The sequence below is a fragment of the Carassius carassius genome, chromosome 25, assembly GCF_963082965.1.
Source record: "Carassius carassius chromosome 25, fCarCar2.1, whole genome shotgun sequence".
In the NCBI taxonomy this organism is placed as follows: domain Eukaryota; kingdom Metazoa; phylum Chordata; class Actinopteri; order Cypriniformes; family Cyprinidae; genus Carassius; species Carassius carassius.
In genome coordinates this window covers 9,502,306-9,574,394 of record NC_081779.1, presented here as the reverse complement: position 1 = coordinate 9,574,394, position 72,089 = coordinate 9,502,306, and the positions used below count along the sequence as shown (strand labels likewise).

Sequence of the window (72,089 nt, the reverse complement as noted above, 5' to 3'; positions counted from 1 at the left end):
GCTCATTTTGATTCACACAATATTGGCTGTGTTGTGTTTTCAGATTAGGTACTGTACTGTGTAGCCAACAATATTAGTTTGTATGTGTTTATATAAATATCCATTCTACAGTTTGAAGCCAGTAAGATTATTTTCTCTGTAAGGACACATTCAGTTGATCAAAAGGGATAAAAAAAATAATGTAAAAAAAAACAAAACATCTATTTCATATACCTGTGTTCTTTTGAACTTTCTATTCATTAAAGAATCCAGAAAAACATTTTTACGTTTCCACAAAAATATTAAGCAGCACAACTTTTTTCAACATTGATAATAATAAAAAATGTTTCTCGAGCAGCAAATCAGCATATTAGAATGATTTCTGAAATATCATATGACACTGAAAACTGGAGCAATGACTCCTGAAAATTCAGCTTTGCCATCACAGGTTTAAATTGCATTTGAAAATATATTAAAATAGAAAACCTTTATTTTAAACAATATTACAGTTTTTAGATCAAATAAATGCAGCCTCTGTGATCATAAAATACTTATTTAACAAAAAGAACAACCCCAAACTTTTGAACTACAGTTTTACACTATTACACAATATTTACACAATATTCAAAAAAAAAAGGTGCAACACCTATTTTCCTTCTTTTTTTTCTAACACCCAAAACCTCACCACTTTCTGTCTGTCCTTTGGGAAACGGCCACACTTCTCCAATCCGCCTATAAGAAACATCTGCCGTGAAACACAGAAGTGTTCCCCTGATGATTTGCTTCCAACAGATCCCCTCATCCCATGTGCTGTTTAATCACGTGTTAAAACTGGCGACAATAGAGCAAGTCCCGGAAATCTGAAAATTAGACAAAAAGTCTGAGAACAAATGTACAGATTTTTAATGAAGTTTGTTTCTTGCATCCCCCCATCCCCTTCCATCCTGATGTGCTATCAGCAGTGCCACCTTCCTCCTCCTAATTCGGTTCCTAAACACCTGCTTTTGCACCTTTGATAATTATGGCTAGAACGTTTGTTAATCCACTCTAATAGTGTTCAAGCTGAGTCCGTTTGCAGCTAATAATTACGGCAGTCGGCATGGGGTTTGGCTTGTCTCTGGTGAAGACTGTGTGATACAATACCAATCACAGCTCTAGCGAACTAACATCTCGACTGGGATAACTCAACATCACATCCCTGCCTCTTCCTACAGATGTCTCGTAAAGCTCGGCGCTTTCTGAATGCAATATTTATCCCTCTTCTGGGACATTTATTTTGGAGATATTAGTGCAAACTTGACCTTAAAAAGAGATGATTTAATAGGATGGAAATATATCAGGAAAAATAAACGAATTCTTGACGCCCTGAAGGTAGAGCAAACAAATCATTGGCACAGATCTCACCTTTGGGAGTTGTCATACTTTGCGTTTTTTCTTCTTCTCCTTTTTCCACTCTCTCTCTCTTCTTCCTCCCTGAGAAAAGTTAGCTAGCGCTTGCATATCATCATTAGTGTGGCTGCTGCTCCTTCTTAGATCAAATGCTGTTTTCTCAGCACTAGCAGAAAGTCTGTTGGTTTTAAACTCCAGAGGGTTTGCCCCGAGGCATTAAAAACATAGGCATGTCAATCTGTGCATGTCGAAAGCACTCTCACAGGCTGCTAGATAAAAAACGGCGATCATTTAAATGGTAAATAGTCTAAATGTTTGGCGTTTGAAGAGTAGAGGAATGCCAAAATAGATGCTGCTATGGTTCATAGGAAAGCAACGAGGGGCAAAGAGGCTTCTGCCTACCATTTCGTACGCTATGGCTAATCGTGCGTGTATCGTAGCGTCTTATCGTTAGCGTTGAATTCAAAGGAGAGTTCTAAGGCCGGGCTTCCAGTCTCAGATCTTTCTGTATTGACATGTTGCAGATGAGAAAATGCAGGCAGCAAAACACAGTAAAGAGGAGATTCTCCAGTGATTCAGTTCTGATTGCAAACGCTTTAATATCTGAAAAAAATAAAAATAAAATCCTGAGGTGCAAACAGCGAGTGTAGAAAATATTGTAGTGCAACAAAGAGAGTGAGAGAAAAGATGCGTGAAATGAGAATGATCTTCATGTTCACAAAGAGCACTATCACCGTACTAGCAGAATCTTAAAAGTGTACCCTTGATCCAGCTGGTACTGTCATTTACTGGAAAAGTACTTTGTCAGAAAAAGGCAGATTTGTCTTTAAATTAAAATTACATTTAAATAAAATAAAATAAAATAATACTTTAATGATACTTTTATCAGCTCTGACATTCTGAAACAACACAATACAAAACATAAGATCAGAGGTAAATCATAATACATAAATGCTATAATTTTCATTCATTGAAAAGTTTAGCCTTGGTTAAAGTTGAATCTTCTGTTTAAAGTTTAAAACATACATACATAATAGATGATCATATAAATGCATACATACCTACATACATATACACTCTTAAAAATAAAGGTGCTTAAAAGGTTCTTCAAGCGATGCTATAGAAGAACCATTTTTGGTTCCACAAAGAACCATTCAGTCAAAGGTTCTTTAAAGAACCATCTCTTTCTTACCTTTTTAAAATCTAAAGAACCATCTTCATCTTCATCGCCACAAAGAATCTTTTGTGAAACAGAAAGGTTCTTTAGATGTTAAAGGTTCTATCATGGAACCATTTAGACAAAAAGGTTCTTCTATGGCACCGTGAAGCACCTTTATTTTTAAGCGTATATAACTACATGTAGTATATATAGTTTTATACATTTATATGACTTTGCAGTCCTAAAAGCAAGTGCACAATAAATTTAGTTGTGGTTAAGTATCTAAACCCCTCCACCACCATGGTTAAAATAAATAAATAAATAAATAAATAAATAAGGACTTGTAAAAATGTTAAAAAGGAATGCCTAAAAATTCAGTTCTCGCAAAAATAATTGATAAATTGTTAGAATAAAAAAACATAATTTGTAATTAGTAAATAATAAAATAATTAATCATTTGAATACGTTTTTCACTAAATACAAAATTCAGAAAAACATTTGCACTTAAAACTGCTTAAAAAAAATTAAAAAAAATTTCTTTGGTCATGTCTTACCTCACTTATAGCATCAAGGAGCCTTCTCTCCATTAAGCGTTTGTCACCCCGTAGATAGAACCACACTTTAAAAGGACAAGGACAAGAACTCCAAGGCACTCGAATTGTAGTGAAAAGTTAAAAAGCCTTTATTACATCACTGGATTTATATTTTAAAACTCTTTTGGTGAGAGGTACATCAAAAGAAACTTAAACAAAAAAAAGCATTCTACACCAATTTTCATTATTTTATAATGTGAGTCAATGCAGTAAAAAAGAAGTGTGCTTTTACACCTTTTTAAAAATACATAAGAAACAGAGAGAGACTGATAAGTGGCAAAGGGGACAGAAAGATATGATGGAGACAGTGCAGGGTAAGAGTCGTGGACGCAGCTTCATGGCTCTGGTAGGACTCCGGCCTGCTGTCCTCCCCGTGTCCTCTCCCAGCGCCCCAGAGTCACGCATCACTCATCGTGTCACAGTGAACTCCAGATGCTCTCACCCAGGAGAACCATCCCACCCCTCTCATCTCTCTTCATTCCCTCCAACAATTTAGTAATGAAATATTGATTTTTAGTTAGATTCATATTGATGCTATTAGCTTTGCATTGATAAATCACAGCTCTGTGCCCGTCGGTGGCAGAGCAAGTGTTTGCGGTGCAGTGCCGGGGAGATTACAATCAAGCCATTGATGTGTTAATTTGATGGATATCTTTGATTTCTGTGTCGTTTTTCCCCTCCCTTTTTTTTCTACGCTGTCCTCTATTTCCACGAACCGAGTTTCATAACAATGCCTGAGCACAAATCACACACAGCTGGATTTATGAGACTCGCTGTCCATTGGAGCGCCTGCAGCCTTCTTCAGACTCTTCTTCACATCTCTTAGTGTGTGTTTGTGGAAAGGTGATATCATACTCTTCACCTCAAATCACCCACGCAGCATTTGAGTGTCAGCCTGCACACATCACAATTAAAGCTTTGAGAGAAAGAGAGGTGAAGCTAAAACTCAAAGCCCTTTTAGTCTCCACCCACAGAATGTTTCTATAAACACAGCTGCGCAATAGATGATCATTTCATGTTACATGATTAAGTGCAATATTTTAATTAAAGCCAATCTCATCAGATGTATTTCTTCAAAAACAAATATGTGAGGTGACTTGCTTAATGTGTGTGCCGTAAGATACTCCATTAAAAAAAAAACACCTGTTAAATGATAATCTGTAGCACATAAAGAATACGATCTTGTTAAAAGCATCTTTGTAGATAACGAATTATTATAAAACTTAGAATTTCCTTAAGTTTGACTGGATTAGTTGTATAAAACCGCTTTGAAATGCAGATAAACAAATAAATAAACAAGAATTAGCTAACACAAGATGAATTTAATCATAAAAAAACATGCTAGCTAGACCAACAATATTCCCCCATATGTTGATTTTGATATTCTGTATGTATCTTTGCTTTAAATTAATGTCATATTAAACTACATATAAGATTAATATAGAAAACATATTTTTGTTGTATTTTTTTTTCTGAACTGAAGTCTGTAGTTTAATGTGTAATTTTTTATTTATTTATTTTTCCTTTATTGAATAATGCTTTTTTACTGCTTCAAGTTACCTGTTTTGGCTAAAGCACTATTTACTATATACTTGGTGGAAGAAATTTATATTATTATTTATTATTTTTACCATGGTTAAGTGAGCTTTGGGTACATACCTGGGGTAAAATGATTGTAATATGGCCTCGTTGCTTATTGCTTTAATAAGAAGAGATAAATACTAATACAGGTGTCCAATATCAGGTCCTGTTGATGTCCTTTAAGTGACGTGACGTGACATTCAGCCAAGTATGGTGACCCATACTCAGAATTCGTGCTCTGCATTTAACCCATCCGAAGTGCACACACACAGAGCAGTGAACACACACACACACACACTGTGAACACACACCAGGAGCAGTGGGCAGCCATTTATGCTGCGGCGCCCGGGGAGTAGTTGGGGGTTCGGTGCCTTGCTCAAGGGCACCTAAGTCATGGTACTGAACTACGTTTAAAACTACGTTCGCACCAAATATCATATTAAACGTTCCCAGTAGCCAATGGAAAGAAATTACATTTCCTTCCTCTTTGCCACAAAGACATTCAGCTTGAACTGAGTTTAATTGGAAATTATGATGTCTACATACAGACATACAGACAACATACAACAGACGTTCTCTCTTATAAGCGTATGTGAAATGTATTGAGGGTAAATAAATGTAGGTTGTAAAATGTAATGCTTGCCTGTTTGTCTTCCCCTTTGACCCATACAGGCAAGAGGAAGTTCACAGTCTCCAAGGCACCAAATTACACTATTGATCCGAACCCAAAATGGCTCCATGTCTGGTATTTTCAGAGGCCTTTTCCAAGTCAATGTCATCCTATTGGCCTCAAACTAAAGGAAACAAATAGGACTGGAATAAGGTACCTGCCTCATTATGAGGCACCACAGATCAGAGCTTAAATAGTTTAGACTGATTCACAGACCAGCAAAATAGCGTCAGGGCTTTAGTTCGATAAAACTCAGACTATATCCTTACAAAGTGCAGCTTACATTCTGAGTAAAGTTGGACACGGATCATGGTACTAACAAGTCCAAAACACTATTAGTACTTTTTAAAAATTAGACTGAAAATGTAGATTCATTTTTGATTTATTCCTATAGCTTGCCTCTAAGTTAAATGCATTGGTGTTTTAGGACTTTAACGTTAATAGGTGTTGTGAGCACCTACAGTGTATTCATACTTTACATTTGAAATGCTAACCATAGAAAAGTGCTTTAGCAGGGTCATAACTGAAAGCTTCTCTTGCAGGTAAAGATGGAGTGGTTGCCTTGCTGTTGTGCTGGTATCAGACATGGGCTCTTCATCAGATGACTAATGGAGTTGTGCAGCTAACCAGGAGGCCCAAGGCTGTTTGTTAGCTCCTAACAAGGTGAACCAGCTTCTACGGAACAGCACACTAGCGCTGAAGGATTTATTATAGATCTGAGTGTCCGCAGGCCATGAGCGGCAGTGCCGGTCTCATTGTAGTCGGTCCACCACACTAGCAGAGGGTTTAGATCATTATTGCCTCATTGTGTTGATACAATTTTGGAGAGCGGATGATGGATGGATGGATAATTGGATGAGTAAAGGAGTTTTGGTAGCCTATCACAGGAGCGTAATGGATGGACTGCAAAAACACGCGGAAAGATAAGGAAAAGTGAGTTCTGAACATTTTAAGAAGGAATTTGGAAAATAGTTTTCAGCTTTTCCATTTTTTTTTTCATTTAAAATGAACAAAATGGTACATTTTTACATTTACAAATTTAACATTTAAAAATGATAAAAATACGAAAATATTTAAACACATAAATAAATTACACACACACACACCAATTTAATTTTTTACAGGTTTTTATAATTTAAAAAATCAAAAAATATATGTCTTTAAATTATATGTATGTATAATGACTTTTCAAATTGTATATTTTTCAATGTTTAATTTGTACATTTTTTTTGTTTTTCAATTTGTAATATTCTTCCAATTTGTAAATTAATTTTTTTTTTTTTTACATCTTTAGTTTACAAATATATATGTTGTTTATGAGAAATCAATATTTTAGATATACATTAACATTTGAGATAAATGTTTTAAAATTACATAAATATTTTAATACTTAAAGGCTCAAGCTTTTACATCTTATACTTTTAAAGTTTATAAAAAATGCATACGTATCTATTCACTTTTAATCTATTATCCGGCACATACACCAGCACAAATTTTCCCAGAGAAAACTCTGCCCTTTTGTCCCTCCGTTGGTACAATCAGCCGGTGTCATCCAGCGGTCAGTCTCCGTGCAAGGAGGGGCAGGCTGTGAGAAGTAAGGTGGGGAGGGGGGGTGTTTAAGCAACGCTAATCACTGTACTCGCTGTCAATCGCCTGCCAATATTAGCTGCCCTGTCCCCATCTGTCAGAACGAGGCCTGACGGCTACCTCGTTAGTGCCGATCACCTGCCCTCAGCCGGAGCGGCTGTGCTTAACATCCATCACTCACCCGAACCCATTTTTCCGCTGCTGCTGTCTAATGGCCTTCGTTCAATTGTCTCCTTTAGCTTGGGCGCTAAAAAGTTAGTAGAGCGCAGGGGTGATGGGTTGGGGGGGAGGGATGTAGAGGGAGGGGTGCGACAGAAGCAGCTCAAACATTTCAGGCACGCTGCGGTGGTGTAATGAGCCATGGCAGCTGGATATACCTGTGCATGCTTTGATAAAGGTGAGCTGACACACCAGGGCCAGATAGGCACTTTGGTGTCACAGACACATGTCTATCTATCACCGCAGAGCGCTGGAGGGGAGAGAGAGAGAGACAGGGAAGAGCAGCGTGAGTGGGAAAAAGCCAATAGAGAGGAAATGGTGTGAGAACAGCTGCTAGTATTTTGTAGTCATCAGTACGTACAAGCAGTGGTCTCCAAATTGGACATTCATGGCTAGAAGGCTCCTGATCTCAGTTTCTCCTCTAACAATCCTCTGAAAACAAAGCAAGATGATAAACTGTGAAGTGCATCTCCAAGCTATTCTTCTCTTGTGGCCCTCTCCATCCCTGTATTCTTTTCCATTTCTTTCCTTTTGTCTGAAAAAGGAAGAGGGAAGCAAACATTTAGGGGTGCAGTGTACCATGTTGGACTGATGCAATACATTCTCTTTGTGGGACCGTAGCGGTAAAGCCGCTGGACTGTGGCTCTGCTCGGCAGCCGTGAGATGATTAATTCAAACTTAACACCAGAGAAGACACTAATATTCATCACCTATGCTGCATTCCTCTCCAGCGCAAGCCTACAGCTCTCCTAATTCATCAGCACAGACTACACCCCAGCAAAGCTGTAAAACAACAGTGTATGCTGATAGAAAACAATGCAGGAGAACTCAGAGCCACCGTGGTTGGGTATCTCAAATCTCCATACGCTCTGATTGCTAGGTCTGACCATTGTTATTTAGACTGTGAATTAGATTTTATTTTTATATTTTGTTTTCACCTTTTATTTAAATCTTTTGCAATGTTTTTGTGTATGTCTTTTTTATTAGATGATTTTTTTTTTATATATTTATACATTTTAATTTTTTTTTTTTAAAGATTATGTGTGTGTGTGTAATTAAATAAAAAAAAAATGTATGTAATATCAAAATTATTTTACGGTTGTTGTTTTTTTTATGCAGCTGACCTGAATGTATTAATGTAATATTTATGTTTTACATGTAGTAATTTACCAATTATTGAATTACTTTTGGTTATATTTATTTATAATTATTTAATTATATATATTCATAATAAATATTTATTTTTAACATCATTATTATTATATTATTATATTAAAAGTATTTATGTATAATCAATAGTATCTTGCTCTATGTCATGTTAGTTGGTTTTACCATTGTGACATCCAATTACATTTGGTAATGTGTGAGTGTAAAAAAGGGCAGTGAATCTCCAGTTCTTGCATTGACACACATATGTAAAATTGCCATTTAGTTTTATGTTTGTGTAAAATTTCCATATCTTGGATACCTTAGTTTTATGTTTGTGTAAAATTTCCATTATTTTGGATGCCAACTGGTGATTTGAATTAAAGTGCTCAAAAATAACAATAATCTGAAATTGTAATGTAAATAATCGCAACAGGACTAACGTTTACAAAAAAATAGTGATATCATATTGTAGTTCAGCCCCTTTTCTTATTTTCCATACATTATTTTATTCTGAAACAAGTGTCCCAGTGCTTTTGTTCTTTTTAAAATAAATCCCATTAGTCTATGCAACATCATACACTATTGTGTATCTCTTTTGTTTCACACCATTCAGATGCCTAGCTCAAATGAGATATAGATCATCTGATTCACGATTGTTGAATGGAAGGATTGTTAGCATGTAAATTCATCTCTTAAATTAGCACCTTCCATTGTGTAATCAAGTTCTGCTCTATGCTGAAAAATAAGACTTGAATACTGCGTTGCTATAGAAATCTTTTTTTTTTTTTTTTTTACAATCCCTCTCCTCAACAGAGGGAGAAAAAACCTCATTTTGTTTTGTTGTGTATAGCATTGTTGTTAGCCTTCCATTCAAACAAAGGAGACATTTTATGGTGAAAACGATCTATTCAGTGTTGCCTCCTCTCTGAAACAGCCTTTCATGCAGGAGAAACACCCTCATATGTTAAACAGACAAAAAAACAAATCCCGTCTTCCAAGAGGGAAAAAAAGAAATGTGCATTTTGTCGAGAGCTATTTTTCTTGTTTTGTCACAGGGGAGCAAGAGTTTACAACTGCCTCAACATGGCGGCCTTGACCGTGTATGAAGTAGAACAAAAGTGCTGACTTCATCACCACTTCTCTTTTCTCTCAGTAGCCAGACAATCTCATCAGCACTGCTTCTCTTCAGCATCTGTTTTGGTTATGATGGCCACCTGTCCTGTTGTCCCTCGAGACGAGGAGATAGGACATACAATTCACACATGTAGAATGCCAAAATATGGTGTTGGTGTTGGTGTTCACACTAAAATCATTTTCTTTTTTTGTTCTCAAAGCATGTATATTCACCTATGCTCTGCAGACAGGGTGTTTTATTATTCGCAATATGCCTAGTTCGCTTTTCAATTTAAGTTTTAAGTGTGTATGTATTATATGGTGCATATCATAAATTAATGAGTCTCATTTCTTTCTCTTGCAGAGAGTGAGTCACATCTTTAGATTTTTTTTTTTACCAGACTTAAATATTTTTTATTTGATATAAAAAAAACATGAAATGAGTCCTGGAGCAATCTAGAAAAGTAATGGGTTGAAAGCCACGTGTCTCATGAGTTTCTATTTCAAATCTGAATAAGATATCATGAAAAATGAGACTCCTGCAAATATTTTTCTGAGACTATGTCTAGACCCCCCACCCCCAAATATAAGAAAATATATTGGCTTCTACAAACTATTTAGTCAGTAAACATACCACTGCATATTTTTTTTTTTCAAATATATAACACTAGACAGAAACTTAGACATCATATAAGTGATTTATTTGAGCACTAGAAAAATACAATAAGAATAATTTGAGTAGGAAAAGTAAGAATAATAAGGAAAATAAAAAAAGATTTAACTTTATTTGCCAATTACAGAAAATCCTGAGATTGCTAGAAATGCAACATTTACAATGAATTACGATGCAAATAAGTGCTGATGTGCTGATGGCCACTTATACAAATGGTAATAACACAAAGTAAATAATCCACTCTCTCTATTCATTTAGACGCGTTCACTTTGATAGCCGTGACCATACAGTAATAGCGAGCTGATTTGGGCTGATTTGCACTCAAACAGATGGTAATCATGCAGATACATTCACATTCAACATAAAACACACTCTCACATATATAAAAACTGTTGAAAAATAAAACAAACAAAGAAAAAGGCGATCGCTATAGGTTCCGCCTCCATCAGCTGACAGGTGCGTCAGAGCGCGTCACGAGGGAGCGCCAAAATTCAAATAAACTATCTTTCGCCTATCTTTCATTCATTTCATTCATTCTTTTTTTTCCGGTGGATCGTCTCATTCTGTTTGTGACACTGTACGCTGCAAAACCATGCCGTTTTTTTACTACCAAGATGCAGTTCATAACGGACGCAAACAGTTCTGTCGCTGAAGAACTAAACGTAAACAAAGGAATTATGATCCATATTACAACGTTATTGCTTCGTTGGACCAAACGTGCTCCATGAGATGTCGTTCAGTGGACCCTTACCTTTCTAACTAAACCGGGATTTACAGCTGTGGAAGTGTTTATGATTCGTTATTACGATGGATCTGGTATGTACAGCATTTCCATTGCTCATGTTTGTATGTGTACCGCTTACACGTGGCTAAGAGGTTCTTAAAATACAATGCTTCATTTCCAGACAGTAAATAAAATTGGATTTAAAAAACTGAGACCACATTGAAAATATAGCAGTTAAATTCTCATTAATTTAGTTCTGTTTCCATTAAAGATTTGCACAAAACTTTGCAAAAAAATATTTTTTTAATCAGAGACGTAGGCGGTATCTTTAGCGAAGCAGCACAGAGAGCTCAACTCAGCTGGTATAAACACAAGCATTGACTGTGTGTGGCCGTGTCGAGCTATAATGCACCGCAGACATGTGCAGTGATAATAAGGGGTTGTCCAAGCATTAATGGCAAGGAAAGCCCCTTATATTTGCAGCCACGAATGAGGTGTTTTCAGATGTTATAGTACATTAAAGAATTATCATGTGACTTTCTCGTACACCATTGTAGTTTAGCGAATATTCCTTTTTCGAAATAAAAAGAATAAAAAAAATCACCTCATATGTGAGAGTAAAAACTTGTTTTTTTGCAATATAGATGGGAGCTGACGTGTTTCCATTGGGTGTATTTTCAATATGCAAACAAACAGTAATCTTGATTGTTTCAGAGAACTGAAGAAATTTCTTATTACTATTATTATTTTAAATAGAAAGGTATGTTAGAGTTAAATTAACTGACAATTCTGAGGATTTAATAGAGAAATAATGTTAAATGTTTTTATTATGTTGTAAGTTATTGCTTATTTATTTATTTTTGTATTTATTTTTATATTTTATTTATTTATTCTTATAATTAGAAAAGTTCTAAATAGAAGCATTTTTATTTGACTTTTGTACCCCCATTTGCGTCAGAATCTGTGTGTGAATGTGTCACAGCTTGAGTTTGGTTAAACATACCTGTAAAATGTCTAAATATAAGTGTTCCCCTGAAATGGAGTGAAATGGCAATTATTGTCTGTCAAATTTCTCTCTTCTATTTTTTTTTTTGGGGGGGGGGGGTAATTACATACTGACATACTGACATTTCCCCGAACTAGTAATTAAAAAATCATCAGATAATGACCCAGCAGTACAATGTTCTTCTTATTTATTCAGAATAAGTGAATAAACACATTTATTATTAAATAGAGAAAGATACTCTCCATGACCTTAGTACAGTTTGCATGCTAAGTATATCTTAAAACATTTTTTGCTGACAGTAATGAGCATTGCACAATGACTGACTTTCACCTATGGAATAATTAATTCTGATTGGCCAGTTGAAATTTTGTATAATGACCACTTAACTGTTTCTTTGAAGCAACCTGTTAATTATGCTGTCTTTCTTTTCACATAAAACTATTTCAATTCAAATCAATATTTCAAGTCCATTTATTGATTTATTTGTAATAGTTGTACTTATTGCAAAATAAACCCCTTCATGGTGGTTCAAGACCCCTTTAGTTCAATGTTTATGTTGTGATAATGACTGTACACTGTCATTTACGAATAGTACAATAATAATATTCACAACAATTTGGCATTTGGCTCTAAAGAATGGCACTTAAGAGCCCAAAGTTTCACTTGATCATTTAACAACATGGTTTAAAGGAAGCAATTATCAATTATTCATTACTTTAAGTAGTTTTGTTACACTATCATAGCAACGGCTCGTACACCTGCTTTTCTTCATTGTTACAGATGGGTCGTGCGCTATCATTCGGCACAATAGCTGCCTTTTAACTCACAGAAATAGCTTGGGAGTGACACATTAATACAGGTGTTCCTCTAACAGCTAAGTGCTCCGCGAGGTGAAAGGCCTTTAAGTACCTGTTGATAGGTGACAGGGAGGGACATGTTAATAAATACTGTTAGGCTGCAGAGGGGCCTGGTGTAATCGTGTGCAGTAAGTCAGATTGCTGTCTGGCTCTGCAGCAACAGTAAAGAGTTAATGACACGCTGTGCCAACCGCACGCCTCCTCTGCCTCGCCTCTCTATTGTAAAGGCCCCGCGCTACACAAAGCTGAGAAGAGCGATGAGCGGAGAGAGGCGGCGTGCCTGCCGATGAACAGGAAATGAAACAAAGAGAGAGAGGATGGCCTGATAGCAGTGATTATTACCCAAAACATCATATAAAGATGGCAGCGAGCATGAGGGGGAGGACTAGCGTGCCGCCCACTTACCCTTGCATGTTGAAAACGTACAAGGTGCGAACAAGAGCCTGAATCATGTGTGTGAATGTGTTTGTGTGTGTATGAAAGAGTATGGGGGGGTGGTAAATGCTAGAAATGTAAGTTTGTTTTTTTGTGAATCCGCCTGAATATCAAGGTTACCAGAATTCATTTGTTCTTAGAGAGATGGACAGAGGTTGCACCTTTTAAAAAGGCAGTTTGGAATTTGGAAGTGAAACGTATACCGACTTGCCGTGCCCTTGTAACATGTTGCTCAAACGAAGGAGCCTATCAATCTGCTTTTGATTAATTGACATTTTTCTGATTAACTCTGTGCTGCCATTAGTGTCCCCGGAACAGTAGTGAAACGAGTTTAAGACGTGCGAGGTAGTGTTTCCTGTTAATGCTGATATTGCAATGCTTTAGCAGCTCTCACGCCTTCGAACAAATGAAATCCTCAGTAAACTGACTTTAAATCGATAGTTTTCATCTGAAGCCATCAGAAGTTGGGTCGAGCTGAAACAATGCCCCAGTCAATGAGCAGGGTGAATAAACCTTCAGATTACAAGGTGGATATGTGAGCTTACCTTACTAAAGCTGAAGTAAACATGAGGTCTGTTACACTATCTATAACATATTACACATTTTTTTGATCCTGATTGGACAATCCAACATGTGACTGCACATTCTAATGAGCCTGCTGTTCATCGGCAGCCATGAACAGCCAACAGTTAATAAACTTAACAATCATTTATTTCCATTCTTATTCAGAATTTGAACTACTTATTGAGAATATTGGAGGGTTTTTTCATATTCTCAATGCTGATTGAATTTTGGTCACATAATATAGATATTTTTTTTCTACAGTACAGGATGTTTCAATGACCTTTCCAGTCATTTTTGGTGATTTTTAAAAATATTTTTTTACATTTGTTCATGATTTTCTTATAGTTCATGAAAAAATAAAGTTCACTGCGCTCAACTTTAGTCTTGTGTGCGTTGATCAATCAGCACATCATATTCTAGTAAGGGATCCGCACTCACATAATCTTCTTAATCACTTTCAATTTATTGTAATTTTGCAACAGAGCAAACAACAGACATTTCGGCAGCAAGCCTTCTCCGGTGAATCATACCTTGATCATACGTATGATTCACTGAAGAAGGCTTGCTGCCGAAACGTCTGTTGTTTGCTCTGTTGCAAAATTAAAATAAATTGAAAGTGATTAAGAAGAGATTAAGCCAGTGCAGATCCCTTGCTAGAATATGATTTGCTCACAAGTCAAACGTTTCTTCAAGTTTTACGCTCAACGTTACAATCTTGCAAGATCTAGCAAGTAAAATATTTTACAGTAGAGCATAATTAAAAAATATATATTTACTATGGATTCTTTCTAGGTCTGGGAAATAAAGACTTCTAAGCATTTACAATACTTTCCAGGTTTTCCAATTCATTTGTGATTATTAATATATAATTTTTATATATTTTTTTATAAATCATTTAGGTTCAGGCTGATTCACTAATGAATCATTCGTGAACCAGTGTTGCTAATTTATTTAAAAAATAAAATATAATAAAAAGAGTCTCAAAAGAGTGATTCACTCACAAATCAAACAAGCTTTGTGCTCAAATTGAACAAGTTTTAGGCTGAACAAAAGCATGGATTTTTTTTTTACTCCATGCTTGAAAAAAAAAAAAAAAAAAAGAAAACACTTACAGGCCTTGACAATTCCCCGGTCTTTCGAGACGCTTTTCGAAAAGTTTACCAAATCAGTAATTTGTGATTATTGGGGGAAAAAATAAATCATTTTGATTCAGACTGATTCAATAATGGATCATCTGTGAACTGGTTTGGTCAATTCATTGAAAAGATCCAACTTGGAAGAATGATTCACTCGGAGATTGGGCTTCACCTTGGCTGCTTCCTATCATGAAATATAAATGAAAAAACAAACAAACAAAAAAACATTTTAACAGAGAATAACTAGAAAACTACCTCCTTTACCTGCCGTCTGTTCCCGCAGTCTGACCTCCTTGTATAAGGTGTTTTATTATCTTTTAAAATGATGGGCAGATTCTATTTCCTGTCCATCAATCAGCCACTTAAAATGTACTATGCTCAAGATTATGACGAGCAAATTACACATACAAGAGCTCTCAGCTTCAAAATGGTTATGAGAGTCGTTAAGAGTGTAATTAACCTTGTGTTAAGTGGCATTTACTAATGATTAATGTGCAGTATTATAAAGGCAGATTGTTTCCTAAAATGAATACCTCGAACATAGCCAGTTTTAGGCTAATTGATCCAGACATCAATAACCCGATGCAGGATCAATTACAGCGCCTATTATCAGAGCGACTGCAGAACGGGCCAGCTTTTAGTTGACACAAATGGCTTGCTGAGTTACTTAGTGTTATAAATGTAGTGTGTGATATTTGCTGACAATACATAAGAGGAAATTTACGCATCTAGTGTTTGTATGACCACATACAGGAATGTTTTAGTGTCTTCAAGAGCCATCACGTCGAATCTTGATGAAAAGGGGCATGTGAGGACTCCGTCTCTTTCCTTGTTCTTTGCCTACTCCGCTGACCCACTGTTGAGCTCTGTATTTGTGTAGCTTCTGCTATGTGTGAGGCCTCTGCCCCTCTGTCCCTTTCTTTCTCTCATCCTCTCTGTCTCCCTCTTTTGCTCGTTCTAGGTTTACATGAGTCTGTGAGTGTGTGTGTGTTTGTGTGTGTGTGAGGCCCTGGCCTCTCAGCCTGCCTTTCACATAGTGAGATGCCTGTCATTCTAATCAGCCGGCTGCCCATCTCTTCCACCACCAGCTGGCTGAGTCAACAAGAGAGAGGGTGAGTGTCTGAGTTGACTGGGCTGCCAAAGAACATATGCCCCTGTAACGGTAGGCTATCTACTCCCCGAGCCTTGAGCGCTGGAACTCGTGGTCTTCTCTAGCTGGCGGGGCCGTCTATGATCCGTGTCTGTTAAACCCATGTCTGACTGACAGTGCCAGTGAGCTGGGTCCTGACATGCTGACGCTCAGCCGATCTGACACACGGGTAAGGGAGAAAAGGGAGGCTGGAATGGCTTAGCGAAGACAAGACAGCAAGGTTTCATTTAAATAAGAGGGCTAAGACAGAGATGGATGGATAAAATGGCATTCTATAAGAAAGAAATAATAATAAAAAATTAAAGCTGCAAGCAGCGATGAACGGGCCCTCGCACCCGGGCTCACCGGCAGCGAGTGGCTTTAGTAAATAGGTGAACGGTGAGAAATATGCATTTAAACTCATAAATATAAGTGGAATATATCAAAGTTTATTCCATATATGTGCCAATCTTTCTGTTGCCAGCAGGTGGCGCTATCATTATAATGGAATATTGGCCTTCAGATGTGTTCAGGCCAGGACTCTTATCGAACATGCAGAGTCTGGGGAAGATTGAACATTTTATGCCTGAGTTACAACAACTTCTCTTGCTGTGGCGAGACATCAAATTTTGTCATGGCGCCATGGACACGCCCTTTAACAAAAACTGAAGATCTCCACAATTTAACATTGCACAGGCCTTTAGATTTAACTGACCAAGTTTGGTGTTGATCTGAATAAATCTCTAGGAGGAGTTCGTTAAAGTACAACCCCTGAAAATGGCAAAAACAACGCCAATTTTGCAGAGAAAATTCTAAATAACCGACTTCCTGTTGGGATTCGGATTTCGTACCAAGAGACTTTTTTGTAGGTATTGGTGTGTTACATGTGTGTACCGAACAACGAAAATTTGCTCATAATATTAAAAATAACCGACTTCCTGTTGGGTTTAGAATTTAGCTCCAAGAGTCTTTTTTGTAGGTATTGGTGTGTTACATATGTGTGCCAATTTTCGTGCATGTACGTGAAACATAGCTGGAAGGCTGTTGATTTTCTTAGTATAGGTGGCGCTGTCGAGCCATTTTGCCCCACCCTCTTCTGAATCCTATATCAGCCGAAAATTTTCACCAGGTTTGACGCGTGTGCAAAGTTTCATGACTTTTTGAGCATGTTTAAGCCCTCAAAAATTTGATTCATTCAGGAGAAGAAGAAGAAGAAGAAGAAGAAGAAGAAGAATAAACAAAGCAGATACAAGAGGGTCATACCTAATAAGCACATTTGGAGGTAATGACAAACAGTTATGGCTATCCGACCATTCCTATCCATAACTAAAAGTGTCAATAATCAACTAATTTCATACAGTGCAATCAATGTAAACAGTGAATGAAAAAAAGAAAGAAAGAAAGAAAGAAAGAAAAAGATTCCTTGGTGGCTGCTTTGCTGCAAGCTGCACAACAATTGCTGACCTCTCTGAGAAGACATTTCTGGAGGCAGTGTTGTCTGAAAATGCCTCCAGACGCTTCAGGGCTCTCTGCTTACCGCAGCGCGCCATCTGCTGGTCGCATCAGTAACTGTCAAAGAGACGCTGCTGGCTCGTTTGATGGAATTACACTCTTTACAAAAATAATAGCTTATTTAGTGAATTATTTCAATACAGTTTGACGTGATTATTGTAGATTCACGTAATCACGTTTCTGTGTCAAGAATAAGTCTAGCTGTGTTATGGCCAGATCCAGTTCGAGCATTTAAAAGTAGCTAGGCTACCATTACATAGAAAAGTTTCGAGGTAAGTCACGTTGACATTTCTATTTATACATTTCATATCCCTTTACGTAGAAACTACTTGGACTAGAAGAATGTTAGAGCGAAGTTAGAGCGTCGTGTTTTTTTCATAAACTTCAGCTTTGCAATTTAATGTAGCCTACGTCATTTAGGGAGCGTTTAATCCGCTGGAGACAACCGTGTAAAACAGGGTGCAATGATGGTCGTTATATAGCAGTAGGCTCAATTCACCTTCATAAAGTCACTCTTGGTTCATTAAAGGTTCTCCAATTTACAACAATCCTTCAGCATTTGGCTTAAGGTATTTGGGCAAAGGAGAGGCACGCAAATGCTCCACCTTGTCGACTTTACGGCAACACTGGAATACATTAAACTCCTGCGCCCTTCTCCATAACTGTTTCCCGCTGCGAGTAATTAGCATTTCTGGGGTGAAAGATTACAGCATGATTGTCAAGTGTATTACAAAAGACTCAAATTACTAACGCTGTGTTTTTTTGTTTTTGTTTTCTCTTTTTGCGGGTATTTATCTAAGGACTAACAACTTCTGCTTCTGTTCCTTGTAAAAGAGAAGGGGGGTGGGAATAAGTCGAGAACACATTGCCATGTTGCGGATTATGAGAAAAAGCGTATGAGACCCTGAAAGTTAAGTACATTTTGCACCATTTTTGTATTAATATTCTGAGGTAATATATATTAAATTATAATATTTATATTTATAGTGTTTTTATAATATAATTGCTTATTAAGCTTTTTAATAATAAATAGGCTATTTACATTTTTGAAATAAGCATAAGGTGCGAGAGGCCGTGCTGTAGGCTATCACTTAACATAAATGCTTCAAAATTTGTGTTTTGGGTATGGATGTCATTTATGTTGTAGAACAAAACGTAAAAGTATCTCCAGCTATGTTTACCACAGGCTTTATTTACACCTTCATTAAAAAATAATAATTAAATGAAAATTTTAAAACCCCATAGGAAAATCTCGAAGGAATCCGTGGCGAATAGTTCCACCACTCTATGATGACGTGGCTATGGGGGCGTGGTTATCTGTTTGTGGACCAGTGATTGACAGGGGTGGAAGTGTTCTGGAAACATGTTCAAAATCGCTGTTTTGCCATTCCTTTGGTAACACTAGTGGTGGGCAACCTGCTTCTAAGACGGTCACTAAGAATTCCCTGAGGCCATTCATCATTTGTCTACTAAATATCTAGTTAAACACATCAGCACTTAAAGTTTTGCTATTGTTAACATCGCTATTTGTTTAGAGAGATTTCCTTCTTCTTCTCGCTCATTACTGGCTCAATGCATTGGAAGAGGCCTAATCAGAAATTCCACTCCACTCTGTCTGGGAGAGTCGAGTCTTCCTATCACAGTTGCCAATACTGTGGGCTCTGCCTATAAAGAAGTCTCTAAAGAAAATTACACAAGAGTTTAAACCTTCAGGCTAATAGCATTGGCACAGACACTTTGCCAATATACATTTATCACCTTCAGCTCTGGCTGGGCCAAAGGTAGTGGGCCAAAGTCTTGTCCTTCTTAGAGGTGTCTGGTTGGAAGATTGGACTGTCCATCATCATTGGCTCTGCCCATTTCCCATGAGTGTACAGAAGGTTGAAGAGTTGTTTGTGTTGAAGGCGAAGTGATTGAACCATTGTCCTTACACCGCTCTGACTTTGAGAACATCAGTTCTAGGACATTGTTAGAGATCTTTGTGCCATCGTCTTAGAGACCACCATTGACAGAAGAGGACATGAGAGTTATAAATGGTACATGAGAATGTTTATAACCTCACTAGTCCATTCATCTTAACTGGTCTAGATGAACAAATGACACATGAATCTGTTGGGCAAACTAGAAGAGCTGTATATTAGCTCTTTTGACTAATCCCATGCACATTAGCCACTTTAGTCAGACAATGGACGTTTTTTTAAGAGCGCCTGACTGATATCCCGGGCCCTGTATTACAGGATTTATTTTAACCGGCTTTTTTAAAATGTTCTGTTTCTTTTTGCTATTTTGTCTTTTTGTCACAGAACAGACTATATTGGTACTCTTGCTATACTTCTGAAGGATTTCTGCCAAAAGGGTAGCATTAGTTTAAGCTGTAGAATCCAGCTACATACATCAACTGTTAAGTATCAGTAAAAAAAAAAGAAAAAAAAATTAATGGGAAAGGGGGATCTATGTAATGTCTTTAACGTTAATGCTAATCACTTTTTGCCTATTAAGCACAAATTAGTGAGGGCTATGTTAAATGTCACTGGATGTCCGGGGAACCATTTGCACTTTTAAGAGTGCAGACCTACTGAATAGCTTCTGATTATCATACTTTAGATATGGTTTAATTCTCTCCTCTGCTGATATGAGTCACAAATCACATGGAACCATAAAGCTTTGACAATGATGCTAAAAGACAAAGGCTGCTGGGTGTCAGAAAATATACAGGACAGGTTAATATGTAAGATTGAAGTTGTTTTTTATATGTCTGACCCTAGTTTAAGTGTGAAGGGCAAAATAAAGTGATTTATCATGAAGTAGAGTAGGACTGTTCAGAATGGGTTACTAATAGCTATACTATTTAAGCAAAATAAAAATAAAGGAATAAACCATTGTATTAAATGCTATAAAGGAATTTTAGCAACCATAACTTAAAGATTACATTTAAAAGTGTTAAAAGTTATTATTGTCTTTAAAAATTTACTTTAGGTGATAGCAAAGGTAATTTCAAGGTAAAAATAGAAGACTTTTTTTTAACATTTTCAACAGTAGTAACCCATTAACAAAGCATTGATATTAAAATTATGGCTTATACAATCATTATTTTCATGTCATGGCAGATAGCTGATAAATGACTGGTATTGATTTACATACTATTTTATCCGAATGAATTTGGATTTAAGTTAACAATTGTTTTAATTGTTGCAAATGGCAATTAAGGCATCACAATATAAATGTTTTTAAAGATTGAGATAAGATTGAGCATAATCTAAAGGTTAAAGTAGGATAAATTAGCATGTGCAATAAAATATTGGATATACTGTAGTGATTAACTATGATTGAAAAACAATTACCAAAAAAAAGTGAAAAGTCATGTTACTGATGTACTTGTGCATCCTTAATCATGTGCTGTACTATGTATGTGACTTAAAGGTAACAAAGTATTTATTTATTTTAAAGTTTTTACAACGGAGAGGGGTATACATCAAATGTATTAATTTGAGTTGACTTTTTAATGTCTTTTAGTTAAATGTCATTCTTTTTGTCAATTTAACAAGCACGTTTATGCTCAGAGAATTTAACTCCATCCATAACATAAAGCCTTCTCATTGAGAGACGTCATTTTCTTGGCTGCCAGCCTCTCGCATTTGGCAATGGCGATGCGAGGCGAACAGAAGAGAGTGTCTGCGTCCCTGATGACTAGCGTTCTCTCTCTCAGCTGTTTGGCTGTAAATAATCATTGATATGCATAAACAGCTCTCTCCATTCATTACTGTCAGCATAGTGAGGGGCCTGCAGGCAGAGGTCGTCCGCCAGGGGTCCGCTCTCCGCTCTCAACCCTGTGGTACCCATCACTCCAACCTGCTTCACCAGTACCCTAAACCCTCCATTAGCAAGGCTCTGGGTCGTGACCTCGCGGTGGCATTTGCAATTCCAGATCGTTTGATTAGCAGCGTATTTACATATTTCCTGCCACAGACACTGTTGGGGTGTCGGAAACACTTGAAGTGTTGTAATTTTCTCTGGCCTTTTTGTCGTGTGGCGATCGGGGCCCACACACACAAATACACACATGCACTTCTTTTCTACCTCTGATGACAGTGACAGTGTCCTTCGCTTTCCTGCGACAACTCTACGGTTCGGGTCTGACCCTCGGAGAAGTGTCCAGTGAAGTGGATCACAATCCCCTCTGAATGCCCCAAGGATGGATGGCCTCTTGCCTTTTAAATCTAGTCTGATTAAAGGCACTGAGTTTTTAATGCATGAATCAGATTTTACCAATGAGTGGTTCTCGTTCTGGGGCTGTGAATGGACTTCAACTGCACCAGTCAAAGCAATTCGTTTAGTCCATTTGCAGAGGAATGTTTAATTTCTTGGTAGTATAACTGAAGCTCACAAATGAGATCTGTTCGAAATAACTTCTGTTAAAGCATTTTTTTTTTAAGTTTTGGGAAGAAGATATTGTTTGTTCCCTATATTTACCCCCATTTTAGGAAATTTAAATGAATTAATGAGAACACCATTAGTTTTATATAGAGTTATAAAAGCATCTCATCTCTTCTCTTTTAGGGCATTAGATGGTCATTGCAGTTTATGGTAAATTTCTTGAATAATATTAAACATTTATAAATATATTTTAACAAGAACCTAAACTTATCTTGCTTTTACTTCTACCCGCATAGGTACACCTGTGAATTTGAACAGCACCCAACAGAGGTTTGTTTTTGGTCAGATGTCTATTGTGTAGCTAGTAGGTCAGACAGACTCCTGCAGTTGTTTAGCAATGTAATCCCAAGGCATTTGTCACAGCACAGAGCAGCAGCAGTAGCTATGCATGCACAAAAGGAGATCAATGCAATTAGCAGCCATTTCAATGCAAAGGACTTCAATACTAATGTAAGTGAACACACATGACAGAGAGAGGTCAGAGAGAAAAATAGGGAGAGAAAGAGATATGTCTATTTGAGTAAAATGTAATTTGGAGCGTATTATAATTTGGCTAATGTCTGTGTGTTTTAGATATTTCACACCTATGCAAGTGTTAACGGTTGACCCTTACAGTGGAATACAGTATCCCCATGCTGCAGTGCAGTATCTTGAATGACAGTGTGCATGAATAGACTGTCTAGACCAATGTTTCCAATGCATTTTTTTATGTAGCCAAAATAGAAAATTATTCAGCTGCAACAACACCCAAATGCAAGTGTGATTTTGCTATAGATACATAAAGTAATATTGAGTAAAAGGAAGTTTTCCGCTTAAGGAATTCTTTACAGGCATTTGAATATTTTGAATCTGGTCTCTAAAAAAGATGTTACACCAGTGGGTGGCACCAACTGCTATGAGTGAGTCATTGAATCACTCGGAAACTGATTCAATAACAGCATCCGAAATCATATTGATCTTCTCACATACTGTTCACATACTAATATATAGTAGGGAAGTAAGAATAGTCGATTGCAGGGGAGCCATTCACCAATTAAATGTTATTTCCCAACTTAAACTTGAATTATATAGTATCTTAATATAGTGAGTCTTTAAAGTCAGCCAAGGAGCAACTTCAAAAGGGAAATACTTTAAAAATGAAGATTTATTCCTAGAAAAAAATGACTGAAACCACATCTCAATCATTCTGTAGCCCTGGTTGGGGAAACATTGGTCTAGATCAGTATTAACACTAATATTAATATTAAAACCATTTAGACCAAAGGTAAGGGTAAAGTTTAATTTAAGCAGTTCAAAACTTAAACAGTGGACAATAAATGAGTTGGAGATAATCTGAGGATGACAGTCAACAGGTTTTTTGTACTTCATTGAACGAAATATATGTGGAGGGAAGAAAAAACTTTTAACCACACAAAAATACATTCCATACATTCAACTACTACTTCTATTCAAAGCACAAAATTAATAGTGTTACATAAAGAAAAAACACTCCAATTGCAAATTAATTCAAAACATGCTATTAATTTTCTTAGGTCTTCTGTTCTAGTACTCAGGGGTTTAAATTTATTAAAAAGCTAACAGGAAAAGCTATTCATGTTTCTCGTGTCCTAGGACAAATTTTAAAAGTTGATTTACTGTTAGTAAATTACAATTAAGCACTCACATTTCATTCAATGCAACTTCCATGACATCAATTGCAGGAGCATGGAGTCCCTATGGAGTGACCAAGGGTTAAGTGCCTTACTCAAGGGCAGTGGTGATAGGACAGTGTTCACAATAACTCTCAGTTCCTGGGTCACCAAACCTGCAACATGTTTCAGTTTGACTGCTGAGCATCAACACAAATTCACATCGGAGGTTCTTCTAAAATTAAATTCATAATGTAGGATCAGTTTTCTTGGCTTACTTTCCAACACATGGATTTAGTCAATATAAATGCTCTAGATAAATGTTCATTTTTGAATGCTATTAAACATACACCGCTTTTATCTCCGTAAATACCTAATTACCATATACAACATTCATAGAAATATATGGTCAAGAATTTCTTTGCATTTAAGTTTTCAACCTCTAAAAATATGGTATTCTATGTGTAACATTATAAAACATACTAAATCCCCCAATCTAGTCTTGCACTAATCACTAGTCTCTCTATTATGCAATAATTGTAATGATTACACGGACAACTTGCAGCTTGTTAAGATTAATACAGATCCTTCATCAAAAACTTGAGCATTTTAATGTGGCTTTAAAATCTGATGCTCCACTGAATTAACAGTTTGTTTTCTTTCTTTTTTGGGATACAATTATTTAAAGTCCACTAAGGCAAACATGTTTGATGGGGAAAAAAAGAGAAAAACATTAAAACTTGTGTAGGCTACATCAAAAAGTAACCGCAAACACAAATAATATTTCTGACTTTGTTGGACCAATCAAATGACACTAACGCAAAATATGTAATGTGTCTTTACCAGCAAAACTAATTAATGAATTTCACTACATGTCTCCTTTGCATGCAGTTACACACTGGTGTGAATGAATGCAGGCTTTGGAATTGCATGTAATTCAAGTCCTGAGAAGTAGAATGTGGAAAACACAAATCGCACACGCACTCACAAACTACACTCATTGCGCACTAAGGCTATTTTGTTTAACAGCTAGTCAAGTGGGGAACTCCGAGGCAGAATTTCAAGTTTAGGGGATCAGCTGAAGACCTTGGGTTTGAGAACGCAGCTCACTTTCATACTCCATCAGCTCTAACCTCGTGTTGTCGAGGCTTTAGCCCTCAAGTGTTTAAGTCTCTGAATAAAGGAGGTGTAAACATGTGTTCCTCCTTTCAGTTTAATCTAGAGCTTTGTGTCAGCACAAAATAAAAAGGAAACATGGAAAGTCTAAAAACTAAACTAAAAACACAAACGAATTCAATGCCTTACATTAAGTCTTCCTCGAATGCCGTATTTGTGCATCAAACCATTTTTAATGGGCCTTTTATGAATTTCAGCACTCAGCTGAGCTGGTTTTGAGGATGTGGAGATGCTCAGTGAGGCCTGGAAGTGTCTGTAGGTTCATTGGTAGGGGCTTGGCGGAGTCTCCTGTCCGGGTACTGCGTGTTGTCGAAGGCTAGGCGGTGCACGGTCTGGACATGGGTCTTCAGGTTACCTTTCTGCGAGGCGCTGTAAGGACAGTATCGGCACTGGAAAGGTCGCTCACCTGAAACAGACACACAAAAAACAAGATGAGGTCAGAGCCTGGACCCCAAGGTGAGAGCGAAGCTGAGGTTGGAACCAGAGAGAAGAGAGAGGTGACGTAGCGGTGATGTTGGAGGGCTGGCTTTGAGAGCGCTGCCTTCCCTTGTCAAGAGGAAAGAACAGAGGCAGGTTGGGAAGGTGGGGTAGGGGCCGCGGCATGATTGATGGGCTGATGACATGCCATATGGAGACGGTTGACTGTTCCCCCCGAGGGGACGTCAGCCTTTTGTTTTCTGTTTCTGTCAGCTGTTCATACAAACACACAAACTTACACCCAGGAATATCTGCCTGTCTGCCTTCCCCTGAGCAATAAGACGTCACACCGACGGTAGATGTCGAAAGTCTGGGCATATCAAGTTTTGCAAGGAGAGGCGAACTTGACAACCACACACAGACCTAGTTTCTCCTTCTGCCCATGTCTGTTTGGGGCTCAACACTGGAATAATTGTCAGAGTCCCAGTTTCAGCGTTTAATTAGACTGATGTACAACGTTGTCCTCGTGCAATCGCATAAAAATATCCCCCAACACCTGAGCAAAACAAATGAGTCTGCCATTCAATTTCTCTGTATTATTATTTTTGAAAAATGAATGAATTATCCACTAGGAAATAATTGTCATTCCGAGGGGCTGAAAGAGGGGTATTATCATAAATCATGGCTCATAAAAAAATGAAGACAGACACAATTAATCAGGACTATCTGAGGCTGGGTTGCGCTGGCTGCCTGATAAGGTCTACGGCACAGTAAGAGCTCATTCAGTGGCACTGTGGTTCCCTAGAGGAGTAGAAAGTGAAACCCCGATCCAAACAGAACCCACCAAATTACATTAAAGGTTATTGTCAGAACATCACCAAGAGTGTGGCACAAATTTAATTTGACCTTTACTCTCGGCCTGCTTTTGCCATTTGTAAAATGCAACACATGCAAAGGAGGTAATTCATTAAGGGTGGGACTCCCCGCAGTAGCAAAGCACATCGCCGATGGTTAAGGTAGATGCGGGATGCAATCCATTTGATCTCCTAGCATTGGTTTATTTCTTGAACTTTATGCGCAGTAACAACGATGGCAGGTAGAAACTGCACATCACAGAATGAAGAAAGATGAAGAAATGACTGACGGGACAGAAAAAAATACACAAGATACACACATATAAGGCAAACAACCCAACGAAAAGTGAAACATACTTGTTTGGGGGCTTCTGTAGAGGATGGACTCCAGGTCCCATGAGTCCACTGGACTCAAACATCACTGTGGGAGCAAGGCGGCCAGGTTAAACAGAGGAAATCAAATTTATCATGTAGCAAAAATTGGAACTTGTTCCCTTTTACTGTTACCCAGTAGGGGTAAATTCTAGCATCATCATTCTAGCAAAAATTCAACTTTGAAATCTACATAAAATCCAATTTTACTTTTGAATCACATGTTCCTGGTCTATTTATGAATGACCCATTGGTACACATCATTCCAAAGCAAAATAATATTGTCTTCAAAATATAATTATGCGCCAATAAAACAAGTTTCCTTTACAGCTGAAGTCCCCAAGCCCTATTAAATTTTCAACACTCCAACCACATGAAATAGAAACCAATCGACTGGACTAATAAAAAGAATGTTTCTGCTTTTCCTGGATATTTCAAAAGAAATATTGAGCATTATCCAAGCAGGAATCCATTTTAAAAGTGCTAAGGCACAAACCCAGAATCCACCCGCTCATCGAGCATTAGCTGTAAAGGCTTTGAATTAGCATCACCGGTTAGCGTGGCCACAGCAGACAGTGAACTGAAACTACCAATTTAAAGTGACATACAGAGTTAGTGTGCATGCTAATGGAGGCCGGGGGCCCCTGCCCGGCTTCATTTGGAAGCTCACACTGAAGAGAGCAATCACTGATGACGTTGATTGTAAATCTATGTGCGTAGAGAAAGAGAGCTCCATAAAATGTAGCATTTGGCCTCTGTCACTGGGGATCAGTCTGGTTAGCATGCACAACCTTCACACACTCTTAAAAAAATACTCAGTCCTAGTCATAATCTGAGCAACTAAGTGCACCCTTTTAAAAAGACTGAAGGAAATTCTGTTCATATGGACTACTGCGAATGGTACATGACCTTAAAAATCTGCTATGGTGCATGCTAATGATGTGCCCTTTGCCCCGAGCAACCAGGAGGAAACTGTAGTAAATACTCATAGCAAAGGTCATTTCATTTTTGTATTTTTTATTTAAAATACAATGGCGATGGATCATATCTAAATAATGCAAACACAAAATGGTGCACAACTTCATTACAGATTTATTATATCATATGAAAGTTTGCTGTTGAGCATGAATGATGGATATAATCTTATCTGTAATGAAATAAAGTCTCCGATTGAGTAGGTGTATATGTGTGTGTGTGGTTTGATGAGAAGACAAGGGCAAACTGTCACATTTTCTCAGCAAGCATTTGACACATATCATACTGGACTGGTGACTGCTCAGCTTATTAGCATGCACAATTACAGCTCCATAAGTGACATCTGATTAATAATGTATACAATTTTCACAGGTCAGAGTCACACGCAAATATGTTTGCGGTGAAAAAAAAAAAGAAAGAGTCTCGTCCAAGGACAGAGAGAGATCGCTCGTTATACATACACACACACTTGGACATAAAAGCATTCATACATGTACATTTAAATCGATACAGATATTTGACGCATATATTTAGGAATCATTTAGCAGCTTCTTCATTTTCCAGCAAGACTATACAAATTTTTGGTGTATTTGTAAATATTTCACGTTTTATAAATACATTTTCATATATTTTTAACTATTTTACTGCACAACACTAACATATTAAAGTATCTTTTAAGATTACATATATTTATAAGGATAAAATGATATAACATAAACATGACAAAAATATTAATATAATGTGATATTAAAAGCACTTAATTTGCACAATTCTTCAAATTCATGGATAAAGTATATTTTAATACCTTGTAATATTTTTTATAAAATTATATTTAATATATTTACCATCATATTTATAATGTGATAATAAAGAACAGGATAAATTATCTTATAGTATTTTAAAATTGTATTATATTTGCAATGATAAAATGTGATAAAAAATGTCACGAAACAAAATTTTTAATCTGAAAAAAAAAATACTAGAAATACTATATATTAAAAAGAAGTTAGTAGATTCAGTTAATTGTTGTCCAATGTTGGTGTGTGTTTGTTTTTAGTGTGTGTTTCTCACCTGTGTGTGATCTCATATGTGTGCGGTAATGGCTGGGCTGGTTGAAGCTCTTCCGGCACACTGGACACACATACTCCCCCTGCTGAGACCCTGACCTCGCCAACCCTACAGTTCACACACACAAATAGAGAAAGAGAAATCAAAATTAATAAGAAAAACATGTGCACGGAGCAGAAAGAGAGGTTAAGAGACAGAGGGAGAGAGGGACTAAGCGTCATTAGTATGTTTTATGTGTCATTATGGGAGGCTACCTTCAGGGCTTGGATGGGGAGCTGTCATGCCGCATCACGAGAGCACTTCCAAAAGCCTGACATGAACACGGGCCCATGTGACTGCATAAATTTCTGTGAATTAAAAGCCTTGCCCTGTGATGTGCCCCCATCTGCGCTACCATATCACATGTCAGGTGTGCTGCTTTCCCCTTCCTCCCTCTCTCCTTGTCTCCCTCCCTCTCACTGCTCTTTTCCTGCCCATCGCTCTAGCTATGTCATCCTTCGTCCATGTGAGGGGAATCGCTCCGACACTTGTGCATCGGTGAAAGACTCGCTGAAGTAACAGGAACGGATGTGGAACCTGAAGCAACTGGCATCTCGTTTCCCCTTAGGGTGCTATAAGAGCGCGAGTTGAAATGTTGTCCCACTGGCTCCTGTCCGTCACCTGGCACTGGTGGTCCTACCTGCTCCAACCCCTCAAGCCCCACTTTGTTGTAGCACTGAGCCGTGACTGAGAGTGTTGGTGGCAGTAGTAAGCAAGGCTACGTTTAGTAAACATGAGTTATTACCATACCGGAGCGACGCAACAGCAAAAGCAGCAGACAGTAAAAAAAAAAGGAAAGTCTAATATTGGAAAGGTCACTTTATTGTATGTGACTCAAAGGGCTAAAGAGAGTGCTGATGATATCAGGCCAGACAGTTGACAGAAATTTCCACTGTCTTTCCATAGAACTACACTCACTGATGCTGGCCAACTGGACCACCGCCTGGCAAAATGTCTTTAAATGAAGTGAAATGAAGAAAAAAAAAGCATCTGAAAATATTTTTCTAAGCAGCTGGTCGCTTAATTTGACTCCTCTTGCTCTTTCGTTCATTCACTCGTTGAGTGTGCTGATTTGCATATTTGTGGCATCAAGGCGCTGTATCCCCAAGGACAGCACCCAAGTGTGCTGTTACGAGCCTGATGTTTAAGCTTGGCGATGCCTCTCAGCAATAGCTGTCTGAAATGTTTTTACACATTTTCGTATGGTTACACGATGATTACTCAATAATTCCATCACCCTTTGCGTATTCGCATGCTGACACAATGGTATGTGGGTGTGTGAGGTGCTACATGCCATTTTAGCCCTCACTGTTCTCATTTCTGCTCAGGAGTAAATGTAGTTATTATGCCTTTGCTGAATAATTCAAGTACTTTGACCTCCTTTGTTATTGATGAAATTCTAACTACCAATAAATAGATAAATTCTGAAGGATTACATTTGTCAAAACAAATTAAAAATGAAACCCTACAAACTAAAATCAATTGATTTTAATACTACAAATGAATTTAGGTATGACAGCATTATGAAAAATGTCTCATTTTGTAATTGGCAAAAGGTCTCAATGAACAGTGTTATTAAATTATTAGTGTTATTAAAGATTAACTTTAGGTTGAGTGTTAGATGACAGCAAAGGTAATCTCTAATACCAATATATTATATCCCTAGACGCAGGCCTTCTAAACAATAAACATCTGATTCTGCAAACTTTGTCAACAGATAGTAATTGTGTATTACATTGTATTACAGTATGTATATATATTTTATCCATTATAGGACATCTTGTTTTTTTATATAAGGGTGTCTTTAATGTCAAATACTTTTTATTTAATAATAAGATAAATTATATAATACATTTAAAATAAAAATGTAATACATAAAAAAAATCAGCATCATATAATACTGGTTGTGATTATCAATGCAGAATTCTATAGACCCACTAACCTGCTTGCTCTGCCATGACGTTGTTTAAGCCCCAGTGGTGGTAAAGGGCAGCTAGATCGTGAGGACTGCAGTTCTTCAAGAAACTCAGGATGTCTGTCACAGGTTCTGGGCCATCAGTCGTCGACTGTCTCTTGGAATGGGCGTGAGAGAACGGGCCTCTCAGGCCAAGTCTGCTCCAGGGGTCATACCCAGCCATGGACGGTGTATCCTGAGCTTGAGAATCAGACCTGTCGGGGGTCTGAGGAGCATGGGCTTTGGAGCTCCTCTGATCTGAGAGTTTGTGTTTGCTAGAGAGCATAAAATGAAGTCCCTCTTGAGGTAGCAGACTACTCTCCATCACTCTGCTTCCTGTCTTTGGGTTTCCAGTCTTCTGAGGACTTGCCGTACGCCGCGAGGAACTGTTTTGATGGATGTCCGCTTTGTGTTTACTTCCTGCCAACTCATCTGTCCTGGACTTGATGGTCTTGTGTTTGGACGAGTGAGATGATGCCCCCGGTGCTGTGGCCGCTGGCCAGGTCTTGCTTTGCGAGGAGCTGGACTCTACACTACTTGTCAGAGGTTTTGATTTCTTCATCCCCCCAGGGCTGCAATCAGGTGGAAACGTTCGGGAAGTTCTCATCTGTGGCAGAGAGGGGCAGTCCTTACCCTCCAGAAACGGAGGTGCGCCGGTGCGCCTCTTGAAATCGAGAAGTGATTTGGGCCCCTTGAGGCCATTTCTCGGAGCCCACTTAGGCACCAACGTAGTGCTGTCAACTTTGTGTGCAATTCGTTGGTGTATCCAGAGAACTTCAGGATAGAGTGTTGCATAGGAACAGTAAGGACACTGGTGTCGAACCAAACTTTTCAATAATGTGGAAGAAACACCTTCTTTTTCATTATACACCTCCATGGAGAGATTAATCAGATTAGCATCCACTTTATCCAAGGTGCTACTGTCTTCCAACCCCTTGTTCTTTTCCTCCTCAGTCTTTGACGCAGCATTGCTCAGTGCTGCCCTCTCCAGGTGAGTTGAGCTGGAGTAGGGCCAATAGGGCTGCTGCAGCAGGGCATTTCTCAGCCTTGGGAAGCCCTTGTGGTTAGTTTGGTGGGCTTGGCTTTGGCTGAGTGAGCTGGTTAAGGCATCACTCCTCTGGTCCCAGTTCCTGATTGCCATATGATGTGTTTGGACATGGGCAGCGATGGCCGAGGGCTCCGAGGTGCAAAAGTCACAGTGCTCACAGGTGTATGGCTTTTTATCTGTTATGAAAGCAACATACAGGGATTTGTAACTACACAACAACAGCATTTTCTGAACAAAAGCCAACAATCAGTACAACACTGAATTTAGACACTGAAATTCAAAACAGTTTTGGAGTTCCACCACAAGATGGCACTACATGACTACTTAATTTTACTTCAGTACATGGACTAATACTGTACAAAAGTTTCACATTATTTTTATGACTGAAACCTGGTTTAAAATCAAGTGTACACCTACAAAAAAAAAAAAAAAACTAAAAATTCAGGATCAATAAGATTTTTTTAAATCTTTTAGATTTTTTTTCTAATAATGTCCTATTTCATTCAGCAAAGATGCGTTAAATTGTTCAAAAGAAGTATTAAAGTTAAAGATGTTAGAAAAGATTTCTATTTTAAATATATTATTAAAATATTTATTTTGTATATTATATTCATCAGAGAATCGTGACAAATTTGAGGTTTCCACTAAAACATTAAATTGCACAACATATCAACTTTTCAACACTTTTTCAACACACACACACATATATATATATATATATATATATATATATATATATATATTTAACACCAAATCGATAATATATAAACATGATGCAACATATATAATATGATGTTATTATAGCATATACAATATAATTGTCTAATATAATGGAGCATTTAATATGTGATATTAACTCTCTATAGCATTGTATAACATAAACATGTAAATGATAATCTGCACAGTTACACATGGCCAAAAACCTTAACAGTGGTAGCACAATCGCACACAGTTTGTTTAACAGTAGTGCAATGGAGCAACAGACTAATGGGCCTGGGAACTTTGCCTGGGACTACCTCTTCTCATCTGTCAGCAAGATGTTTGTTTACATTTAACATGTCTGCAATCTCTCAGTAGCTCTCTCTCTGTTTCCATTCTCTCTCTCAAGCCATCTGGATTGCATTTGGTGGCTTACACTAGCTGCTGTGCAGCCTTCATTCCAACCTCTCTGAGGTTATTTTTGAGCCAATTCAGAGAGGGGGGTCCTCTGAGATAAACTTAACACGAACATAATGGCCATGACTGTTTCAATACATTCCCTCTGCCTTTCAGTAGAAAAACAACAAGAGGAACTATCATATTTTAAGAATTATTTGGTCTTAAGAATCTTGTAAAGGAGATAAATAGCGTTGAAGAGAATTCTACAGACTTCACACCTACATGAAAATATCAGCAGTGAGTAGACATCTGTTTCAACTCTTTCAAACCTCTGTTATGGAACATTCCATCTGTGTCAATCCCTAAGAGGGCATCTTTTGTTTAAGGAAATTTTATTTTACTTAACTTTGTGGTTAAGTAAAACACAGCAAATTTATCAGATATATTATAAATCTTCTCTTATAGTAATTATAATAATATAATAATAATAAAAAAAAAAAAGGTTTCACTAAATAGGACAGGAACGATCAATTATCAAGATAGCTTCAGTGCTCTATGTGGGCATATTGGCTTTGTTGAGATACCTGTAATCTGCCATACTTTCCAGTGATTTTAACACTGGTTTTAACTGAAGATCTGCACTTAGATGGGGAAAGTGGAAAAAAAAAGACACAAATCTTTAAAGCTTGCCTTCCCGAGACAGGAAGTCCAGAAATAGCATCATGCAAAGAGGGCTGGGCTGGACAGCTCCAGCCACAAGCAAAAGATTTAACAATTCAGAGCCCGGTGTCGCACCTTGATAATAAAAATATGCTTCAAAGAGCTCACACAGGCTGTGATCTGAAAATGTTTTTTATGTGTTTTTTTTTTTTTTTTTTTTTTAATGGTATGAAAGAACAGAAAACAGATGTGAAAGTAAATAGGTGTGAACGCGATACTTAGGCTAAAATCTATTTCTAAAAATAACCTAAATCCATAACATTTAACTTTGAAGCAGAATAGTAAAACACTGATACTGCAAATGTAAATCATAAAGGTTCTATACTTAACGTGATTATTACTATTATTATTTTTTATGTATTATGTTAATTAATAAATTGGATGCAAATACCATGCCTTCATTAATTAAACAACCAAGTGAATAAATGTCTTTATAAGAGGCCTATTTGAAATCAAATAGTACTCAAGATTTAAGATATGCACAAACAGTACAATTCAATGAACACATTCAGATTTCCTGCAGAAATTGTCCACAAGGTGTCTCTGTCCTCCGTAACTTCAGCTTCAGAAACAGTATATCATGCTGTTAAGCCAGCCATTATAAAAAAAAAATTTCCTGGAGATCTGCCTTTAGTCTAACACACCTTCCAGTAATGATCAAGTGAACCCCAGAACCCCCTTTATTTGATAGATCAAGTGTGTTTGATTAGAACTCCATAGGATGCAGGATCTACAAGAGTAGGATTAATAAAAACAAAACAAAAAATATATAAAGGTTCATAAATGAAATTTCTCAAGTGACTACAGCAGATAAACCTGCTTTATAAATGTTACAGTAATCCCTCATTTAATCATCTTAGCATCATTTCTGATCAGGAACCAGTCACCTGTTGTGAAATTTACACATTCGTTGGAGCACTGTCACATAGCTAATTCAACAGGAGTAAAATTAATTCTGTAATCGAACTGTAATCGAACACATCTGAGTCAACTAATCAAAGTCAGTATGTTCACTTGTAAACGGTACTGTAGGCAGGTGTTGAATAGGAGTAGAAACTGAAATCCCTGCAGTAAAGTAGCTTTACAGTAGCAGTGCCAAGGACTCCTGGTGTATAATACACATAAACAGATTTGAATGAAATGACATTCCTTTCAGGGAATTTAAACAGTATCTGTTCAACATGAAATCAAAAACTATCACAGAGATTTAGTATCTGCCCACCATTGCATGAATAATACTGTCTGTTGTTTACAAACTGGTAGGCCTAAGGGAGGTTATGATATGCAAGCAAGTGGTTCTTGAAGTTTACAACAATTTTTTAAACTAAGAGCACATTCATGAGATTACACTAAACTTTGAGCTGGCTTTAAACGTCAACATAAGGAGGTTGCCCTTACCTGTGTCCCTGAAGAGTCCTGCTGATTCACCTGCTTTAGATGGGCTGGACGCTGCTTTACGGAACAGTCCATTTCCACCAATGGTTTCACCCAAACCACCATGTCTGATGAGCATGTGGATCACCATCTGTTGCTGTGTGCGGAAGCCCTTTCCGCACTCCAAGCACTCTGAGGTTTTCTGGGAATTCTTACGACTAGGGCGAGAAGTAGGCCGGTACTCAGTGTCACTCAGATTCTCTGGGCTTCGCTCACCTATCGAGACCTGGACATTCCTTTCTCCATTGCTGTGTTGATCTGTATTGGAGCCTTGGGTCCCAGCCCCTCTCCGTTTCTTGGTTGGGATACTCGCCATTGCATCAAGTGACTTCTTCCGCTTGTCCTGTCTCAGCAAGACATACTCGCCTTTTTCCCTGTCATATGCTACATCTGCATCGGCTAACCTCTCTTCCCAACCCAGGTTCTTCTCCGATACCTCCACTACTTTGCCTCTGGTGGCAAGTTGCCAAGCCTGGTAGCTACTAACTGGATCCAGCTCTGGGATTCTTTTCCCTAGAGTTCCCTCAGTGGGGTTCTCTTCATATCCTGCTGGTTTCAAGTTTAAGCATTCCAAGAAGCTTGTCTTTGTGACAGATGTGAAGTCTTTATCACTGCAGAAGGTATTGTTAGGAGGCCGCTCAACATTTCTGTGGACCTGCTCGTGCAACAGCAGGCCCTTGCTGTTGTGGAAGAAGTTACCACACTTGGCACAGAGTTCATAGAGACACACTTCGTTCACCAAGTTCGACTCATCCTGTGCCACCTCATTGACAGTAGCCGGAAGGTAAGAGTCACTCTTTGGTTTTACCTTGATGTTGTGGGTCTTCATGTGGCTACGAAGAAACCAGGGCTCACGAAAGCGGCGTCCACAGATCCGGCACCCATGATGCAGACTGTTTTGATGCTTTTTCATGTGAGCTTTCAGAAACCAGGCCTGGGTGAACACCTGGTCACATTGTTCACATGGGAACTCGCCTTTACCAAGTACACAGTCAGCATCCTCACTGATAGAGGCTTTGGTGGCAGATTCCTCCTCGATAGGATGTACTTTCTCAATGTGAGCCTGCAGTTGGTCCTCCTGCAAAGTCTCATAAGGGCACAGGTCACATCGAAAGACCTTGTGAAGCTCTTGCATATGCTGTTCAAGCTCTGCAAGACTGGACAGTCTCTTCCTGCACAGTGTGCATTGCACTGACTGTTTGCTATTCTCACCAGAGGTTCTTTCCTTCTTCCCGCCTTTCTTCCTTGTTTTGGTCGCATCCTCACCGCTCACAACCTTGTTGCAGGCCGAGGTACTCTCAGTCGGACTGGAGCAACCACCTTGATCTTCTGGCACCCCTCCTTCCTTTTCCCCTTCCCCTTCTTCATCCATGTCTTCCTCCTCACCACCGGTGCTCTGGCTGAGGCCATCCAGTTTGTGACTGCGAATGTGGGCCTTTAAGCTACCCTTCTGGGCTGAGCGGTGTTCACAGTGAGGACACTTGTATGGTTTCTCCCCAGTGTGCTTTCTCATGTGCTGGGACAAGGAGCTGAGGAAAGGGAAACTTCTTCCACAGAGTTCACAAGTGTGACCCCTACTCTTCTTGCCTTCCTGGTGACCTTTGGAGAAGGACTCCTCCTCTACAATGTCCGGCCGTTCCACCTCCATCCCAAGGCTTGAATATTCTAGTATGCTGCTATCTGTTGTCCAAATTATTAGAACCTATTAAGTATGTCTCGCCTGTAGTCATTCGGTCTGGGTAAAAGTTCTCTTCGTCAAACATGCCATTGTTGGTAATTCTGTCTTGACAGTGTTGCTTTTGTCTGGAATATGTCTGGAGTTATTTCTATTATGAATCATCTTACCAGCTGAGGGTTTGCTTCATTCTGGTCACCTGGGAGGAAATGGAGACAGAAGCAAAATTGAGAACAAGACTTGCAAATAAAGGTTACTCATTAATCCATTAGTCCATGCCAATAAACAAGCTGTTATTAGTAATAAAGCTCCACTTGAACTTATATGGAAGGCACTATGCATATTTGTTTTATGAAATTACTGTCTTAATGATTCTTATTATGAATCAAGTGCTGTTATGAATCAAGTGCTAAGTACAAAAGATGTTACGAAACTGAAGATACGAAACTGTTAAATGGAAAGAACTAAGGCCCATTGTTTGAGACAACCCCCAGCTAACAGAGTCATCATATATAATGTCATCTGACAGTCTTTTGTTCCGTCAAAACTATTCATTTAAGCCAGGATCCATACTTCATAGCTGAATACAGAGGATACAGTACATTGGGTTTTATGCTCTGCACCATTTACAAGTGAGTGGGAGAGGGACAATGAGATAGAGAGATATGAGAGAGAGACTGCTAATGTCCTCATTTGAGAGTCAGAGGAAAAGGCACATCTTTAAGTATTGCATAAACACACTAACTTATCCAACAAGCTTTCTGAATATTCTAACAAGAACTTAAACAAAGATGCAGTAAATACACTTCTCAAATTTCTAACAAGAAGGATATTAAATGTTGTAAATCCACAAAAACATACACACCCCAGTCCAGAATCAGGATTTCCTGCCATTCTGTTTTTTTTTTTTATCAAATGTAAACATGGCAAATCTTTCTGCATTCTTCAAAAATGGTTTTGCTGACTGAATGTTATTGTAGTACATAAGCTGTGTGTTGGCATATCTGTTAATCTAGTTTGTGAAATTTGTTAATTTAATTAAAATAAATGCATTCTACACTACAGTACAGACTAAGTCTGAGTAATGTAACAAGTCTTTAAATTTAAAGTCAATTACTGTTTACATTTAGCTAAAATACCTATAATAGGCAGTTTAATTTAAGGCCAAAATGTGTTCAAAGAGCTGGAAATGTTTAGTATTTTATTTATTTTTTACTTTAAGGTATGTGTGACAACTTGCCCCCATCCACCTTATATTTTAGCCCATTTGTGTGAACCTTTGCCTGAAGGACAACAGTAAGTCTCAGTTAGTCCCCTCTCATAGTCAGTATGAGCAGTGGCTGTCTGCTCTTAGGCCTAAATTCATTGTGTGTACAAGTGTGTGCGTGTGTCTGCTCAGGCGTAAAGAGACTATTCAGTGTAGGGGTGAGAGATGGGCCAGTTGGGATGAACCCTGAGGGCCAGTCCTCTCTCTCTCCCAACAATCAATAATCCATTATATACCAACTACATTTCACCACTGGCCCTGCATCCCCCTCACACAAACACACACATTCTAATGCACAAAATGCACTCCCCTCTCCACGGTTCATCTTTTACGGTAAGTTAACTTGCTGTGCCATAAAATGCCAGGTAAGAAATTTAAAGAGGTAATGTTTAGGAAATTGGAAGTTTTCCTAGAGGTTCGTTTAGTTTTCCCATCATCCATTTATCTCGACTTCTGTCCAATGTTTGCCTACTTATCTAGTTTATTTCCTTTGATTATTTGATTTTGTATGTTGGGTAGCGTGTAAACAGTGTAGCCTCTATGACAATGGAATGAATGAGGTGCTTAACCACATAAAAACGGAACTGAACATGCTGAGCTGGTAATGAATAGCATTTTGCTGTTTGGCAAACCAATGAGCTGAGCATTAAATCGCCGTAACTATGATACCAAGAGGTTTGGGAGATGTGTAAAGACACACACTACGAGAACACACACACACACACACACATATATACACACACGTCAGCAATGGGGTTATTATTGAAACATGGCTGTTCTCAGAGGGCTTACCTCAGCTCTGCTGACCTACTTATCCCCAGACAGTTCATCTCATCTTGTAGCTCCATCAATGTAGGATCAGTGCACTTTTCAAATTGAGCGGTGTGTGAGTGTGTGTGTATATGTGTGTCAGTATGCATGTGTGCACTCAAATCCTATACCAAATTGTGCATTTTGTCCAAATGCACAGAGGCACTAACCAAACCACTAACAGGCATCAATGCTGACAAGAGAAGATAGAAGAGCTCGGTTATTTTTTGTTCTCATTGTGATGTGACAGACATCAGATAAATCACTTGTTTTTCCTCAAGACTGCAACCAGTGAGATTATTATTGCAAAATTTGTCCTAAAACAAGCAAAATGTAACAAAACAAAACTTCGGTATGAATTAACATCCATTTTGAATTTCCACACAATGTGCAAATGGTATTTTGTTTTTATTCAAAATTACAATTACCAATGATGAAACTCACTTGTTATCCATCATTATTGTCTCTGCGGGCATCCTATCTTACTAACCATTTGGTGGATCTCAAATCCCCTTAAACTACAATTGCATTGTGCCTCCCACACCAGAACTGTCACAATAGCTCATGTCTATACCTCCGCTGAGCTATGGGGAGTCCAACGCGGCCATTGTTGGATGCAGGGGTCTATCCTACACTAGAGGCCTGCCTGAAGCATGTCTGGTTGGGGAAGACAAAGGGAAGTCCCTCCCGGTCCCATTTTGGAGTAGATCCTGCCTGGTACCCTCAACTGCTGATTACGACTTAAATAAAAGGGGGGCCCTGATGCAAGTTTACGACTGCAAGCACAATAGCAAGTGCTGAGGCTAACATTGTCATGTTAAATAACACAAAATATTCTGGTATTTTTCTGGTTTCAAAGATGCGATTCCCCCTGGTTTGAAACCAAGGAACGAGAGAAGCCAAGAAAAAACAGGCTTGGTTGGACATGCTACACAAAATGTCAAGTCTAGCAAAGTTAAAGTCTGTGTAATGAGGAATGTGAGTACAGATGTGGTCATATGATAAAAACTGAACAGAGAAGGGCACAAACGTTTCTATTCAGCTGAAATGTAAAGCTAAGTGATACAGCTTGCACAGGGTGAAGGGCTCCTTTGTTCTGCAATGTTTCTGAAATGAAGACACAATGAACACTACTTAGCTGTAGCCTGCCCATGTTACATAGGCATAAAACAAGATTTACAACTTGAGTTCTTCAAAAATACGCCTCCCCTATAGAGACTTCGTCCCTGTCCACTAGTAATGGTTGCTGACAGTGGTAATGTTTAGGCGTGTGTGATTCTAGTGGTTTTCACAGTTTTGATACAGCCACCGTTCATTTGAGATTCCTGAGGAACCTTCCTCTGACACATCTGCGGCTGTTACCCCTGCCTCAACTCTTAGCTGTTGTTCCTAATACACACTTGTCAATATATACACTGTACAAAGTGAGCAAAGTGAGCGTCCTGACTGCGGGTGTCGCTGTTGGACAGTGTTTTCTCTACTTCCTGTTGGCCTTCTGTAGCTAATCGTAGCTCCGTGTAGCTGTTTTTATTTTTTTTTCTCTAGAATCTTTATCTTACTATCACTCTCTGTTTTTTGAAGTGATAAAATCTAACTTAATTCACTCTATATTTCTGATATTATCGATCAACCGTTCACTTTTATTTTATATCCGTGAGTGCAGTACACCTGTAAAGCGTTAGCACTCGTTAGCTTGTCATTAGCATTTTCATTCGAACCTATCGCTGTTTTCTTTTCTTTTCTCCTCTCCTCTCTCTCGCTCCAGTTTTTCACAAGTTCATCAAACAACCGCAGTAAAAATATTTCATCAAGCACGGTGAGTTATGGCTTCTCCTGCTATTGTTATTTGCACCTCTTGCCACATGTACAGTTTATCTATCTCTGTCGCAGATGAGGGATTCACATGTGATAAATGCAGGGAAATAGTTAGGCTGACAGAGAAGATTTCAGAATTAGAGACACGCATCCAAACTTTAATTGAGGACAGTAAGAATGTTAGGGCTCTAGATACGGCTTTGGATGCGTCTAGCTCAGGGATTCCTGTACATTGTTCGGTTCCGGCAACAGAGCCCCTGCAGCAGGGCAACTGGGTGACAGTGAGGCAGCATAGTCGTGGTTCAAAACACCACTCTTCTGTTCCGATCAAAACATTAAACAGGTTCTCCCCACTCAGTGATGCACCCACTGAGAAACCTGATGAAAGTGCTCTAGTTATTGTTGATTCTATTGTACGGAACATGAATATAGAGACACCAGCCACCATAGTCAAATGTTTACCGGGAGCCAGAGCACCTGACATCTTGGCAAATTTAAAAGTGCTGGCTAATGTTAAACGTAAATACAGTAAGATTGTTATTCATGCCGGCGCTAATGATGTTCGACTTCGCCAGTCGGAGATCACTAAAAATAACATTAAAGAGGTGTGTGAACTTGCAAGCATGATGTCAGACACTGTAATATGATCTGGTCCCCTCCCTGCTTACCGTGGTGATGAGATGCATAGCAGATTGTCATCACTCAATGGCTGGATGTCTAAGTGGTGCCCACAGAATAACATAGGTTTCATAGACAATTGGACGAGCTTTTGGGGCAGACCTGACCTGTTGAAAAGAGATGGTCTTCATCCCTCCTTGGGTGGCGCCATTCTTCTCTCTAGAAATATGGCAAATAGTCTTAGTGTTTATACTTGACTAACTGGGGCCCAGGTCAGGAAGCAGACAGACTGGCTAAACCGACCGTCTGCTAGCTGCCTCACGTCACAGAGGTCAGCTAATTCTCAGCACATAGAGACTCTTTCACCTAGATATCACACTATAGAGACTGTGTCTGTTCCCCGAACTAGAAAATACAAAAAATGTCCAAACCAAGTTAAGATTAACAATTTAATTGAGGTTCAACAAATAAAAAACAGATGCAATATGGATAAACAAATGATAAAGCTTGGCTTATTGAATATCAGATCCCTTTCTACGAAAACACTTTTTGTAAATAATATGATCACTGATCATAATATGGATGTGCTCTGTTTGACAGAAACCTGGCTAAAACCTGATGATTACATTATTTTAAATGAGTCCACCCCCCAGGATTACTGTTATAAAAATGAGCCGCGTCTAAAAGGCAAAGGGGGAGGTGTTGCTTCAATTAATAACAACGTTTTCAGGATATCTCAGAGGGCAGGGTTCAAGTATAACTCGTTTGAAGTAATGGTGCTTCATATAACATTATCCAGAGAAACAAATGTTAATGATAAATCCCCTGTTATGTTTGTACTGGCTACTGTATACAGGCCACCAGGGCACCATACAGACTTTATTAAAGAGTTTGGTGATTTTACATCCGAGTTAGTTCTGGCTGAAGTTTTAATAGTTGGTGATTTTAATATCCATGTTGATAATGAAAAAGATGCATTGGGATCAGCATTTATAGACATTCTGAACTCTATTGGGGTTAGACAACACGTTTCAGGACCTACTCATTGTCGAAATCATACTCTAGATTTAATACTGTCATATGGAATTGATGTTGATAGTGTTGAAATTATGCATGATGATATCTCAGATCATTATTTAGTTTTGTGCAAACTTCATATAGCCAAAATTGTAAATTCTACTTCTTGTTACAAGTATGGAAGAACCATCACTTCTACCACAAAAGACTGCTTTTTAAATTATCTTCCTGATGTATCCAAATTCCTTTAGCATATCCAAAACCTCAGAACAACTTGATGATGTAACAGAAACTATGGGTTCTTTCTTTTCAAGCACTTTAAATACAGTTGCTCCTCTACGCTTAAGGAAGGTTAAGGAAAACAGTTTGACACCATGGTATAATGAGCATACTTGCACCCTAAAGAGAGCAGCCCAAAAAATGGAGCACAGCTGGAGGAAAACAAAACTAGAAGTATTTCGTATTGCTTGGCGGGAAAGTAACCTATCCTACAGAAAAGCATTAAAAACTGCTAGATCCGATTACTTTTCTTCTCTTTTAGAAGAAAACAAACATAACCCCAGGTATTTATTCAATACAGTGGCTAAATTAACGAAAAATAAAGCCTCAACAAGTGTTGACATTTCCCAACACCACAGCAGTAATGACTTTATGAACTACTTTACTTCTAAAATCGATACTATTAGAGATAAAATTGCAACCATTCAGCCATCAGCTACAGTATCGCATCAGACAGTGCACTATAGACCCCCTGAGGAACAGTTCCACTCATTCTCTACTATAGGAGAGGAAGAATTGTATAAACTTGTTAAATCATCTAAACCAACAACATGTATGTTAGACCCTATACCATCTAAGCTCCTAAAAGAGGTGCTTCCTGAAGTCATAGATCCTCTTCTGACTATTATTAATTCCTCATTGTCATTAGCATATGTCCCCAAAACCTTCAAACTGGCTGTTATTAAGCCTCTCATCAAAAAACCACAACTTGACCCCAAAGAACTAGTTAATTATAGACCAATCTCGAATCTCCCTTTTCTGTCCAAGATAATAGAAAAGGTGGTATCCTCACAATTATATTCCTTCTTAGAGAAAAATGGTATATGTGAGGATTTCCAATCAGGATTTAGACCGTATCATAGTACTGAGACTGCTCTCCTTAGAGTTACAAATGATCTACTCTTATCATCTGATCATGGGTGTATTTCTCTATTAGTTTTATTGGATCTTAGTGCTGCGTTTGACACAATTGACCACAACATTCTTTTGCATAGACTTGAACAAATTGTTGGCATTAATGGAAGTGCAATAGCATGGTTTAAATCGTACTTATATGACCGCCATCAGTTCCTAGCAGTGAATGAAGATGTATCATATCGATCACAAGTGCAGTATGGAGTACCTCAAGGCTCAGTACTAGGGCCGCTACTCTTCACGCTTTATATGTTACCCTTGGGAGATATCATCAGGAAACATGGTGTTAGATTTCACTGTTATGCTGATTATACTCAGCTCTATATTTCTTCACGGCCCGGTGAAACACACCAATTTGAAAAACGAATGGAATGCATAGTCGATATAAAAAACTGGATGACGAGTAATTTCTTACTGCTAAATTCTGAAAAAACAGAGGTGTTAATTATAGGACCTAAAAACTCTGCTTGTAATAACCTAGAACACTGTCTTAGATTTGATGGTTGCTCTGTCAATTCTTCGTTGTCAGTTAGGAACCTAGATGTGCTATTTGATCGCAATCTTTCCTTAGAAAGCCACGTATCTAGCATTTGTAAAACTGCATTTTTCCATCTCAAAAATATATCTAAATTACGGCCTATGCTCTCAATGTCAAATGCAGAAATGTTAATCCATGCATTTATGACCTCAAGGTTAGATTATTTTAATGCTTCATTGGGTGGTTGTTCTGCACGCTTATTAAACAAACTACAGCTAGTCCAAAATGCAGCAGCAATAGTTCTTACTAGAACCAGAAAGTATGACCATATTAGCCCGGTCCTGTCAACACTGCACTGGCTCCCTATCAAACATCATATAGATTTTAAAATATTGCTTATTACTTATAAAGCCCTGAATGGTTTAGCACCTCAGTATTTGAATGAGCACCTTTTACATTATAATCCTCTACGTCCGCTACTTTCTCAAAACTCAGGCAATTTGATAATACCTAGAATATCAAAATCAACTGCGGGCGGCAGATCCTTTTCCTATTTGGCGCCTAAACTCTGGAATAACCTACCTAACATTGTTCGGGAGGCAGACACACTCTTGCAGTTTAAATCTTGATTAAAGACCCATCTCTTTAACCTGGCTTACACATAACATACTAATATGCTTTTAATATCCAAATCCGTTAAAGGATTTTTAGGCTGCATTAATTAGGTAAACCGGAACCGGGAACACTTCACATAACACCCTATGTACTTGCTACATCATTAGAAGAATGGCATCTATGCTAATATTTGTCTGTTTCTCTCTTATTCCGAGGTCACCGTAGCCACCAGATCCAGTCTGTATCCAGATCAGAGGGTCACTGCAGTCACCCGGATCCAGTACATATCCAGACCAGATGGTGGATCAGCACCTAGAAAGGACCTCTACTGCCCTGAAAGACAGCGGAGACCAGGACAACTAGAGCCCCAGATACAGGTCCCCTGTAAAGACCTTGTCTCAGAGGACCACCAGGACAAGACCACAGGAAACAGATGATTCTTCTGCACAATCTGACTTTGCTGCAGCCTGGAATTGAACTACTGGTTTCGTCTGGTCAGAGGAGAACTGGCCCCCCAACTGAGCCTGGTTTTTCCCAAGGTTTTTTTCTCCATTCTGTCACCGATGGAGTTTCAGTTCCTTGACGCTGTCGCCTCTGGCTTGCTTAGTTGGGGTCACTTCATCTACAGCGATATCGTTGACTTGCAAATAAATGCACAGACACTATTTAACTGAACAGAGATGACATAACTGAATTCAATGATGAACTGCCCTAAATTATCATTTTGCATTATTGACACACTGTTTTCCTACTGAATGTTGTTCAGTTGCTTTGACGCAATGTATTTTGTTTAAAGCGCTATATAAATAAAGGTGACTTGACTTGACTTGACCTTATGAATAGTGATTAGTGATTGAGTCCTCTTAATGGAACAGTTCACTCAAAAATTATGTCAGCATTTAGTCACCCTCACTTACTTTCCAACATTTCAAAGCCTTATGCTTTTATTTTCTCAGTGAAGTATAAAAGTAGATTTAAAGAATTTATAGTGATCAGTTATTCCTGTTATGGCAAGGCTGAATTTTCAGCATCATTACTCCAGTCTTTAGTGTCACATGATCCTTCAGAAATCCTTATGAAATATGCTGATTTGGTGTAAAGAAACATTTCTTATTATTGTGAATGTTGAAAACATTTGTGTGGTTTAATATTTTGGTTGAAACCATGATGCATTTTGCATGATGCAGGATACTTTAATAAACAGAAAGTTCAAAAGAACAACATTTACTTATAATAGATATATTTTGTGAAATCACAAATGACTGTACTCTGTCTTTTGATCATGTAGTGCATCCTAAAAGCATTCAAATAAAAGTATTAATATCTTTCAAAAAAAATAAATGCTGACCCCAAAAGTGTTTTACTTTCCTCTTTTCTTTACTTCAAACAAAGAAAATTAATTTTGAGAATTTGAGAATATACACATTAAGAATATTCTGTAAGCTACCTCGAGCTACTTTACAGTATATGTTGGAACATATATGCTAAGCAAAAACTTTTGTCCATCCTTAGTATTGTACTTTTTCTGTGACTTACTACTGCTGAAGTAATTAAATTATAATTAAATGATCAATGATTGATAAGCAGCCATATGTTTGAGGATATTCTTCACAAAAATGAAATAACATCTTCAGGAGTGCATTTAAGCGCAGGATCCACTGTTTACATGCCACCGACACGCAAGCAACAACACATGTGCTGGTAAAAACATGCACAAGCACAAAAACACACACAAAGACAGCCAGCTTTCAGTGGAAAGAAACAGCAGCACGTACACAGGCCTGTATCTGAGAGACACAGCCCTGAGCGAGAGCTCCATTCTTTCCCCTCCTCTCTTTTCTCTGGCTGATGAATGGCTATGGCGAATCAACTTTCTGCTCGCTCATTCAACCTGACGGCTAGTCCAGCTCAGCACAAACGCTCCATGCTCTGGACACTACTCCTCTGCTCTGAGCCAGTGTGTGTGTGGGAGAGAATGAGAAAAAGTGTGTATATCCTCATGTGAAAGACAGAGCTAAGCAAGTTCATGACACATATGGTTTTTCTAACACGGCCTGGCCTGAACCATAGACCTTGAGCCAAAATCCTATGTGGGAATTTGTGTGTGCTAGTATGTGTGTGCACTGTGCACATATGTTAATTGCATTCGTGCCAAACAAACATGTTGCATGTCAGTGTGTGTGTTTGATAAATCCTAAAATATCTCGAGATGCTGAGCAAGAGAGGGGCTGTAGGTTTTGAAACAAACTGGCCCTACGGATGGCGATCTTAAACCACGAAGCAACAGTGCAGCTTAATGTGTGTGTTATTGATGTGTGACGCTCATCTCCTGATAAGATTACTCTGCTGAAATGACTTCTTCACAAAGCAGTAGTTCTTCCAAGCTCAGTCAGAATTCATAGCTCATAATTGTATAATGGAATGATAATGGCCTCAGATTGGTTGGAGATGAGTATTATCAAGTAGAGATTACAGATGTGCGAGGGCTCCACAACCTCCCATCCCCATCACTAAAGAACACCACTCCCTAAAGCCACGCTTACACAAGCAATAAAGCGAGGGATTATTTTCCTGCTTGTGTGCTTGATGTCTGAGCAAAGAATCTGGAAATCTTGAATGATGATATCTTTGGAAAGGGTTTAGGTTTTGATAAAAAGATGTAAGACTTTCTGATAAGTAACTCCAGCAACTTCAAACTTGTGATTAAACCGTGTAATGGTGCAGAGCGTTTGTTCAACAGAAATTTGTAGAAATTACAGCTCTTTTTAATCTACATTAATGTTTGTCATAAAAAGAAAAACTAAAAATACTTTAAAAAATATATACTTATATTTATATGGACAACAAAATTGCTTTACAAATTAAGAAAATGTGTCTTTAGAAAAATAATTTTCTATTATGCCGTTTCATTGGCAGGTTTTCTCACTTGTTTCACAGTTACAGTTAAGCTTAAACCTCAGATTTAGTTAAGTCGAAAATCTGTGAATGAATTAAAATATCTTGTCAAAACAATTCATACATACATGTACATAAATCAGAATTTCTTTAGGATCCCCTGATCATTAATTTACTTAAAAGAAAAATTCTAAATAAAAATGACAAAAATGTAAAAAAAAAAAATTAATGTAGCCTATGACTTACTTTCTTATACGTGCATAATGAATAGTCATTATGCAATTTTGCTATTCATCTATATTTACCCTTTTTTAACTTATAACTTTAAGCTATTTTAAAGTCAAGTCAAGTCACCTTTATTTATATAGCGCTTTAAACAAAATACATTGTGTCAAAGCAACTGAACAACATTCATTAGAAAACAGTGTGTCAATAATGCAAAATGATAGTTAAAGGCAGTTCATCATTGAATTCAGATTCATTAAATTTAAACAAAGACGATTGTATTATAAATTCCAGCAGATCCGTCAAAGGGGTTAATTACAATATAAATGTTTTGGGATAAAGGGAAAATGTTTCTACAGGTGTTCACAGGGTGGGATTATATGTGTTTTGTTTTTTGGTGGAAGTCAAAGCATGCAAGTGTGCATGTACTTGTGTGTCTGTCTGTCTGTGTGTGTGTGTGTGTGTGTGTGTGTGTGTGTGTGTGTGTGTGTGTGTGTGTGTGTGTGTGTGTGTGTGTGTGTGTGTGTGTGTGTGTGTGTGTGTGTGTGTGTGTGTGTGTGTGTGATATGAGAGAGGGACACTATCAGTAATGTTTATGTAATATCTGCCTGAGCCTCTGCAGCACTCGTGATGGCAGGATGACATAACACCTATGCGGACACACAGCTCATCCAAGAAACACACACATATACACTCAGACAGACAAAGAAGATTCCTCTGGTCTATTTAATTTAAATGCAATCTATCATGATTTGATAGTTTAAAAATAGCAATCAAATTCACAGGAAAACAAAATCACACGTTGATTTGATTTAAAAAAAAAGACATATTTAGTATTTTCATCTAAATATGAAAAATCTGTCAGCATGTAATTTAAAACGATACACACATTTTTTTTTTTAAAAAGAATACTGTCCATTCTTTTTTAAAAGAATGAAAGCGAATGATGACTCTAACTGGGGGCTTCAAGCTCCAAAGTGGCAAAGATACACCACCAATTATGTCTATATGACTTATGAACTATAATCTACATCTTTTGAAGTCATACAGTAGCTTTATGGAAGTAACCATCTGAAATTTAAAAGAATCATGTCTGATTTGAGAACAAATCATTCTTTTGAATCAGGATAAATGAACCAGTTGATCCAGTCCAAACTCTTCTTAATGTGGGTGGTGTTGGCGCAGTGGATAAGACACATGTCTTTGGTGTGAGAGACCCGGGTTCGAATCCACTGTGAGACACCAATGTGTCCCTGAGCAAGACACTTAACCCCTAGTCGCTCCAGAGGTGTGTGACCTCTGACATATATAGCAATTGTAGGTCGCTTTGTATAAAAGCGTCAGCTAAATGAATAAATGTTAATGATTTGTTCATGAAGCAAACTAATCTGGTTGAGTTCAAATCACTGACAAAACTATTATATAGCTTTACAAGGTTTGGAATATAGTGCTTAATTCACATACCCTTGAGATACTATTATTGATTTTAATTAGTTTTTCTTTTTAAATGTTCTTTTTCGATGTAGGTTTTGTTAATGATTTCAGTTTTATAGTATTTATTCATTTTTATGTCAGTTTTAGTTGTATTTATTTTAGTACATCAAGTTAAACTAAATGAAAATGAGAAATGCTGAAATAAAATTTTATTTCAGTTAATGCGTATTTTATGTCAAGTAATAAAAAGTATTTTTTTATGGGTTTAGCTTTAATGAACTAAAGCCTTTACGCAATGTGTGTTACTGAAGATGGGTGTCTGTAGAATTGATGTTGTGACAGTAAGTGGCTTGCAGATACACTTGTGTGGTTAACGTGGTCTAGTGCTGAACTATAATCTGAAGGCATTAACTTGCTCTCTAAAAAAAGCTCTCTGAACAGGGATTAGATTATCATGGTAAGGCCAGCTCAGACTCTCTCTCCCGCTCTCTTTTTTTGTCTCTCATTCCACCTCTTTTTTGCACACACTTTCTCAACAAACGAAGGTAAAAGAATAAATATGTCACAAAAACTAGAAAGGCTGCTAATGTGAGTCATTCTTTGAGTTCAATCCAAAACTTTGTAACTTTGTATCTGTGCTGCCTGCCGTCATTAAGAGACATCAGGTAGAAGTGGTCAAGGTCTACAAATATTTGTGATAAATTTCAGTTTGAGGCAAACACTGATATGATTAGAGGGAAAGTTCCTCAACGTATGTATTTTCTGAGGAAACTTTTATTAAGATGTTTTATACTTGTTTTATTCAATCTATTTTATGTTTTTTATTATTTGTTGGTATGGCAATTTGAATGTAAAGAACAGGGGTAAGTTGAACAGTATCGTTAAAATGTGCAGTAAAATAGTTGGGACTGATTTAAGGACTATCACACAAATTTATGAATATAAGGTGACTAAGAAAAAGGCCAGTTAGTCCTTTATGTCACCCATCCATTGTGTAATGAATTTCCACTGCTTCCTTCTGGCCAGAGAAAAAAAACCAAATTTGTGCAAATCAAACAGATACAACAAATATACAATAAAATGACTTATTATAAATGTGCATTTTATGTGTGTAGTGTTGCTGCTGTATGTGCATGTATACTAAAGAATTACCTTTTATGGACAATAAAGTTAAGTAAGTAAAACTCTGTAAACCATATCAATGTTTCATCTTACGTCTAGCTTATGTTATGTCACAGAGCAACCAAAAACACTTATAGCTGGAGGGTGAGTGACTGTTGACTGTAGAGTCCTAATGAAAATGCAGTGAACAGCAAAAATCATTTTCTTAAAGGGATAGTTCACACATTTTTGTTTTTTATTTATTTTGTCATCATTTACTCATGTAATGGTCAAAAAAGCATCCAAAACAAGCTACAAAAACAACATCAATTACAATATCAGTTCTTCATTATATACACTTCCAAACAGCACAGCTCATCCCTCCACCGCATGTATGCTTTATTGACCTTGATGGCACCCCGAGTGGGACACTCTTACTCAGAACCGTCTGGCCTCCGTAAATATATCTGTGTCCTTGGCGAGAGATGTGATCATGGTCGCTCGGTTAGAGCTTGCACAGGGCATGCCAGATGTCTTTCTCATGGCCTTTAAAGTATTGTCTCTCCAGCCGTTTATTTATTAATGTTAAGTTCACACTGCGATAACTCTCACCCTGCAAATACTGTTTATTATAGCAGAACCATGAGAAGAGGCAAGTATTTAAAGATGAATGTAAATACGCTTTTATATTTTCTGAAGAAAATGTGAGTGGTGCTTGTCTGTGCAGGAGGGTAAGCCACCATGATGCAGCTGTACAGTTTTGTGTTTGATTGCATTGCTATCAGGTTGCTAAGGTGTTTTAGGCTGTTACTAGGTGGTTGCTTACCCATCAATGTCAAAAGAACTATAGAGTCTATAACATTCTGCTCCCTAAATGAGTCTTTTGCTCTTTCTATAAGGTGAAAATCGTACATCTGAATGCTTAAAAAAGTAATAGAGCACTATTTGAGCTGAAATAAAGTTGAATACTCTAAGGATCAAGGTTTGTTAAAATCCATGTTTGAGCAAAAGTAATAGTGATATTTATATTATAAAAGAAATACCTGGCGCAGATATTGAAAATTGTTAATTTTTAGGGATTGGAATTCCCCTATAAAGTAAAAGAAACCTTAAAGCTCTGGTGCACGATGTTCAGCGCATTTAACTGATATTTAATTGCCATTTTTGACCATTCAGGGTGTGACCTTACATCAAAACTACCTTTGTGACCCAATAATTCTTTATGAAAATGGCAACTATATGACAACATAAATTCAACAGCACGAAAGTGGTGATGCACCAAGTAGCATTATCATATATTGTAGTGGACAGAATCTAATACTTGGTTTGTAGTACAAAGAACTATTAAGAAAGTTTTTTCTTTGGGTGTAATTATTTTTACATCATATTTTTTATAGTTTGGAAGAAAAGAAAGTTTCTGTTCTCTTTTGCGAATCCTTTATTTTTTATTTATTACAGTATTAATTTTATGCATCAGGGCATTAATACATTAAAGAAAATGAATCTATGCTTTAAGGTCATTGTCACAGTCTCTGAACAAGCTCAAGTTTCTTAAAACGGTTGGTTTCTCTCACTCTGGTTAGTTTAGAGGAGGACAGGTAATCCAAGACCAAGAAAGCCATCTGAATCGCTCTCTTTCCCTCCCTCTTCTCTGTTCTTCTTTTGCATGTTCCTGTTCTGTAAGAGAAGATCTGTCTCTTTTTAATGAAACTCCCCCGTCACACCCATCTCCCATCTGGTATGTGCATATATGTGTGTGGGAGGAGGAGGCTGGTGTGGTTATATGTGTGTGTGTTAGTATACATGTAACCAGAGGGAATAGGAACACGTGTATGTATGTGCGGTGTCATTACAGCAGGAAGCCTTTGCTCTGATGAGAGGTATCACTTCCTGTTTATAGAGCAACCACTGGAACACAACAATAGCTGGAATTTTGATGGATCGGCAGAGAGGACGCCCAACTCACACACTCCAGAGGAAAGCTTCACTCTTGCTGACAAATATACTACACAATATGTGAGAAATCAGAGGCAATACAGTCATTGATCACTCGTAAATAAGCAGGAAAGTCTTTAATTAAACGACAACTAAAGTGGTAACTTTTGGCTCTGGTCTGATCAAAATGGTGTTGAGCGCTCCCCTCACTGAGTGATATGTCATGTCGGGCTCTCTGGGATTTAAGGTCAGTCCAGCTGGACTTCAGATGCCAAAATGAGGTGGATTACACCCTTTAATCCCAGTCACCCCAAAGGAAGTGAACTAAAGCTGTCAGCGTTCTTCTTCAGACCACAGTATTCATTCAGCTGATCTTCCTGAACCTCTTTAAACAGACTTGTGTTTGTGTTGAAATGTGAGAGAAGTGCTACTATCAGTTGATAGGATAAAAAAAAAAACAGATGTAAAAGAGTTTTGCCCTTAGGGGAACAGCAGCACTGACTGCTGAGATGAATTATGTATTTACACTGTATCATGTGACGAGGGTTAAGAGTATAATACTTCTATCAGTTCTTTAGAATCATGTTAAATTATGTTAAATGCTGTACAAAATAAATGCTCCAAATTGTAAGCTTCATAAATGTTCAAAAACCGAAATAATTTGTTATACTGAATTTGTTATTGTATCTCCCTACAAACAAAAATGGATGCCCAGACAACGTGTTTTGATCCCACTTTATAAAGCACAACATACTGATTTCAGATACAACACTTTGCAATTGCTCTGCTCACAAAGACAGGTGTTTACTGAAGAAGTTTACTTGTGTTACTGGAAATGCAAGCATGCACTTGCATAAATTTACTTCAACAACTTGAGTAATTTGAACAGAAGTGTTGCACTGTATTGTATAAGAGAGGTTTGGCACTGAATGCTAGCTTTATTTTCTCAATAACTGAAATCCCTTGAGCTTGAGCTATTAATAAGCTCTGAGCACTTTTATTTTTTTATTTTTTTACAGAGGAAAAGCTGTTGGGGAAGCTGAAATTTAGTCATATTTCCAACCAGGCTCACTGGAAAATCAAGCCTCTATCTACACAAACTCCAAAAACTTACCTATATTTACTGCAGTTTCCAGTTGAAATGAACACTAGTGGTACTAAAACACCAATGACTTTTCATTCTCGTCACACAAATTGTGATTACAGGCATACTCCACCCCAAAATGATAATTTTGTCATCAATCACTTACCCCCATGTAGTTCCAAACCTGTAAAAGCTTTGTTCGTCTTCGGAACACAATTTAAGATATTTTAGATGAAAACCGTGAATGTTGTGACTGTCCCATAGACTGCCAAGACTACCTGCGTACTGCTCATTCTCCAAAATGGCGCTATGCTGATGTGGAGTGATACAGAAGAGACACATCGTTAAGTCGTTATTTTTGTTTCATTCACATAACAAAAATTGTCGTCGCTTCGTAACGTTACGGTTAAACCACTGATGGCAGATGGACTATTCTGACAATGCTTTTCAAACTTTTCTGGACCTAGACCGTGTAACTTACTAGGCAGTGTATGGGACAGTCACAAGCTTCCCGGTCTTCATCCAAAATATCTTAAATTGTGTTCTGAAGACGAACTAAGCTTTTACCGGTTTGAAATGACATGGGGGTAAGTGATTAAGGACAAAATTTTCAATTTTGGGTTGGAGTATCCCTTTAATGAACTCTTATTTTTGTGCCTTTCTTCGCACAGCACTATATTATGACGTCAAAATACTTTTAGTGCATGATAAACTAACACATTTCAGTGTTTGTATCACCAGCTTCAAATATATGGCTTTTCTGACATAGTAAACTTGATTGGTAGCTCATCTGGTACAACACTGCACTTGCTGTTGTAGAACAGCACTTGTAGAACACTTGGGTTTAAGTCCTGTGAAACATGAGGGATAAAAAAAACGTATAGACTTGTAGATTTAAGATAAAATGGTGTGGTTGCCTCCACTTTTGTCTCATGTTTGCTTTTGTTAACACTATCGGTTAGGTTAAAGGTAGAATTTAGTGTAGATGGTGTTATTTTCAAATGCGATAGAGCATAAACCTTTAGCACGACTCACTGGAATTATTATTTGCAAATTGCTATAATATGTAGAACAACCAATGGGTCACACTCACATTAAAACTGAAAACACTTTTAGCACCACTCACTGGACATTCCACCTTGAAAGTGTTGTCCAGGAAACAATGTAATATCATTCACGCTACTCACTGGCCACCATGACCAAGACATACTTTCCCTTCCTATTCATATGATCACAATCCTTTCAAAATTATAGATGCATGTATTTTTAATCAACGATCAATCAAAGCGACATCTAATATTTAGCTGCATTAAATACAAAGTACACAAGAAGATATAACGTGCTGTGCTTTCCTACATGTCGTTTTACAGACAAACCAGACTCTGAATAATTTACAGCAGCAAGGTCTTGACATCCACAGGATCCAATTAGTTGAAATCCACATGCAATCAGTCCACAGGAAAAAGAACAACAGGGACATCTCCAGAGAGACGAGACACTATTAGAAAGTTTCTAAAATACAGAGGGATGAACTGCGTAAAGAGAAGAGCAAATGCACCACTGCTTTGATGGAACACAGAATCCTTGAAATCAGATCAGTGAACAAAGAATATGATACTCGTATACAAATACCTCAGTTACTCAAACAAACCTCTGATAAGGTTCTACTGACTTAGTAATAGCTGTGCTTTAAATAGCAGCAGCTATTAGATATAGTGTATGATAGTGCAGTTTAATTTCATATATAGAACTATGTTACAGTACTGTATAGCTTATGATATGGTATGACATTTGCTTGTAGTCTTATAAATAATAATCAGTTTAAGTGCCCTCAAAAATAAATAAAAGTGTCTGATGGTGACATGCAAACCAAACCAAAGATTCTTCTGCTTAAAACAAAAGATGTTTTTGCGCAAACAGTGAAAGTTAATAGGGTCTGATGTTGTTTTATAGATACAAAAAAATAACAGCTACCTTTTTTCAAATTATCTTCTTGTGTGTTCAACAAAAGCATTTAAAATGCATACAAGTTTAGATCAGCACAACAGTGAGGAAATTATGACAGAATTTTCATTTTTGCCTGAACTATCGCCAACTATTTCAAAAAAAAAAAAAAAGTTAATGACTAATCTAAACATTGAGGTTAGTTATGATGGTTGTGGCCATGTCACTAATAGTGACAAGAGAGTAAACAACTAAAACAAAACAAGCAAGCCAAGTTTAGATAAAAGAATCTGACCTAGACAGTTTACAAAATGTATCCAAGCCAGAAGCACAATATAAACTACTCTTGTGAAACTGTTATTAAAATTCCTCATGACTTTATCAGTCAGATTGGGTTTGCATTGGTTTGCAGTACAAGCTCAAAAGAAAAAGAGATGTTTCGGTTCTGTCTAAGGATGGAATCGCCACAACTGTTTGTGTGGTTTCCAGCCAATGGCAACAATGACTTGTTTCTATAATCTCAAATAGAACATTTGTTAGACATTGTGTGATTATACACTACTGAATAAAGTATGATAAAGGGCTTTGGTCTGGTTCTTAGTGTAGTATAGTCGGTTTGGTCTAGTGTGGCATTATATGATATGGCTTGATTTGCTGCGGTTTGGAGAGGTTTTATGTTCTAATTGTATAACATGATCTGGTTTAACCAGGTTTGGTTTGGTATGGTCTAGTATAATTTGGCCTTTCATGGTATCATATGATCAGTCTTTCAGCACTGCTAGTCTGGAAAGGTCTGGTCTTAGTTTAATACGGTTGTTTATGCTGCAATGAGGTTAAGGCACACATAAAACAGGGCAGTTCTCACAAAAAGAAGAAATACACTAATTTCACATTCAAATGTTTAAGGGTCAGTAATTTTATCTTGTGAAATATTATTACAATTAAAAAAATAACCATTCTCCAATGTAATATATATTTACATAATTGATTCCTTTGATGGCAAATCTGAATTTTCAACAGTCATTACTTTATTCAGAAATCATTATCACATGCTGATTTGCTCAAGAAACATTTATTATTATTATTATTATTATTGTTATTATTATGTTGAAAACAGTTGTACTACTAAATATTTTTGTGGACTACTTTATGAATAGAAAGTTCAAAAGTTAAGCATTTATTTGAAATAAAAATCTTTTGTAATATTTTAAATGTCTTCACGTCATTGTTTTCATCAATTTAATGTAGCCTTGCTGAATAAAAATATTTTATTCTAAAAAAAAAAAAATAGTAATAGTAATCTTACTGACCCCAAACTTTTGAATGGTAGTGTATGTTATTATTTACTCAATATCATGTTGTCTAAAATCATATGACTTTCTGTCTTTCAAAAAAAAAAAATAATAATAATAATTGTATAAGAAAATATGTGAGGATCAAAGCCATCAGCCTTTTAAAGAAAGCATAAATCATTCAGAGAAGGGTTTTCAGATTATAAGCTTCTATGTTCCTTTTTCAGCATTTGGATCTTTTTAACGACAGTCGCCATTTTCTTTCATAAAAAAAAATATGCAAGTTGCACATCATAAAGCAATCCAAGGTAAGGTGTTCCACAGTAAAAAAGAATGTCATACAAGTTTGGAACAACATTAGGGTGCATGAATAAGATTTTTGAGTAATCCATCCCTTTAAAAGGACAAAGGTTCTGGCAATGGTTCAGAAAAACTCTTCTAACTATATGGTGGACATGATGGCAGTGAGGTCATGGTCAAAAACTGGGATGTGTGCAGTATACAGTACCAACCTGTTCCTGTTGGAACGTTGGACAGGAAGATACACACTGCCATCACTTGTTGTGCTCTCTAGTGCCAAAGCTGTGCCCTGCTTAGCTCTCTCTGTCTCTGCCCGCTGCTGCCAGCTCACCCATGTGCCAAGTCCTCCACTAGACACAGTGCATTATGCACGCCTAACACAACTGATACACTCCAAATTCTGGACACAATAATTCCAAAACAGTTTTTATGCTCAAAACACATTTGTTCGTATTACTGCAAGCAATTTACAGTAATGGCATCACCAGCTTGTTTTTCCACTATGCTGGATGATGCTGATTATTCAGCATTACTAAATGAAAAAAATAAGGGATCTGCAATCATTTAAATAATTTCTGGTTTAGTCAAGACAGATAGTATTTGTTTATGTACATATAAAACAACACACAGGCATTAGGACATGTATTCTCACTTAAGCATTTCAGAAAAACAAGTTCAGTTAGTTTACCTTGCTATGCCAGTTGAGGCCATAATGCCATAAATGAAAAAACAATTACAAAATAGAATAACTATAATATGAAGTGGAATTAATATTTTTTTTATTATTATAAATAAATTAATATTTGTTTAATAAATAGATCAAATAAAATTTATAAGTTGATTAAATAACTATTAATCGTTATTTAATTTATTTTTATTTAATTCCATATCATTTATACTATATATGAAAATTGGACACATAAATATATTTCAAAACTTATTAATTTGATTGGCAAACCAATGATGCTAAACTTTTCCTTTTTTTTATTTTTATTTTTTTTTTTTTATTAAGGTAACCTAAACATTTTTCCAAATAAAATTTGTATGAATATTTAGCTTGAAAAGTGCTTTTAAAAGTGCGTTTATTTTAACATTTTTATAAAAGTTTATTTTAAAAGTTTTTTTTTAATTATTTAAAAAGTTTAATATTTACTATATAATGCAATGACATTAAAGGGGTCATAAACTGAGAAATCAATTCCCTTTATCTTTTGACATATAAGAGATCATTGTACTATAAAACCTTCCTGTAAGTTTCAGAACTCAAACTTCTCTCATTAGTCTAAAAATGCATTATATTGAAAATGACAGGTTGTGAAATGTGCCACTTTATGGTGTAATAGTGTGGCTAAACCCCACCCCCGCAGAGGAAGATCAACACCTGCTTCTACATCACTGCCTGTTTAGCCCCGCCCACCGATTCACGCATGTAGTGTAAATAACGAGCACATGTGCAGTCTTTGCAGAAACCAAAATAATAAAGATGGCTCTGAAGTCAAGAAACTGTTCATTGGCATCCTTCATTAGGAAAGAGTTTATTTTTAATGAAGATCTTACTGACCACTAACTTGGTCCTTTGTTCACTTTATTTTACCGTGGATCTGCTTACAAACAAGGCACAATTCATTGCAATATTTTCAGAAAGATTGAAACTAAAAGATGATGCTGTGCCGACTATATTAGATGCGACAGTAATGTGGCACCACACAAGTATGAGTAACTGTTATTACATGGTCACTATAGCTTTGTCAGTTATTACAGATCCTTTGATATATACTGAGTATTTATGCGTTTTTAACCTTAATCACAGCAGCGTCAATCTATGAAGGATGTAGGCTGTCAAACATACACAACTGTTAGCCAATCAAAGCAGTGGGATTTTACTTCCGAGTCTTTTCAAAACAGAGCGTTCTGATGAGGGGGGTCAACACAAAACAGAAAAATATTCTATTACTTATAAATTATTATGTTTTGACCCCATGTCATGACCCCTTTTATATATCTTTAAGTATGTCTTAAATGTTCAAAGATTTTTCGAAAATGTATGTAACTAACACTGTTTTTACTATAAAACATGGACCATTTACTACCTAGTCAAAAACAAACAAAAAGCACAAATAGGTATATAAACAAATAACGATCAACCAATTTAGGAAGACATCTGTTCAGTCTTAACCTGCACGTCTTAACTCTGTAAATTAAATTCTTCACGCAGAGTCTCTCCTCCCCCTCAGCTGCACTTAATCCAAGTGATTAAATCATTTTTCTTCAGCCCTAATTTTGCATGTTATAGGGCTCTGATGGAGGATGGGCATGCTCTTTATTGATTGGTGGTTTGAGCAGATTACCCTAATAGAGGGATTACCACCCACATGTTGACCACGCTTGTAAGAGCTGCTGGGCCACAGTGCCAGCTTCCCATCAGATGGCCAGGGGGAGCAATGAAGACATAACACACCACTCAATGAAAGCATCTGTCTGTTCATCTGTTTACAGTGTGCGCATTAAGTTCTTTTATTTGCAAACTCCATCATCTCAGCTGTGTTGTCAGTTAAGATGTAGTCAAATTCACCATAATCATCACACGTTTAGACGCCTTAGCACAACTTGCTTGGAACTTGAAAGGTTCTATGACAACTGGTGTAAATGTCATGTCTAATGCTAATATGTTAGCAGATACAACACTTGTGTGATTTTTTTTACTGTGGAAAACAGAAGAGGGTAATTAGAGAAGAGTACTGATAACCAAACAGTTTCAGCTACCAATTTTGATTTAGTTCATACTCAGTGGGACCTGAAATCATACCAACATTCTTCAACATACATTCTTTTGTGCTCCACAGAAGTAAGCTAGTCACACAGGTTTTGAACGACATGACGGGGAGTAAATGACAGAATTTGTTTATTTTTTGGGGGGTGGACTATCACTTTAAATAAGTTATAGCAGAATATCCAAGCTCCTCTTTTTCATACAATGAAAGTGAATAGAGACCAATGGTGATCACAATTCAGTCTTTTCATTACCCAATGCAAATATATAGTTTTAGATGAATTGGAATATTGCACAAGTGGTGCGTCTACTTTTACAATGCTTGTTTAGTAGTTTTTTGTACTTTTGGAAATTGGGGTCTTGACAGCCTCAGTTTCCTTTCACTTTCATTGTATGGAAAAAGCAACTTATTCTCCTAATTTAAACCAAAGGTAGAGTTAGACCACAGTGGTGAGAATTCAGAAAATGTATGGATATTTCCCTCAGGATAAATAGCAATAGACTTTGTCTCTCAATCTGAACTCTCTCTCTCTCTCTCTCTCTCTCTCTCTCTCTCTCTCTCTCTCTCTCTCTCTCTCTCTCTCTCTCTCTCTCTCTCTCTCTCTCTCTCTCTCTCTGTGTGTGTGTGTGTGTGTCCTTGAAGCCATTTTCCTAATTATGATTCTCTTAGACTGAATGTACAACAGTCAGCTGTTTATTAAACAGACAGTTATTCAAATTAATCCACAACAGGTAAAACTGCTTTGCGGTTGATGACATATGCATGACCAAATCCTCCAGCCCTCTCTCTCATCTATCTATCTCTATATGTGTATGTTTGATTTAATGAGCAATGAGAGGTAATGATGCAGCAATAAAACATTTAACAGCTTTGTGACATGCTATAATACAAATGATGCATTCTGTAGCAATAAAGTCAACTCATAAAATCTATTTCCCCTACTATGAATGTTTTAATAATCAACAGAACACATCATAAAACATTACTGCTCGCACTTCACCAAAAGTATCTTGCGTTATTACCTCTTTTGAATCCAAATGACACTAATGGCTAAGCAGCCTCAAATTTCTTCAGTATAACAATAGCATTAAAATATTAAAGTTGCAAATGTAAGCTTTTCTCATGTGTCCAGATGGGGGAACTAGAAGCTTATTCAGGCCATGGAAAAAGAATTCCAGTAATCTACTGCTGATCCTTCACAATGCCCCCCTTGTGCCTTTTGTTTTAGCCTCCCCACTGCCTGTACTCAAAGCCACTGATAATGTTAATGGTCCCTTCCTCCAGCCAGCAGATCTTGAGCTATTAGGGGCTGCAAGAGGACTGAAAATGCTTGTTAAGTCATAGCTGAATGTAGAGGGGACGTACAGGGTCAACATTGCAAGGTCAACTCAAGTTCATGCCATAAAAGTGTTAAGGTGAAGAATATTTTAATAATCTAATAATTTTTCCAATATAAAGAACCTTTTGTCCAACGAATAGGTTCCATGGATGTTTAAGTTTTTTCATGGAACCATAAATGCTAATAAAGAACCTTTATTTTAAGGAGTGCCGTTAACATTTACATTTTCTCATTCACAGAAAAGGATTGCAGCAATTCTTGAAATCCGAGTGTATGAACCCCAGCCCCCTGGCCCTTTTCAGATGAAAAACAAAAGAAGCACAGAACATCTTATCACTTTTCCTTACATCTCAGAACAGTCACAGTTCATAGGCTGCTTAGGTCTCTTCACAACTCAAACAAGCAGTACAACACCCACTCACTCATTCCCAAATGAACATGCTGGAGTTTGTTTGATTTGCACTGTCAAAGGTGTGTAGTGCATGAACCGAAGCCGTGTAAACAACCTGCTTCATTGAGGCTGAGCACAGTAACCAGCTGCACATAAAAGGGAAGTGACTTTAGCAAAGCCCCATGCAAATATTTACCACCACTGCTGCAAGGCAAGGTTTTTGTCTATCGGCAGAAAACTACACATGCACACTGAAATTACACTGGGATTAAATGGATTCATTTAGAAATTAAATATAATTTTAAGAATGACAATATATGTAAAACAGTGAAGCAAATAGTCACACACTCCTACAGACAAAGGAAAGCTCAAACTATTGATCCCGCTCAAAGTCGTTTTAGTCAGATACAGACCCCTCATCACAAAGCAAAGGGGTGTTAGTGTGCTGACGCCATCCCGGCAGCAGCCCCCCAACAGCCCTTATGCCAGCAAATTCACCTAATAATACAACAAGAGAGCCCTACATAAGTCTGTTGTGTCATTTACCTCAAAACCTCCCTTGACTTATTTGACTGTCACATGAACTTTCAGCTTGACATGAGCAGATGTTCTTTGGCACCATGACAGTCGTGATCATGATAATGCACACACATATCACCCTCCTAATTATCATTATCAAACATCACCGAAACCAGTTTAACAGTTTTTATCCAAACTAATGAACACAATAAATAAGTAACCTTCATTTTATGTAAACTTAAGGAGCTAGCAACAATTAAACCCTCTAATAAAACCCTTGAGATTATAACTAGTTTTTTCAACTTTAGATGTGTGTTGAAACTGTGTCGAAACTAATCAAAGTAAACAGAATCAAATACTGTATAATGCAAACATACTATACATACCAATCAGTTTGGTTACGTTTTATTACTGTAAAATGTCTTACCATATGTTATTATTTATTAAGTGTCCTCATGTGGAAGATCAGTCATGCACATTCTTTAGGAAACACGAACATCCTCTGCTGGTTTTCAAATGCTTCATTCACATATTCCTTATCTCCGCATAGTTAAGATCCCAATTCAACAGGACCGTTATCCAAAAATTCCCTGTAAATCGCAGTTCATCATCCTCTAAAGGCTTTGAGCCTTGATAATGGTAAGCTAAATGTGAACTGACAAGCATCCGACAAGCTTTCAGGGAGAGGGGAGAAAAAAAAACTGAACAAAACAAAAAAAGTAAAGCACCAAACCCCGCCCTAGACTGTAATAGCTCTCAAAGTAATGGTTTAAGACAATCCAAAAAAGTCTAATAATAGATAGGTTGGCTAATGTTTAAAATAATCATGTTGAAAAAAATCTATAGGATAATGGAGGATTACTGATAACCTAATTGTATGCTATTTGCATGGCATGTTTTTCCATCTAAAATAATTGGTTTTCAGTGATGGATCATGTGTTGCTCTGCATCAACAAGTTTATTAGGCCTATTTAAATGTGCTGTTTCCCTGATCCTGGATGAGTCTTGGGTTTATAGTCAAGATAATAACAATTAGAAGAAAAAAAAATGCATCTGTACGAGATGTAAAATACATGACGTGGCTGTTGGTAAATTAACAAAAGAGTGCATCAAATATGCTGGTCGTTATACATGCATTGTCAAGAAAACATTAAAGTAAACAGGCTACATTTGAAGCCTTAAAGTTAAATTAAAATATACACGACACCTCCGCATGCCAGCCCAAAAGCTGTTAACATTAGAGTTGGGAAACGAGAACCGGTGCTTAAGAATAGGTTCTGTTTAACACATACCAAACCAAATGATTATCACGCCAGTCGATTTTTGACAGTTCTGACTGTGTTAAGTGTTGTTTATACCAACTGTACTACTGAATGTACAGCGCGAAACAAACAGCAGCCAGCATGTTCCGAGTCCCGAACGAACGATTCTCTTATGAGCCGATTCTTTAGTGAATCAAAAGCATACAGAGTAACCGGTGATACGATTCAAACAAATGACTCTTATGAGTCGGTTCTTTTTAGTGAATCAAAAGCACTTTAATCTGCCTCATTTTACTAAAACAACAAATAGGCTACTTACAGTTGCGATCATTATATTTAATATAGGCAAATAAATGAATCAATTAATTGTTACCTTTAATTTTGTTTGTTTCATATTTTATATAGCCTAACATAGCTACACGGTCTGGATTGCCCCCTCTTAAAAAGTCTATGAAAACTCATTAAACGTCTGAGTAAACACACCCTTTGCCGGAAATGTGCTGTTGACTTATTTTCTGATTTGTTATAAGATACATATGCAGAAATCTGAAATGATTTCCTCGATCTTACCACTACTGAGTGCAGTAGTAAATATGATAATAATTTATTGTTTCCAAACACTTCTTCCTCAAAGGTAGCCTACCAAAAAAGCTCGTCAATGGAATTATGAAAAAGTCAGGAGGAATCGGAATCATCAAACTCCTTCGGATTTCCATATAACCTGCAGATGGTTCGATGGTTAAAGCTCTTCAGAAGAGAAACTTCCTAAAAATAGCGCATGGACAAACCGAATGGGTTATGGCAGAGGTTATATATGAGTGCGACACCATAGTCTTTGTGTACTGCTATCTATACTAAAGAAAACAATTATTCAGTGTGAGACTATTTTTTAAAGTGAGTTGCCAACAGACTGATCTCTAATCTTAATCTAATCTCAATTAGACCAGCTCTGAAACAATGCCTATTCACAACACGCCAGAAGACCCAATCGAAATCTTCCCGTCAAATCTCCCATCAAAGTAGCGAACTATTATTAACACAAAAGCTTATGCGATCCTAGTGTTTATGATCGACTCTTTCTAAGAATTCGATTCGAAACTTACCTCGGTACATAAAAATGACGTAATGAAGTTGTGGGGCAACGGCACAAACGCAAGGTGACTCTTCGAGATGATGACAAACTGAGTGACATCCCCAGTTTCCAAATGACTGAAATCGCAAATCAAAGCGATCTGGTCGTCTAGGTTTGTAGATCGAGAAAACAATGTGATGACATCGAGCGACGTTGATCGAGATAGAGATGGATCGACAGCGAAGTGCCCCGTGCGTTTGGTGCGACACCTGGAGCGGCGATGGTTCCTCCCTCTTTTATTGACTATTGTTTGTTCAGCATAAAGTTGGGTGATGCAGAACTCTGGTGTTCAGAGCACACTCTGCCTGCTCGCATGCAAAGTGATAACGCATGATGACCGACAGTTTAGGATTATAATTAAATGATTTGGAGAAACATAACATAGGTTATTGGGTCAAGGACGTGATACTCATTTTTTATTTATTTTCTCTGGGTCTGGTTCTTTGTCTTAATAAAATATATAATAATATATATTTAATATATATTATAATAAAAATAATAGGCTATGTAATTATACTAACTATCTTAATATCTAAATAATTAATACAAAAATTGAATTATGAAGTGGGCTAATTTAAGTCACATTTGTTGGTAACTGGAAAAAGCCTGGGGAAAAAATAAAAGTTGAATCATTATTTATTTATTATCATTATCATTAGCAGGTTTCTGACCCGGTTTTGTTTTTGAGTATGAACTGCCAAATCAAAGTGGCTCAACCAACAAGCTTTTATTATTGTTATTATTATTATTATTGTCGTTTGTGTTGTCACATCACCCATTTAGACCGTGCATCAAGATGTAGTCTACATTTCTAGTGGTTTAAAATAGGTTTATCATCTCAGACATTATTTGCCACTGACCCACATATAATTTATCTAAAATAGTTGCATTTAAATGGTAATTTTCAATGTTATTTTAATGTAATATTTTGTCATTTATTAATTCTTTATTAGTTAAATTAACTGATTTATTATTATTTTCATTTAAGGCAACTGCTTTTTTTATTTATTCACCACACTTAATCACCATTGTCTACTTTGAGCCCTTCATTACATAACTTTCAGGCCTGCCATGCAAATGTGGATAATGCGGTAGCTGTTTGGCTGGAGCTGTTGCAGGACACCTATGTGAAGAGCGGTCATTAGTGGCTCTCACCAGAGGCTGTGACAGCTGTCGCTTGTGGCTGCTGCTGGGCCCCAGTGCCTCCCCCTCGCCCACTCACAATGCTCCAGTATGAGCTGTAGGTCTGAAAAGACATGCAACCTGACTCCCTCATCTCCACTTACCCATCTCATATTTAATCCCAGACTCACCCTGTCATTAACCACCAGCCACACTACTACTAGCCCACAGCTTTGATCATTAATCAACGCATTCGCGCAATTATCGAACGGCACAGCTGCCAGCCTAACAATGCCTGTTTTGATAACTTTTCTCTCACACTTTCTATAATATTTTCTATTATTATACATCCTTCATCCTTTCTAATCATCTTATGAGTATGCTTGACAGTTAGTATGGTAAAAGTAGGCCTCGTTTGTGGTATCTGGGACTGGCACCTTTTTTTAGGGCTTGTTTTTGAGATGGAAGTCTGTGAACGAGAGCCGATGGATTTTTTGGTTTTGGGGGAAGGGCAGTTCTGAACTCTTTCACCCGTCAATTCCTCTCAGGCACACACAAAACCTCACACACAAGGGGCAAAGGATGAGTATAAATTATCACATGTGAAATGCAATAAAGCTTTTTTTTTTTTTTTTACGGGAGCATGAAAAGGGGGATACAGTTGGGCCTAAGTATGTTTAAAAGACATTAAATGTTTAAAACCATTTGCATTTAGTCTGTCTGCAAGCTATTCTGTTGTATCCTGATTGTATTTGCATTGCAGACACACTTTGCCCTCACAGAGAACCTTCTTCTCATTTCTTTTCTTGCGGCGTTTGCATTCTGGTCCAGAAAGTGTTTGCATTCCACCCTGCGCTACAGATCTTTATGCATCCTAGTTATTGAACATGTGAAATTAACTGAATGCTGCAACCTGTTGTTTAAATGGAACAGCAATGTGGAGTGGAACAGCTTTGACTCTGAGAGTTAATTTGAAGAGTGGGGGAGGATGCATGTGAATGTTCTTCCAGCAGGTCAGAGTTCACAGGCTCCATCAAGAAGTGCAGAATGCTTTTCCTGTTCACCTCCAACTGTGAAGTTTATAGAGACAACAGAATAACATGCTCAATTGACTCATTTATAACTTGAAGTGAGCCGATTCATCAGAAACCTGTTCATTAGTAGCTGATGCAATCTCTTGGCACTGTAGTAAAACAGGAAGCATCTACTTTAAATCTGGGACATATAGTAGCCTATCAGTGACATCAGCTACTCTAGTCTGAGGCAGAATATGAATTGTTTTGTATAGAATGTTGCAGGAAAAGGAAGTCTAAAAATAGGTCACCCCAGCACAAGCATTTTGGTTTCTCATTGGTTAAAACATTCCAAACCTGCATGTTACATACTTAACCCTTCTGCTTTAATCCCTTGTTTTGTGATTTGCAGGGTCAGGCCTGTTGCTTTGACAACAGCAGAATGTGGTGAATATTTCATGATGGGGGAGGGGGAAGGTGGCCCGCCAAACTTTGACCTGGGGACTAATCCATTCAGACAAAAAGAGGCAGACCGGAGTTGAATCCTTTTGGAGGAGACAATTAAAGCTCTTTTCTGTGCATTGATAAAAAAGTTTTCATGAAAAATAAGAACATTTAACTTCATTGTGTTATGGAAATTATTATTATTATTATTATTTTAGAATATTATAAATTATAAATTGAATCTTGAGAACATTAAATCTTTTGTTAATTGCCCTTAACCCTCTTTGGTACAGTGTTGGTATGTAGCATTTGATTTCCTTTATATTTATTGCTCTTCAGAAAAAAAGAAAAACTACAACATTTAAATATTTGTCCATGTTAATTTACAAACAGATCAACTTCATCTGACACAGATTTACAGTAAATCGAGCAAATATAAACATTACCATGTTTCTGTTCCTCAGTGGAATTCCTTGTGTTTTTTTTTCTTGGCCTCAATATTGAAATTATATATTCAATTGTTAATTTATTCAGACATAGTTATAATAATATTACTACTAATACTAATAAAATAATACATTGTTTATGTAAAACACCAGCACAGTTTCATGTATTTAGAAAAATAAAGTATATTCTACAAAAAGGTCAGGAAAAAGTAAACACAATTGACCATCACTGACTATAAGGCTGGCTTTAAAGAAAATATATATTAATAATATATATTATTTGTTAGTATTTTATATTAATAAATAATAAATCACTCAGTTTGAATTTGTATAAGTTCAAAACTGATAAATATAAATATAAAACAAACATGATTCTAACTGGATAAAATTATACTTTAGAAAAAAATATACTACATATACTAATATAAAACTATTAAATATATATATTTTAATCTCTTTCTTATTTTAATGTAAAAATAAAAAGATAATGTGGAAAATATTCCACTGTTCGAACATAATGGATACCACAGCATGTTATAAGAATATACTTCTTTATCTAAAGAGATTTTGTGTGCACTGATAGCAGGAAGGTCCCCCTGGAGCACTTTAAGGTTAAGGGCCTTGCTCAAAGGCATTGAGCAAAAAGATGATCTCAGTAACTCTCCAGGGCGCCTTCTAGTTTGTGATTGAACCGGCAGTCTTTGTGTTCATAGCCTGGATCCTTATGGTTAAAAATTCTAGGCTTGTTCAATGACTTTTGTATTACTAGTAGTTGTACAACTGCAGGGATATTACTAAATTTCTGGCACATTGTCTGATTTATTTAACATTATTAATGTGATGAAGTAAAACTTCCAGCTTTAAATGTAATCAATATCTTTCTAATTTGATTTCTTTTGATATTGCTGAGCGTCATCAGAATTGAATGGGGAATTGTGTAAAAAATAACTCACGGTTCTAGTTAGACATTTCTTGTTATTGGTCTCAGTTTAGGTGGTCTTGACCACAACTCTAACTGACACTCCCGAACAGAACTGATGCTGCAGAAAGTCTTCCGCCATCCATTACCGCACAAATCACATTTATTTTGCCTCTCGTCATCCATCAAATCAGAGCACTTTCATCTGGCAGTGTCTCTTTGTACCTGTAATTAGTTTTTGGCCAGGAGATTGACTCTATTAAAACAGCATAAAAAGAGAATAAAGAGGTTTGTGTTTTCTTGTCATGGCTGCTCAGAAGCTCTGCCTAATAATGGCTGATAGATTCTTTCTGTCAGGCTGTAGAGAAAACGCTAGTCTGGCATGTTTATGACATTACCTCAGAGCAGCACCAGGACTGGAGTCAGCAGCTCAAGGCCGAAAGGGCTTTATTATGTGTCCTGAAGTCACATAGATGGCTTTGTGGCTCAGACTACAAAACAGCTGTAACCCAGCAAACATGTTTTGCTAATGTTCCAGTTAAGTTATGAAAATGTTCTTTCTGAATGAAATGTCCATTTTGCTTAATGTCCATTATTGCATTTTAAAAACAATTAAAGCTAAAAAAAAAAAAAAGGAAAAAAATGTTGTTTGTTTATTATGCAAACATCACAGGAATATTCAATTTAATCATTTTGCAAACATCATGGGAATGTAACTTTAAATGTTCTCTGAACATTCTTAAACAAGTAGTAACATAAATAAATTGCCGTAGGAACAATATTCAATCAGAATTTTACAAATAAACACAAATAAAAAGGAAGTATCACATTGAATTAAACATGGATATTTTAGATAGAAAGACTGAAATGGTATTTTCTTGTAAAACATACTCCAATAATAATTAAGAACGAATGTTCTATCAACATTACTAGAAAAAAAAAGGACCTTACCACTAGTCAAAGTTCCCTCTTAGCACCTGATTTGAGTTGTTATAGCTGATGTTAGACTATAGCAGAGAGTTTACTTTAAAATACTGAGTACTGATAGTGGAGAACAGCTGTCTAACAGGCAGTTTTGTTCATCAGCGAGCTGGCAGTTAGAAAGAATATATCCCTCCTAACCACAATACAACAACACAAAATGAAAGTATATGTGTGTGAAGTCATGCACCTTTATGTGCACAACTCTTATCACCTTTGAAAAATGACAGTAATCTGTCTTAGAATTGAGATTCTGAATGAATTCTATAATGCAACAATCTACATTGGCCTCGTAACCAGCAAATCTGATCTCTTTCAGAAATGGACATGTATGCGAGGAGGAGGGAGAATGCCGGATAAATGAGAAAGGAAGGGAGGGCTGAGAGAGAGAGAGAGAGAGAGAGAGAGGGATAGCAGGGGTGCAGGCAGATGGTCGGGCTGGTGTGGAGTCTTGCTTCATTGGAAATCCCTGAGTGCTTAACCCCTCCTCCACTAGGGAGAGATGTGTCATGACAACAGTTCCCCCCTCCCTGCAACAGATCCTCAGTGCTATCACCAATCCCGGCCCCCAGAGGAAAAGAAGCAGCTCTGTCAATCTGCCTCCGCAAAACTACTCACATCTGCTTTGCTCATGCAGGTTCAGGAAGTAAAAAGAGAATGTTTGATCTGTTTTTGAAATATCTATGTCCTTGTCCACACGAATGCTCACGTGAATCCATTCTAGATAGATAGATAGATAGATAGATAGATCGATAGATCGATAGATAGATAGATAGATAGATAGATAGATAGATAGATAGATAGATAGATAGATAGATAGATAGATAGATAGATAGATAGATAGATAGATAGATAGATAGATAGATAGATAGATAGATAGATAGATAGATGTGCTCGTCTCTTTCATTTAGAGACACATATGCCCTCTACTGGCTAATCAAAGTCATGACATATATATTATCGACCATGAACATTGTCACTGCAACAGTAAACAATATTCAAAGGCCTCCTATGTAGGCTACAATATTTCTGCTACTTCTGCTGTAATGAAAAAGCGACTTGTTATTTTTTATTTTTAAAGAAGAGTTCAGCACGGTCCCCATCCATCGTCATCCAGATCCACAAGTCCCCTTAAAAAATAATAATAATTGTGTATAAATGTCCATTACTCCTTAATATGTTTTTCTTAATTTCCTTGACTTTTCCTGAACCACAATTTACAAAATAAATAAATAAATAAAATAAAAATTATAAATCACAAAAAAAGCCCCGTAGTTGAGAACTGAAATATAGCCTATATATATTTTCTCTCCATTTGCACAAAGGATGCAGGCATAAATCATATTTTAGAAAAATAAAAAAAAGCTGAAATGTAAAAACAAACAACCATATAATTTATTAATGGATAAATATTGGATATTTGTAACTTGAAGTTTGTAGAGAGAGAGAGAGAGAGAGAGAGAGAGAAATAAGCCCAAGCCTAATATCAAGCAAATGTACGTTACACAGTAAATATCACTAAAGAGATCCCATGCCAACCCATTTCAAACTCTCCTTTTAAACGTGCACTTCACTATTATACCAAGTGAGGGCAGTGTTTCACATTTAGTAATATCAAACATCTCTTGTCATGAGCTACAGAACACAGGGAATAATGGATTCACGTGAGCATTCGTGTGGACAAGGACGTAGATATTTCAAAAACAGATCAAACATTTTTTTTTATTGGTTAGATCACGCAAGTGTTTTTATTGTTTATTTGGACTGGAAAGAAATGTGTTGGCATCATGTTCAAAGGATTCGACGTGATAGGTTCTCAGGTGTAGCCTATAATGAAAAGTCAATTTGTGAACCCTCCTGGTTTCAAGAGCGTGTTTAAAGTCATTAAATAATATGAGATTATGAAGGGCACCGTTGGGGGGTAATAAATAAATAAATAAATAATATACAAATATATATAACAATTATTAGTGTAGTAGGAAAAAAATAGGCCTAGAAACTGATTGTCACTTCAAAATATTACACGCATGACGTTAACAATGCAAAGAAAAACATGATGTAGGCTATTTTAAGAGGCACTTGTGCGGTGTGCCTATATAGCGACAGGATTCCTTGATGAAAAGAAAGTTCAGAAGAACAGCATTTATTTGAAATAGAAATCTTTTATAACATTAAAAATGTCTTTAAATTATGCATATTTTATGCTTAAATTATGCTTAAAAAATTATGCATCCTTGTTTTATTTATTTATAAGAAGTATACATTTCCTAATAATAATAATAATGTCATGAATCAAATGCCAGAATAAAGTTTAGAAATATAAATTTTTAGGCTACATATCATGCTTACGATCATAGAAGAATATCTTTGTGTAATTTTTTTTAATACAGCAAATCAAACAAGAACATTTACATCACATTCTCTTGTCTCCATGTTTTGGTGCATAAACCTTTTTAGTTTGTAAAAATAATTAAATAGTATTTCATACTAAAAATTCAGAAAAAAAGTTATAATATCATCCTCCAAGCCTAACATTTTGAGTGTGAATCACTATTGAATTCTTTTTAAACAAAATGCCACTGTCTCACATAATATCAAACATCCACACCATCCACACCAACATTATAACAACATCTAGTTAGCAAAAGCTAATCAAGGCTAATATTAAATCTTTATTCCACTTTATATATATGAAAATTGTCTCTAATCAATTCCCAATTAAGAGTATATATGTTTATGAAACATTATGACTTTAAATTATAAAATAGATCATACATTTGTATCAACGATTACCATTGTGTATCATCCAGGTACAAGTGCAATGTATGGTCAAAGAACACATGACAGAGATTAACTGTAGGTTGCAAAATGTGTCACGGACACAGGCTACAAGATGCAGAGGTAATGGTCAAACCAAATCTTTATTGACTAAGGTGATACTGAATGCCAGAAGGGAGAGTAAATTCTGAACCTTGTTGGGAGTTGGAGCTGATACATGACGTTGTTGATCTGCCTTTGGATTGGAAAGGGAACTATGTAGCGGGGACTGCTTTTTGCAGGGCAGGCAGAGGCAGAGATGCTGGGTCGGTAGCCTTAGCCAATTGCTTTGTTGGAACTGAGTAGGGTCTGACCGACGGGCGCCTGAGAAGAACGTCTCCACACTGCATGCATAAGGTTGTTGTGTGCAGAATCCCAAAACATCTCGCTCTTTCGGAATCAATCGTCCACAGCTGGAACCTCAGAGGGCTCCTCATTCCATGGGAAGAGCAGAGTTTGGTAACAGAGTATGCATTGAAAGGGTGTAAGGCGGTCAGGTAAGGTGGTCCGTCTGATGGAATTCTGGGAATACTCGGCCCAGG

The 72,089-nt window shown here is 37.2% G+C and overlaps 1 protein-coding gene across 2 annotated transcripts; it reads right to left on the bottom strand.

Moving 5' to 3' along the window:
- Window positions 1-23,161: 23,161 nt before the first annotated feature.
- On the bottom strand, window positions 23,162-62,100 carry LOC132104122 (zinc finger protein 516-like). 2 transcript variants are annotated; one of them, XM_059509354.1, is made up of 6 exons: window positions 61,839-62,100; window positions 34,657-36,566; window positions 30,381-31,616; window positions 28,403-28,507; window positions 26,342-26,405; window positions 24,979-25,119 (listed from the first exon to the last, which is right to left on the bottom strand). In XM_059509354.1, the coding sequence occupies exons 2-6, from the start codon at window positions 36,338-36,340 to the stop codon at window positions 25,116-25,118; spliced, it is 3,093 nt and encodes a 1,030-aa protein (XP_059365337.1). In that variant the 5' UTR covers window positions 36,341-36,566; window positions 61,839-62,100; the 3' UTR covers window positions 24,979-25,115. The 2 variants fall into 2 exon arrangements, with proteins under 2 accessions (XP_059365336.1, XP_059365337.1); XM_059509353.1 differs by lacking the exon at window positions 26,342-26,405 and having other exon boundaries at window positions 23,162-25,119.
- Between the last annotated feature and the right edge of the window lie 9,989 nt (window positions 62,101-72,089).

Excerpts from the sequence above, each read along its gene's own strand:
- LOC132104122 (XM_059509353.1), bottom strand. The coding sequence starts at position 36,340 with ATGGAGGTGGAACGGCCGGACATTGTAGAGGAGGAGTCCTTCTCCAAA. Across the intron at positions 31,617-34,656 it reads AGGACTCTTCAGGGACACAG|ATAAAAAGCCATACACCTGT; the intron begins GTAAGGGCAACC and ends CTTTCATAACAG. Across the intron at positions 25,120-28,402 it reads ACATATGAGATCACACACAG|GTGAGCGACCTTTCCAGTGC; the intron begins GTGAGAAACACA and ends TGTCTGTTTCAG.